This window comes from Cebus imitator, unplaced genomic scaffold (genome assembly GCF_001604975.1).
Source record: "Cebus imitator isolate Cc_AM_T3 unplaced genomic scaffold, Cebus_imitator-1.0 Scaffold747, whole genome shotgun sequence".
NCBI classification, from domain to species: domain Eukaryota; kingdom Metazoa; phylum Chordata; class Mammalia; order Primates; family Cebidae; genus Cebus; species Cebus imitator.
The window spans coordinates 296,269-368,357 of record NW_016108062.1 but is presented as its reverse complement, the minus strand read 5'-3'; the positions used below and the strand labels follow the sequence as shown (position 1 = coordinate 368,357).

Sequence of the window (72,089 nt, the reverse complement as noted above, 5' to 3'; positions counted from 1 at the left end):
GAGGAACATATCCCATAGTCATGAAAGCCAAGGGGATGTTCACATGGATTAGTTAAAAGAGAGATGAAACTGATTTCAGTATGTGGCTTGCTCAGAAGCTGTCCCAAGAGTTAGCTTTTAAAGAGAAATTTTGAGTAAAAAAAAATTTTTTTTTTACTGGGTTTGAGTAAAAAAAAGTCAATCCTGAAATAAGTGAACATTCAGACCCCCAAAGTGGCTGGTTACCACGTTCTAACATTCATTAGGTTTCATTGGATGTAACACAATTGGTTACAAAAATCAACTATTTCATATCGTACCTCTTAGAGTCTTCAGCTTTTGCTAATTGCTTTATGTGAGTTTGTCTTGTTTCTACAGGATTTGAGATGTGTTCTATAAATCCAGTGTATTGTACAGTTTTGAACATATATGGTGAATTCAGCCACTCTTTAATTTCATAAGGTTTCTAAAAGTACTTACAGTGCTCCAGGCACTGCCTTCTGAGAACAGATGCCCACTCACTACTGCAACCCTATGTCTCCCCTTGTCATGAAAAAGCATCAAAGAACACATGATCTTGACCTGTAGGGAGTTCCTGGTCTGGCTTCAGAGACAGAGAAAGAAGGAAGAACTTGCTAAATGGTGTGGTAAATGCTGTGACTGGAAAGGGTAGGGAATAGGGAAATTTCAGCCAAACTCGGCTTCAACATGGCGGAGAACGCTGGGGGCTGAAGTGGGGCCAGTAATAAATCCAGAGGCGGTGTCTTCTAAATTCCTGTATGCACACATTGAGACTTAGCCAGTTGGAAGGAGGGCATTGGAGATGGAAGGAAAGGCACAAGCAAAGGCGTAGACAGGGAGAAGAGCAGGTAGTGCAGGGAAGCAGCTGGAGGTTTCACACAGCTGGAACGTAGAGTTGGCTAAGGGCTGGCAAGGAAAGGGGGTGACCTGAAACAACAAAGGCTTGAATGTTGTGCTATGTAGCATAGGCTTTCCTGGAAGGACAATAGGGAGAGACAGAAAGATTTGAACGGGTTGGTAACAAAATCAGATTTTCACTTTTGTTCATTCTGGATGCTCTGTGGGAACTAAATTGTGAGAAAAAAGAGTGGACGGAAGGTGGCCATCTGGGATAGTAGTACTATCCCAAGGTGGCCTTGGAGGGATGCGGTGACATACTGATTGAGTCAGCATGAGTGCAAATAGAGAGATATAGAAATGGGTATTCAAAGGGGAAGAAAGGTTATATGTAAGCAGGTCAGTGGGGTGGGGACAGGCAGGCATGGGAAGGAAGTGTGTCACCTGCAAGTAAGTGAGCTGGGCTGAGGAAGGATGTGTGCCTCTGCCTCTTAGCCTTATTTGGGGTGGGGGTGGGGGTGGGCAGGACCAGCAGACTCCTTCCTGTCCCTGGTCTTTCTGTTTGATGTTGTCTCTGTGTGAAACTCTTCTAGAAGATCTTTGATCACATGTGGCAAGGCCTACCACAAACCCTTTCATTTGCTGACAAAACCTGCTGACAAAGCAAAAACTTCCACATCCTGTGCTTTGTCTCATAGCTGATTAGCTGAGATAATAACTCTGCCCTCTGAAGCTTACCAAGAAAAACCACCAGCACTACCGAGAACTGTTTTGGAAAGTTAACAAAATGTGACGTCTGCAGTTTGCAAACTGACCACAGTGTTAAGCCACACCCTTTGGATTTGATTACCCCTCCCTATAAAAGCTATACTGTCTTAGCAGCTGAGCCATTCTCATTATCTTCAGATAAGGGTAGTTTCCCTATTGCAATAGCCTATATAAAAGCAATTTTAACTTGTCTGTTTCTTTGACAGGATTGATGCTATGACTCAAAATGGGACCATGCCTCCTTCAGATCTCCATCTACTCCACCCAGGTAATAAGGACACTTGGAGACTTTGTGCCCGATTTGTGACTGGTAATTCAGGGACCTAAAGGTGAGCCCTACTCCTAATTCGATGTTCCAGACTCTTATCTGTTGGCATCACGGTAGGAATTTAATTTTCATTGAGTATGCGGTTGATCTCTAGTGCTGGATTTGTGTGTGTGTGTGTGTGTGTGTGTGTGTGTGTGTGTGTATGTGTGTAGGGAGTGACTTGGTAATCTCTGTAAATGAATTAAATGATTTGCAGATATTGTGTCTCAGTTTAGAAAGATGTCAGAAAATTTGGTCTGTTATTTTTATTTATCCAGTTTTTCTCTATTTTGAACTCAAATCAATAAAGAATTTTGACCCAGTGGAAAGAAAAGACCACCCATCCACTTTTTTTTTTTTTTTTTAAGAAACAAGTAAGTTATGTATTTCTGTATTATGCCTGATCTATGGCCGAGGTTTTAGAATTAAAATGATAAGTTCTCTAGATCTGTATGTATATTTATGTGTTTGTGGGTATGTAATATTTTCTTGCCTCCAGATGGTATTACTAAATTAGATTATAAAATTTTTAAAGGCTCTATTTTCTGATTGACTTAGAGCTAAATAAGGTCTGATGTAAATAAAATACTCAAAAATTTCTGGAAATTAAGATAATTGCATTTCTGCTTTCAATACTCTTATAGATAGTTGCTCAAATATTCTAAGAATTTACATTCACATAATTTTGGTACATTTTGTCAAATGAGATTAGCTTTATATTGTTGGTTTAATTAAAACAGCTGTGTCTTCTGAGTTCTTGGTATTATATACTGCACAAGCATACATTTTAATTTACTTGGGCATGTTCTTCCTCCACTTATACAGGTTTCTTGGTTTAACCATCTCTCATTTTAGTTACTATATGTTTATAATTATAAAAATATAAATTTGCACTTAGTTAAATTGAATCACTGTTTTGACAAATGTTAATTCAAAAGAAACTAATTACATTTTATAGTGTGACAGCTTGGCTCAAGACCAAGATCTTTTGATAACATGAAACTTTAGACTGATGCTAAATATGGTGAATTAATGGGTATTTATTAGATACCTAGATTATCTTACTAGAATAAAATACTACACATCCATTACTAAGTATAATTTTCTTCTTACAGACTTTTTGCCTCTTATTTTTTATATAATACAGAGAGTCTATATATTTGGGTGTGTTAATGAACATGTTTAATTTTGCTTCAGTGAGTTGTATTATAGGGATATTTATTACTGCAAGAATTATAAGATGTATATTCATAAACCCTTCTAGCCTGCTATAAAATAGTGTGTATAAAAGATAGTTTACAATTATCCACTGAAAAAGACTTTTCCCTTGACCAAACTTGAGTCAGGCTCCTTGGAACATTCTTCCTAAGCAGACTTTGACCTTGGCCTGCCCAGCCCAGTTTTAGCAAAGATTCCTGCTTAGCCAATTTATCAAGAATGTACTAATGCTTGATATTGGACTACTCAGTATTTGGTCAAGTTTCTCACCTCCACTCTTGATATCTTAGTTCTTGGCCTGCCTGTCAAAAGTAGTTTTATTATTAATAATGTTATTAATTCATAGTTTTAATATTAAAAATAATTAAGCCAGTTTAGAAAGAATCCCTCTACCTTTGGTATCTAGTTAAGTTCTTAGTAATTTTCCATCCACTTACCACCTTGCTCTATTCCTTGGCTACAAATCCATAGCTGTCCTTGCTGTATTAGAAGTTGAGCTCAATTCCATATGGAAACCTCTCTCCCTTATTGCAGCAGTTTGAATAAGATCTATCTGGCTGTTTTAATACATATCTAGTGAGTAACTTTTCTTTTATACCATCTCCAAGGTTTCTCTATGCAATAGGAGTCACTGTAGTTAAAAGTTATAATCAATATATGTGAATGAGATGAATGAGACTCAGAAGTGATTAGAGGAACACTTTAAGTGCAAGGTATGAAGGATTTTTTTTGTTAAGGAAAACGAGTAATTTTTTTTCTGAAGTAAAATAAGTAGTTATTCCAGGATGAGAAACAGGAAAATATAGGGCAAAACCTTACAAAACCCTAACTAGATAGAGAAAATCTAGAAGCCTCATGGATAGGAAGTTTTATTTCTTGTAGTCATATCTGGCTGAAGTTCAATGGGTTTATTTACAAAATTTTTAATATAAGCTTTAGTATCAAATATGCAGATGCAAAACTAGAATTTGTTTTATTCTCGATTAAAATATTTTTTCTTGGATTAGTATATTCTCTTAATAAGAGCTTGTAAAATATTTTTCTTCACCTTCTGAGTAATCTGCTTAGAAGATAAGCATTCAGAATCTCATCAGAATCATTTCCTGTGCTTTGTTATGACTTTTTCAAGTCCTTGATCATTTAAGAGAAAAGTCTTCATATAAAAGAGATGACGTTCTTTGCAATTATGTTATCTCCTATATCTACTCTAAAAATTATTTCACGTCATTTTTGATTAAATAGATAACCAAGTACTGTTTCTCAGTAATCCATTATCCTACTTAAGTATTCAAATTTCCTGACGATGTTTTAAATTTTACCTTCTGAAAATCAAATCCTAAATGATATTTTTTTGCACTGTCAAGGAAAAATTGTACAAGTCTCAAGTGAGGAAAACATTACTAAGGGAGAATCTTGCAATAGAAAGATGCTCAAGATCTAAGCCAGGAAAGTCTCAGGCATGGAGTGAGCAAACACAGCCTTTATGTGCAAAGACCTTGGGAGATATGCTTATGGAAAATGGAAGGGGTTTGAAGCTATGTGTATGTGTATGTGTATGGCGGGAGTAGGGGGGATTGCGGGAGGTGGGGGATGATGCTGAAACATACCGGGCTACATCAAATATTGGTGGCAGAGAAGTTAAGGCAGGAAGATTGGTTTGTGCTTAGGCACATGGAGTGGGATTCTGGGTCTAAGACAGAGCAAACAAATTAGAATGCCGGAGGAGGTTCATATAGAGTTAAGAACCTAGTAGTTTAGGCAAACCAACCTAAAGTTGTGTTAAAGACAGAGTTAAATCGCCTTATCAGTTCTCCACTCTTGTTCAAGAAAGGCTAAGAAAAAGCGTCCTTGAACAGAGAGACAAGAAGAATCTCAAGTACGAAATGGCTGAGTAAAATAGTCCCCAGGTCAGACTTACTCAGTGTTGTTTCTGGAGGACTAGCTGAACCATCTGTGGGGCATGCTGGCAAAGGTCAGTTGTTTTAGTGCCCTTCAGATCAGGCATCTTAAAAGTGGGATGCCTAAAAGGAAAAAAGAGAAATGTTAATATAAAAGGATATACTAAAGTGAGAAAGACAGAAGTTAAATCCAAGGGTAACTATTCCAGAGAGTTCCAAGAGGTTAGTGGATGAACCCTTTTGATCACGCAGCATTGCTCTTTGAGCATTTTGATGGTCTTGGTAATGTGACCCAGAGTCTGGGTTACCTCTTGTATCAGAACATGCATGACCTGGGCATTTCCCCATACTTCTTTTGTGTTCCAGTCAGGCCTTGTCCAGAGGAAAAGAGAACCCATGCATAGTCTGCTAGCAATGATGGGTCTTTGCAGGTTTAAAACAAGTAATCAGACTTGAGCTTGCAGTGATTCTTCAGAGCTTGGGGGCCAGCCACAAGGCAACTTAGGGTCTGAATTGGGATCTGGATAGTAAGGTTTTCTCAGTGACTATGAGTAAAGAGAAAAGGAGAAAAATTGGAAGGTTAGTTTAGGGATTTATAGCTAGATATTGAGAGAAATTGGAAGATTTGAAAATTTAGTAAAAATTGACAATTTGTGCAAGATAGCACATTCAAGTACAATTTATTAGTAGTTACAAAAACTGGTTTTCCCATAGTGTGAGGGAAAGCCAATTAAATCTCTACCAGACAAGAGACAGTTTGCATATCTATCAGTTACATGCAGTTTACAAAGAGGTACTAGATAGCTCAAACAAAAATAAACAGGATCAGAATCTGATAATCCAGAAGGACGTGCTATGATTTCCCATGGAAACACAAATTTTCTTTCTACAGTTACTCCTCCCCTTTTGATCAAAGATAATCTCAAAGAAAGATTGTTTTGATGACTGATTAAGATTGGGCTCATGAGATTTGGCCTGGTTATTTGCATAGGTGCAGCAAAAGTGGCAATCTACATATCGATTTTCTTATATTTGCTTTGCTGGAAGTTTTCATAAAGAATGTCAAGTTGAACTTTTCAAAGCCTCCTGAGGATGAGAAGCCAAGCCAAAAACTCACATCGGATTTCACATGCAGTACCTATCGATTTGGCAGGCATCCCTTTTTCCTTGAGATCCCACAAATATCCTAAGTTTCCAGAACCTGCTGGGAAATGACATTCCTTGCTCACCTGCAAAGCTGTGAACCCTGCAAAGCCAGGTTTCAAGCCAGTTTTCACAAGAGGCGCTTTGGAAGCATTGGTCACATAAGGTCAACCTGAGTTCCTTAAAACCGTCTGGTCGTATCTGATCAAATAAGCATCATTCTCAAATATAAGATCCAGGCAAAGCTTTGGTTTTATTACCAATGGTTTTGTTTGTGTCCTGTTAACAAGGAGGACAGACTCTTATGGAATCTATGCAAATAACTATATTGTCATGAAGATAAGAAGACTCAATTGGAGTTTCCAAATTTTGAAAGGGGGAGTTTAGGAGAAAAATATACAAGTTTCATTTCTGTTTACAAGGAGTGAGCATAGTCCTTAAAATTGTTATGAGTGATAGCTTAAAAAAGAGGAGGAGGTTATTTATGTCCAGAAAATAAAACATTAAAGCCATAGCCCTATTCCAAAAAAGTCCCATAATTATCCGTCATCAGTTTATTCACTCCTCTGTAATTAGCTTTTGTCCCACCTGATCCCGGATTAGTAGGCTTATGAACCCATCTCTTTCTCAACTAGAGTTCTGGAATTCCTGACTCAGTTCATTGTTTTGGTCCCAAATTATTTAAGCAATGTAATTAGAAACTTTTACACAAGAGTACGTAGCATAATTCTTTTCCATGTATCTCCGAGTCAGTCCTTTTTCATTGAAACAAAGTCCTCTGGCCTGTAACAGATTTGCAAGTGTTTGATGGGAAGCATCGGTGAAAAACACAAAACCATCCATAGATGACAAAAGATTTACAATTGCTGTGGTTAACATATTCTTGATAATTTTTGAAAGTAAAAGATGTGAGGAAAATTGACTGAAAAATTTAATTTTTGTTATGGCACTTAAAATTGCTTCAAAAGGTTTCCCAGAAAATATGTGTAAACATAATAATTAATTTTATTTTTTTAAAAAAGGTGGATATTACATCAAATTTATGAAAGTGAATGGACATCATTTTTATAGAGAAAAAATTTTCAGATATAACATGATTGGACGGGCACGGTGGCTCACACCTGTAATCCCAGCACTTTGGGAGGCTGAGGCAGGCAGTTGGAGACCAGCCTGACCAACATGGTGAAACCCTGTCTGTACTAAAAATACAAAATTTAGCTGGGTATGGTGGCAGACATCTGTAGTCCCAGCTACTTGGGAGGCTGAGGCAGGAGAATCCCTTGAACCCGGGAGGCAGAGTTTGCAGGGAGCCGAGATTGCACCAATGCAGTCCAGCCTGGGCAACAGAGTGAGAATCCATCTCAAAATAAATAAATAAATAAGAGATATAACATGATTATCATGAGACATTATATGTCATGAATATATCAGATATATAGTTAGAATATACCAAGAATATATTTCAATTATCAAGCAAAGAGATTCAGTATATTTGTATAAGTTTAGGAAAAATATACTGAAGTAGAACAAAAATGTATTCTTACAATGTGGACAACTCAGAAGACATAGCTATGTTTATCAAATCAATTATATCAAGCACTCTCAATGGCCAAAGGTTTATCTAAATTAGATGAACTTGAATTTTTTTAACATTTTGTTAAGCTTTCATAAAAATTCTTTTTTCACATTGATAATACTAGAAATTTGATTTTCCTAATTTCAGGGAAGTTCAAGAATATTTAACTTATGTAGGGTCTCATTCATCTCTAAGCAAATCCAAAAGGAGCTTATTTAAAGGATTTTATAATTTAATGTGGTAATACCATCTAGAGGGAAGAAAATATTACACAAAAGGCATGTGCACATGCACAAACACACATACATTAACATATAGACAGACATAACGAACTTACAGCTTTAATTTTTAAATTTTAGTCATGACTTAGGCATAATCACAGAAATACAAAACTCATTGGTTCATATAAAAAAACATAACCATCATTGCTTCACCTTTACATTTTTACAAGGGCAATATTTTTGGTAGATGGGGCAAGTTGAGGTAATCTGTTCAATATGAGAACTGAGGCATCTTCACCAATATTTGTGTAGGAGACCCATAAGCTGCCCTTGGCTCTGGTGTATAATTCTAGGGAAGCCGTAGACTCAATTTCGGAGAGGTGGGGCATGGAGGAGAGACCATCTGGTGTCTCCAAAGCCCACCTCAGTGGATAAAACGTTCAGCCTGTTTCCAGGGAGCATTTTCAGCCTCAGGCTGTTGCTATCAGTGCCCCTGAGCTCCTCTAGAGCCTCCCACGAAGGGACAGGACTTAAAGCTCAAGGGATTATAAGGAATTGAGGGGCCAGAGTGGGAGAGGAAAGACCTGGCATGCGTGGACAGAAAGGTGGAGGATACAGAGGATTTGAAAGAGGGAGATCCAAGGATTAAAGGGAGCTGAAGGGAACATGGAAGATGGTAGAAAAGAGAGATGGGGGATAGGTGCTGAGAGGACACAGGTCTCAGAAAGTGTTGGGGAAGGAAGATTGTCTTTGAAAGAAGTAACGGTCACTGAAAAGTTTTTGAGACAAAGCATTTCTTTTCTGTGTCTTTGTATGAAATTCCCACCACCACCACCAACAAAGCGTCTATTGCGTGAATGAGATCTTGGTGGCATAGGATTCAATAGCCCTTTACAGAAGGAAACAATTTGGAAAAATTCTTCATTCCTCAAAGGGGCCACTGAAATTGAAGTATAAAAATATTGCCCTCGCCGCCAACTTTTTTTTTTTTTTTAAGAAAGTGGCTGGAATTATTACTATAATGACACAGAGCATATCCCACTGTTGAGGGGTCTGGAGGACAACAGCCAAATTGATGGTTATCTCATGATAATGGAAAGAACACCTGCCAGTGCTAGAGACCTTGGACCTTTAACTCAGGTATGATTATCAGGAGAGAATTAGGGGCTTTCACCACTCTCAAAAAAGGCAGTAGGAAAAGATAGAAAAACAGAAGGAAATGACAAAAATGAGAGAACTACAGGTCAACTTCTTACTGTGCTACAACAGACAGATATCTGGAACACTGGATTAGAAGTCATGGCTTACCACTGTGGATTCTGATTTCCCCAGCCAAGGAAAGGCATGAGGAGTCCACTAAGGCGGCACTGGGTGAGGAAAGCAGGAGCCACGGGCAGTTGGCATTTTGTTCAAGTCATGGCATCGTTACTGTCGAAGAAAAGAAGTTTAATCTGGACATTCATCCAGAAAAACTTTCTTAAGAAGAGGAGTATCACAATAGGAGTGGGGCAGCATCGTCACAGAAAGATGCTCAAATCCTAATTCAGAGAAGGGATGAGTGAGCAATGATTTTAAAGCACCTGTGGAAAGTTGAGGTGTGAAAATCTGGGGGTGGGAGGGAGTTCTTAAAACTTAACAAACGTCCCCAAACGCTGTATGAATTGAGACAGGATATGTTGGTTTGTGGTCAGACACAAGGGGCAGGCTCTGCACCCAAAATGGGGCAGACAAGCTAAAGTGAGAAATTCAGATAAAGCAGAGGCCGGTTAGTCCTCTGTAAAACAGTAACAAGTTGTTTTGGCTACTAGTCAAGCACAGTCCTCTCAGCCTCCCCAGTGCCCAAAATGGCCTTTGAGATTTCCCAGGGGACCTCTGGAAAGTCTCAAAGATGTGTTCTTTCACCATGGGAAAAGACAAGAGTTGGAACTAGTTAAGGTTATTTGTTTAATATGTTATCATTGACAAGATGTCTGGGAAGCATTGTCAAATCAGAAGAGATGCTCAGATTTGCATAGGTTTAATTTGTCTGGGGAAAATGTTATTAACATAAACATTTTAAATGTGTATTCTACGTAAGAAGTTTCTGGAGAATTGTGAATGTGTTTTTTTCTTTACACTTTTAAGATTACAGTGTTAAATGTTTATCAAGTTACATTTCTATAGCTAGCAGGATAACAGATGTGTCACTGGCACTTGGACCTCATCCTAGGGAATGTTTACTGGGAATTCCCAATTACATCACAAGCCAAATGACTTCCAGCATTTCCCATCTTTGTACTTTCTTCATGTTCATCTTTGCCCAAGTCATTTGGTTTTTCATGGACCACCATTGTGGAATGGCCTCCTGAGAGTGAGATCGTAGAATCTTTGATAGACACATCCGTTGCACCATCTTTGCCAGCAGTCACATTGTCCAGGTCTCCAACATCCCTCTCTTGATCCTTCAGCCCATGTGCTTTTAGGATAGAGGATTAAAGTGAGGACCTGCACGGGGACCTCCTCGTATATTATTTACAAATTGATGAAAATGGAATCTGCTGGTCTTCAGCCAATCCTGTAATGTGTACCACCACCACAGATAGTCCATTTTCCTTCTGCTTGATATGGAGAATTCTCTGTACCAGGCCTTCACCCCTCAACATGCACACAGCTTTCATCCCCCTGACTGATGGGGCCATGCTCCTGTCTGGATTCTGAGGATTTCCAGGGAAACAGGAGATACTATAGGAGATGACAACGTGAACCCCAGAATTGTTAATGTTTTCACTGTTCATTATATATTTCTATTTATCGGAGTCCTGGTATTGCTTTGCTTGATGTTAGATAAAGGCAGTATAGTGTTATCCATCATAATTTGTTATATTTTAAAACTTGAACTTGTTTGCATCTTTACTTCTTTTATTTGGAACCAGTATATTCTAGGTCTGGAGTTTTCTGTTGGGGATTCATATCACTTATCTATGCATTTTTATTAATACTCTCATGTTTATAATCTACAGATTTAATGATTCTATTTGATAACTTTGATAAATTCTAATGGCATGCTAGGTATATGTGGCATCTAATGGCTCAAGATTTTTGTGTTATACATGAAAATGTTTTCTTTTTAAGGTTATATACAAGCATTTTTATAAATTAAATGTTATATAGCCTCTTTGAAAATATTGCCAATACATTGCACTTATAGATATTTTGTCTAAAATGTTTTTTGGATTGAATTTATTTTGTTTTGTATAACAGAAACAACCAAATGTGTTTGTCAATTGCATTAGTCCTATCCTGAACTCTACTCAGATTATTCACTTTTGAAAATTATCAATAATATGTAAATGATAGCCATTTTTAGACTTTTGTCATCTACAGATCATTTTGTTTGTTCTGTTTTACACTGATGCTTCCATAAAATCATTGCAATCAATTATAGGCTAAGATTTTCTATCTTCAGCAAAAAAAGAACAATATTAGAATCTGGTAGAAAAGGATCATGCCATATACTCTGGGGAACAGATTTCTGATGACATTGTTTAAATGACTATGAAATCATACCATGGACTGAGTCAGGATTACAGATGTCTAGTTGAGAAGCAGATGCATTAATAAGACAAGTAACACAAGACCAAGTGGAAGAACAGTTAATTTTATAAAACTGAATGAGCAAATTATTATGATTTTTATTTGAAATAGTGTTCATGTTTTATTGCTCTATTTTCGGGAAATAAGAATTTCTTTTCTTTTTCTCTTAAGCTAACACTCAAACAATTTTATAGACTATGCTCATTCCTTGTAGACAGAAATGAAACCTGTATTTTTTTTCTCCCTGACTCCCCCTTTCAAAATTTAGAAACTCCAATTGAGTCTTCTTATCTTCATGGCAATATAGTTATTTGCATAGGTTCCATAAGAGTCTGTCCTCCTTGTTAACAGGACACGAACAAACCATTGGTAATAAAACCAAAGCTTTGCCTGGATCTTATATTTGAGAATGATGCTTATTTGATCAGATACGACCAGACGCTTTTAAGGAACTCAAGTTGGCCTTATGGGACCAATGCTTCCAAAGCACCTCTTGTGAAAACTGGCTTGAAACCTGGCTTTGCAGGGTTCACAGCTTTGCAGGTGAGCAAGGAATGTCATTTCCCAGCAGGTTCTGGAAACTTAGGATATTTTTGGGATCTCAAGGAAAAAGGAATGCCTGCCAAATCGATAGGTACTGCATGTGAAATCTGATGTGAGTTTTTGGCTTGGCTTCTCATCCTTAGGAGGCTTTGAAAAGTTCAACTTGACATTCTTTACGAAAACTTCCAGCAAAGCAAATATAAGAAAATCGATATGTAGATTACCACTTTTGCTGTACCTATGCAAATAACAAGCCAAATCTCATGAGATTAACCTTAATTAGTGATCAAGAATAATCTTTCTTTGAGATTATCTTTGATCAAAAGGGGAGAAGTAACTGTAGAAAGAAAATTTGTGTTTCTGTGGGAAATTATGGCACATACTTCTAGATTATCAGATTCTGATTCTGTTTATTTTTGTTTGAGCTGTATAATGCCTCTTTGCAAATTGCAGGTAACTGATAGATATGCAAACTTTATAGATAAGCTTTCTCTCTCATTGTGGAAACTTCAGTTTGGCATTTACCTTGCATAGATTGTTAACCTTGCACTGACTGTCAACCTTTACCAGATTTTCAATTACTCCCATTTCCTTCAGCATCTGGCTACAAACTAACAGCCTTGAAAAGAATGATTCCATTTTTATTTCTACCTCTAGACTTGTAGTCACCGGGAACTAAAATCTGCCTAGATTCTTATTGACGTTCTAGGTTGCCCTGTTGCTGGTCTTTACCCCCTAGGATTTGAAGAATCACTGCAAGTTCAAGTCTGAGGATTTGTTATAAGCCTAGAAGAACTTATTATCATTCCAGCTAACCATTCATGTTCCAACTATCTCTATGGATAAGCCACTCTTTGGACTACTCAGAAAGTTTGGTAAAATGCTCAGGTCATGCACGCCTTTGTTGGATAAGTTGCCAATGCTGTGGATGACATTACCAATATGATCAACATCTTCAAAAACTCAGTGAATGGCGGGAGATTGAATATACAAACAGAAAATTGCCAAGCCATATATAAAAATGCAACTTTGACCTCAACTTCTGTAACAACCAGCCTGAAGCCCAACCACAACCTCTTCAACATCAGTAAGGACCTAGTAAATAATTGCCAGATTCCATAATTTTTGCTTGTATGTCTAACTTAGAACCAATTACGGGAAGCCAAATACGTACTCCTAACACATCACATAGTATGATCCACTTCTAATTAGCCTGTTTCTACTTTCCCCATGCCAACAACCTCCACTTAGGCATACCTAATGCCTTCCTTTTTTCTACTGTACATCTGTCACATCACTCTACTTGCATTTGAGTCTCTGCCAAACATAATTGGTGATTGGTGACTCTTTTGTTTAGCAAGCTCTGAATAAATAACATTTGTTTGTTCTCATTTGAGTGATTTTTATTTATTTCCACAGTTTTCTTGGAAATTCCATCAAGAAGGTCTGCTCTGCCTATCACCACAGACTCTAGCCTTCAGCTGGGGCAAAACCCCCTGTGCCTTACTATTTGCCACTTGTCAAGTCCACAATGATGTTGGCAAGTCAGCACCAGGTCTGAACTCTACTCTCTTTGTGGTGAGTTCTTTGGCTATTTATTATGTGTCTGATACCCTGGTTTTGTTATCCCTTACCATTTGTTTGGCCTTTTTGGCAAAACCAAGCCCTTCTTTTCATCCTTTTTTTGTTATGTGTTCATTTGTGTTACTCTTTTGTGTTGCACTCTCTAAAAGTGTAGTTTGTTATAAGGAGAATCACAGGGTAGAACACTGGCATGGGCCTTTTAAGACTATTGTTAGTGCCAGCCTCAGATGCCAGTGAATTTTAGTTCCTAACTCAACTACCATCTTTTAATCAATTCTGCCTAACACCATTAGCTTCACTGTCACAGATCTTTGCTTGGCCTTTCTTGAGTGTGTCTGTAGAGCAGAATACACCCTTTTGCCTTCCTCTGGGGAAAACAGCAATATACCTGGACATCCATGCCCCAGAGGTTCACTGAAACCTCCTTCTATTTTTCCCAGGTCTTTAATTAAAATTTACATGATTCATGAATTTCTTTTGTGGTTCTGTTCTGATACAATATGTAGATGATCTCTTACTTTGTTCAGTAAACAAGGAAGGTTTACTGAACAAAGGTTCCCACTTACTTGGTCTCAGCCCTAGAAGAAAAAGAACATAGTATATCAAAGACGTATTATAAATTTTCCAGAACACAGCCCATTATTTGGGGCATGACCCATTTAAGGAGGAAAAAACATTCTCTCCTTTTAGATTAAAGACTATTAAAACTATTTCTAGACCCTTTTCAAGGTGGCAACAGAGAGATCTTCTAGATATGACTAAATACTGCAGACAATGGGGACCAACTTTTTTCTGTGATTGCAATCTCTCTTTATAAACTGGCTAAGTCCCAAGTAAAAGATCCTCTGATCTGGGAACTCAAACATGAGCAGGTCTTCTGTAATCTGAAGAAGACTCTTCAATAGCTTCCTTTCTTAGTCATCCCTAACTATTATACAAAAATCTACCCCATTAATTTTTACATGAGTGTTATGGACATGCCCTTAGGGCTTTAGCTCTGTTTCACGGGATTCATGAAAACCCTATTGCTCACCACAGCCTCAATTTTGACTCAGTTGTGATGGCTTATCCTTCTTGACCTAGGACAACAGGTGCAGCTATGAAACTTTGCAGTGCTTGTGCTGAACTAGTTCTAGGCTCTCTGCTTGACATCACGGTTCCTCATGCAGCACATACATTACTATCGACTGAGTATACATAACACATTTTGCCAACTTACTCGCATCTAATACTCTATCTTCCTCTCACATTACTATTTATCTCTGCAACATGCTGAGTCCTATCACTCTCCTGCCCCACCTGAAGTAAATGCAGCATCGTGACTGTCTAATTTTAGTTAGGGAACTTTATTTGCCTCACTCAGATATATTAGAGAACCCACTGGGAAACCTGGTCTAATATTTGTTGATGAATCATATCTCAAAACTGAAACCAACTAGAAGTCAGCCGGTAAACAGGATGTGCCATCAATAAATTAAGAAGATAGGCTTTTAGAATGTAGTCCTCTACTAGAATTAAAATCACCCAGATTGCAGAACTTCTTGCACTTACTAGTGTTTGTCAACTAGCTAAATTCCAGACAGAAAGTAAATAGATGGATAGGTGGATAGACAGCAGATATGCTTTTGGAGTAGTACATGACTTTGGTATGCTTTCAAGACAAGGGGGCTTCTTATGTCTGTTGGGACCCTTCTAAAAATGGACAATAAGTAAAATAACTTTTAGATGCACTCCTACTACCTACAGAGATGACTATAAATTTTGGAGCTCATGGGAAGAGACACGACTTAAAGGAAATACTCAAGCAGATCATTATGCTCACCAAGATAAGCTCTCAAAGGATAAATCTCTGGTAAACTGTGAAAAGGAAGAGTGGAAAAATTCTGGTTCTACTCTTCATTGATATAATCTCTGGAAGGCTCAAGGTGGTTGCTTATGGCACCAGATCATTTCAAGTGGATATTAACTAAATTTCTTCATGAAACTACTCATCATGGAATAGAAAAATGGGTTAGTATTTTTAATCACCATTAGTAAGAAAACTTTAAAAACAAGCTGAGATTATTTTTAGGTTATGTGCCACCTGTCAGCCACATAATCCTGGAAAAAATTGTAAAGAGTAATCATGGTCAGGACCCAGTGTCTCACTTTGAATATCTTCAGGTGAATTTTATCCAGCTTACAATCTCTGTGGGATTTAAATTTGTTTTAGTTATTGTATATCTATTTTCAGGAGGGGCTATAGCATGTCCTTGCTGAAAAGCTATAACTCTCACAGACATCAAAAAAGCTGCTTGATTTTGTATTTTCAACCTGGGATGTCCCAAATTTTATATCGAGCAATTGGGCACTCCCTTAACAAAAACCATTAAAACACCAAATCAAAATCACAATGAGATAACATTTCATGACAACCAGAATGGTGATTATTAAAACATCAAGAAACAGCAGATGCTGGTGAAGCTGTGGAGAACAGGAACACTATTACGTTGTTGGTGGGAATGTAAATTAGTTCTTTCATTGTGGAAGACAGTGTGGTGATTCCTCAAGGATCTAGAACCAGAAATGCTATTTGACCTGGCAATCCCATTACTGGGTACATATCCAAAGGAACACAAATCATTCTACCATAAAGGCACATGCACACATATGTTTATTGCAGCACTATTTTACAATAACAAACACATGAAACCAACCCAAATGCCCATTAATGATAGGATGGATAAAGAAAACATGGTACATATATACTATGGAATACTGTGTAGCCATAAAAAGGAATGAGATCATGTCCTTTGCAGGGACATAGATGAAGCTGGAAGCCATCATCCTCAGCAAACTAACCCGGTAACAGAAAACCAAACAACACATGTTCTCACTCAAAAGTGGGAGTTGAACAATGAGAATACATGGACACAGCGGGGGAAACAACACACACTAGGGCCAGTTGGAGGTCAGGGAGTTAGGGGAGGGAAAGCATTAGGACAAGTAGCTAATGCATGTGGGGCTTAAACCCTAGATGATGCATTGATAGGTGAAGCAAACCACCATGGCACACGTTTACCTACGTAACACACCTGCACGTTCTACACTTGTATCCCAGAATTTAAGACAAAATTTTTTTAATAATGTTGCATTGTCATTTTTGCCACATAATATTAATCAAAGCAAGCTACAAAGCTAGCCCAGATTAAAGAGAATGGAGCGAGAACTCCAAGACTGATAAGATGAATGGCAAAGTCACATTGAAGTATAGCAGTGTCTACTGGAATAGGAAGACTAAGGAAATTTTAAAATGTCTAATATAATCTTATAAGAAATTTGAATTTTATCTTTTAGTGATTGAGGCATCTCTAAAAGATATTAAACAGGGGAGTTATATGGTTAAGTTTATATTTTAGAAAGGTAACTAAGAAGGTAGTATGGAAGATAAACTGAAGAGAGAAAAGATTTAAGTTAGGCAAAATTTATTTAAAAGAGTAATAAAATAGTCTAGGGATAGAGTTAGGGATGACAGAGGCTTGAACAAAGCTTGAAGAGATAGCTTATAGATTTTTCAATCTGAGTCAGTGTCTAGTAGGTTTCAAAATTATATGTAACATGATAACTCACCACAGTATGACTCTGTAATAAACTATGTATCATATTTTGATAAAACATATGTGATATAAATATTTATCAAGTGAAAGTAAGGGAATCATAATCATAAGCATAGGATTGGGCTGGAATAATGATTGCCTTAGGCAAAAATTGTAAGCTACTTTAAAGTTCTGCATTTTCTATATTGTTGTGGGCTCATACTTACTAATTATATTGCCAAAAGAAACAGAGAGAGAAAGAAGAAAGATAATTGTAGACCAAAGATAAGCACATAGCATGCAGCAAGGCTTGCTCTGAATCTCTGATCCGTGAATGGAAATGATAATGGCAGTCTGTTGCGTGAATATCTGGTGAGATGGGTTTGTACTCAGCATTTCACAAACTTGCTTGCTTTTGAACCATTTGTCCACAGATACACTTTGGGTAGTACTGAAGAACTTAGCATTTCATTGACAGATAAGGACAGTTAACTTAGGAGACATAAAACAAACATCCTTCTTTCTGATTCCATACTTAATTTTTTCTTCTTTTGTTTGCTTTAGTGGCTTTAAAAATAATTTTATCAATTAGTAAGAATTCAATAACATTTAATAAGGACTGAATATTTTACAAGGTCCTTAATACTATTAATAAAAAATCATAAAAGCCGTATTTTAGCATCTGAAGATGAGCTGCCCAATATGGTGGCTACAAGATACCCAGGGATATTAAACACGTGAAATGTGGATAACGTAACCAAGAAACTAAATTTTAATTTTAATTTTAATTATTTTCCATTAAATATAACTTTATTGCCTTGGTAGAAGCATATTTCACTTAAACTATTGTAAACTTAGCATCCAATTTGTGATGTGTGATAAGCATAGAAAACTCACTGGATTTGAAGACAATATGAAAAAATAGTAAAATATCTCATTAACAATTTTTATATTTATTACACGCAGAAGTGATAATTTTTGATATATTAGAACAAATAAAATATTAAAGCTAATCTCATCTGTTCTTACTATTTTTAATGTGGCTGCCAGAAAATTTAAAGTTCTATATTTGGCTCACATTTATTTCTATTTGACAATACTACTCTAAAATAATTTTATTTCTTTGTTAAAGTGCAAAGCCCAAACTTTGAAACACTGTACCTGTTGTGTGAGCATCAGAAAGAAGAGAATCATCTATGGCTTTCTCACTTTTAAATTGTTATTGGCCATGGACTCTTCCCAACACGTGTGGTCACAGCCCTGGAATGTAAGGACTGTTCACACCAATGCAAGTTAGGCTAAGGTATGGGAAGCCAAAAAGGTGCCCTTTCTTTGTGACAGTATAATCCAGGTAGATCAGACTCTTGACCGATCAGAGGCCTCTGCTTGACTTATTTCAATCTTGAAACTACTTATCACTTGCTTTATTAAAAAGTGATGGAGATTATGCAGTAAGGAAACTTTATCAGCTCCTAGAGCAGAGCATTCTCCTCTAGGGCTACAAAAATGCGTGTGTATATAGGCCAATTATGAGAAAAACATGAAGGATGGAAGGGAAGAATATAACTGAAAAAATGAGAGAGCTCAAAAAGCAGCCCAACCCTTCATATGGGTATAATTTGTCTGCAGCTCAGCCTGTTCAGAGAGGAGCTCAGAGCCCTCAAAGACTTGAAGGAGTGACAGGAGAAATAGTCATTTCTAGCTAGAATATGGCTGAACAAAAAAGCAGATTTTTGGAGGGAAAGAAGATCCATTCCACCTGGACCAGTGAAAAGAGGAAGTGAGAATGTGTAAACAGATTCAGGAATCCTACATGCTAGTCTCAGCTCTGTAACCTTGGAGAAGTGCCTTTCCCATTGGAGCCTTAGTTTCCTTACCCCTAAGATGACATTGGACGATATAAGCAATCTATTCATTTAGGAAGCAATCTGCTTCCTAAATGACTAGGGGTCCTCAGTCTTTGCAAATATATTCTGAATGGCCACTGGTTAAAATATAGGAGTTAGGCCCCAACACCTCCATTTCCCAACACTGACTCTGGACAAGTCATGTGACCTTTCTTAAGCTTGATTTTCTCAGTTAGAAGAAGAGCCTCACAATACCTACCAACTCGAGTCATTATAAAGACTAAACAAATTCACATCTGTAAAGTACTTAATACAATGACTTTCACCAGCAAGTTGCTCACTAAAAGTAAACATTATGTTCTTTTACATTTCCTTTTTTATTTATTTTTATTTTTCCATAAGTTTTTGGGGTACAGGTGGTATTTGGTTAAATGAGTAAGTTCTTTAGTGGTGATGTGTGAGATTTTGTTGCACCCATCACCCAACCAGTATGCCCTGTACCCTATTTGTAGTCTTTCATCCCTCACTCCTCTCCTATCCTTCCCCCCAAGTCCCCAAAGTCCATCATATCATCCTTAAGCTTTTGCATCCTCATAGCTTAGCTCCCACATATTAGTGAGAACAGATGTTTGGTTTTCAATTCTTGAGTTACTTCATTTAGAATAATAGTCATCAATCTCAGCCAGCTCGCTGCAAATGCCATTAATTCATTCCTTTTTTATGCTGAGTAGTATTCCATGACATTTATATACCACAGTTTCTTCATCTAATCATTGATTGATGGATATTTGGGCTGGTTCCACAATTTTGCAATTGCGAATTGTGCTGCTATAAACATGCATGTGCAAGTATCTTTTTCGAATAACGACTTCTTTTTCTCCGGGTAGATACCCAGTAGTGGTATTGCTGGATCAAATAGTAGTTCTACTTTTAGCTCTTTAAGGAATCCCCATGCTGGTTTTCATAGTGGCTGTACTAGCTTACATTCCCACCAGCAGTGTAGAAGTGTTCCCTCATCATCATGTGATCATGCCAACATCTACTGTTTTTTAATTTTTTGATTATGGTCATTCTTTCAGGAGTAAGGTAGTATCGCATTGTGGTTTTGATTTGCATTTCCCTGATTATTAGTAATGTTGAGCACGTTGTCATGTTTGTTGGCCATTTGTATATCTTCTCTTGAGAATTGTCTATTCACGTCCTTGGCCCACTTTTTGATGGGATTGTTAGGTTTTTTCTTACTGATTTGAGTTGGTTGTAGATTTTTTCTCTTGTCTGATTGTTCCGGCTAGGACTTCCAGTACTGTGTTGAAGAGGAGTGGTGAGAGTGGGCATCCTTGTCTTGTTCCAGTACTTATAGGGAATGCTTTCAACTTTACCCCATTCAGTATTATGCTGGCTGTATGTTTGTCATAGATAGCTTTTATGACACTGAGGTATGTCCCTTGTATGCCAGTTTTGCTGAGAAAAGATAAAATTGATAGACCATTAGCAAGACTAACCAAGAAAAGAAGAGAGGAAATCCAAATAGCCTTTTACATTTTCTGTTTTATCTTATCAAGCCAGAGTTCCAGGGAAATCAATAAAGAGCACGTGGAAATTATATTTAGTTGATTTTACATGTTTGCTTAATTTCTCTCTAGACTTTCGTGGCCCTATTTTTCCCTCATGCTTAGAAAAACCTTCACAATCATCAGCGTTAAATAGCATTCATTTTTTCACCCTTAGAATCTGTAATATTTCATATGAATAGTGGAATTATCCCTGAGAGCTTTCCAAAGCATTTTTAGCACAAATCTTTATTTATTAAAGGGTAAAATACACCTCCTGTAAGAATACATTATTTCATTTGGAGAATAAAACAGCAATAATTGTTTTATTCACTTGTAACAATTTCACCATCCAAAAACCTACTCACAAAGGCATCTTTCAGTCTGGAAGTCCTACTGTCAGACAGCTTGTTTGCACATTTTGAGAGGAGGGGCACAAGAAGGGAGTGGGCATTTATTGTAATAAGCTCTGTGCTATGCTTTTAAAATTAATTTTAATAGTCACATAGCATTTTAAATACATAAATGTCTTTTCATCCTTTGAAAATCGATTGTAGGAATATCTGGGTGCATGAAGGTCCTTCAGCTGCTTGTTAAATGCACAGATATTTATTTTGTACCTTTTTGTATGTCTAGAATATTTCAGAATGTCTTTTGATTTGGCAACAGTATCTGCTGCATGACCTCAGTCTTGGAAAGAACTATTTCCCTGCTTGGTGCTACATGCAACCCATCTTGTGCCTTATTTCAGTTTTTCACACATATTTATGTTGAGTGATAAACACTAAATTGGTTGCAGTTTTAAACAATTTTTTTCATTGCTCTTGCCCCAAAGATAGGATTCCCAAGTCAATCAAAGTGAAGAAGGAAAGCAAGTTTTGTGAGTGCAGAAATAAAAACAACTTATCAGTAAATCTTTAGATCAATAGTCTATGCCATGCTTCTTGCTTTTATGAGAAAAGGAAGAACTAAGAAAGAAACACCCTTGGCTTTTTTCGCCTCTAAGCGCTCTTTTTCCTCTTGCCTCCTTTTTTTCCCTCCTGCAAACAGAAACGTTGTTTCCCTTTTCACTTTCAATTTCTTGACTGAATTCCTTACTTTCCTTTCCAATCATTTAAAATTGCCTTGAAATGGGATAGTCTAGTTTTCAATGATTGAACAGAAGGATTGTAATCAATCCACAAGTGGTGAGAACTGAAAGACACCATCGAGATCACCTGTAGGGTTGTTCTCAGACTTCATCATGAGTCAATATTATCCTGAGAGGTTGTTACATTGTTGAGTCCCATGCTCAGAGTTTCTGATTAAGTAGGCTGGACAGGAGACCTGATAATTTGCATTTCTAGTACTTTCCTAGATGAGACTGACGCTGCTAGATGTGCTTGGAGAACTTCTGATCAGTGAGTCAGGAGATCGGTGCTCTTTTCTTTTATTGAAGAAATGCTTACAAAGCACTTTCAATGGGTCAGATAATAAAGTCATTTAATTATCATAGCCGTGCTGTAATTTGACACCATCCTTATTCCCATTTTATTGTTGAGGAAACTGAGAAACAGAGAATTTGCTCAAGGTCACAAGGCAAGTGAGCAGCAGAGCTTTGGTTTAAATGCAGCAGGCAACCTCCAAATTTGAGCTGTCACCCCTGTGCTTTGCTGCCTTTGTGTTGAGTTTCAATAGCACAAACAGGATGAGTGTGGGAGGGTGGGGAGAGGACAGAAAAGGGAGTAATTCATTGAAATTTGGGGATCCTAAGAAAGTGTTAGAAAAGAATTTGAGGATGTTGAAAGCATTTTCACTAGGTCGTAAAGAAAACATAAATTTTGACATGCTGAGACATCAGGAAGAATATTCCAGACTTTGGAAGAAAATCATACAATAAAACAAAATGAAGAAAAGTGCCTGATATATTATGAGAATGAGGAGTCTGGCTTGATTGAGCCATACTTTGCCTAGATACGTTGAGTGAGAAATGTAGCTAGAACATATTGGGATGTGAAAGGAAAATATCTTGAGCCCCCAAAATCACTAAGCTAATAGGAAAATTCAAGCTGGGAACTGCTTAGGGCAAACCTGCCTCCCTCTCTGTTCAAAGTCATCCCTCTGCTAACTGAGATAAATGTATATCTGATTGCCTCCTTTGGAAAGGCTAATCAGAAACTCACAATAATGTAACAATTTGTCTGTCATCTGTGACCTGGAAGCCCCTTCCCTGCTTCCAGTTGCCCTGCTTTTGCTTCAGGTTGTCTTGACTTTCTGGACTGAACCAATGTTCATTTTACATATGTTAATTGATGTCTCATGTCTCCCTAAAATGTGTAAAACCACCGTGGACACACGTTGCCAGGACCTCCTGCCAGGCTGTGTCATGAGTGTGCATACTCAAGCCTGGCAAAATAAACCTTCTAAATTCACTGAAATCTGTCTCAAATTTTCTGGGTTCACAGGGAGAATAAATCAAAAGGGCCTTGACTGCATGCCAAGATTAATTTGAATTTTTCTTGTGATAAGAGATGGACGAAGAGTCACTGATGTGTTTTAAGTATGAATGGAGCAAAGCTCACTATCATTTTGGTATCAATGTGGAGAATGGATGGACAAGGGTGATATTAGTTAGAAGACTGTACAAGATTCCAGTAGAGGGATGATGGTGGCCTTGGACTCAGGTAACAAGAGAAAGAATGGAGCTGAGAGGGGTTGGGTTTCTGAATTATTAAGGAGATTGAATCTAAAATTTTTAAAGATTAATCAACTAGAAGCAGATGATACAGAAAGAAGGAAAAAGAGGTGAAACTAAGGCAGACAAACCTTTATTGTTTTGGACATTTGTTCTAGGCCCTATAACAAGCATTACTAACAAAAATGATAAATAAAATTGCAGATTTAGGGTCTGGCCAGAAGGCAAGGAAGACTCCAAGGCAGCATCAGCAATAATTCCTTCAGCTAAACCCACACTGGCAAGGTGCTGATCCAGAGTATAATTCCCCATGCTGAAGCTTGGTTGGACAAAACAGCTTTGGATTCAGGACCATTTCCCATCAAGAAAAATGGAGTGAACTAACCACAATCAGCATGTCCCACAGAAAACAAATGCCTCTACAGCAATAGCATTTTCAACTGGTAAATAGACCTGACATTTAGGCATCTATTGCTCCTTGTGCACTAATAAGTCTAACTTGAGGCTCAGAAATCATTAGCAGAGTGAGTGCTTTTAATGAGCTCTTGGAGAAAAATATGGCTTAAAAAATATATTACCTGCAGTTAAGCATTACCACGGATGCTCATGTTAAAATTTATGGGAAAAGTGCTTAAGGAAAGCCTGAGCCATTATAAAAGCTGGACATAATTTCTATTTTAGAAGAAAAGTTAGATCATTTTTTAAAGTGTCCACTCTAGAGTTTATTAAGACCACATAATAGATTTTATCTCATACTCAGGTTTTTTGCTTTGCCCCACCCTTACTTCCCCATGGTGGTAAAGAGTAGCCTGAGAAGAGGCGCCGAGGCTATGGTGTGATCTGGTACATGCAACCACTAGCTCTTTTTCTGCAAACGGTGCTGCTGGCCAAAGTGAAGAAGGGTCTCCCCAATCATTTAACAAACTAACTAGGGGCAGTCAACTCGAATGCATCCATTAAATCCATCCATCTATTTCATTATTCACTTAACAAACATTTAAATTCAACATTTATACTTACTCAACACTTACTTAGCTAGGTTAGCTATGCGATCTATTGTCCATAGCAGAACACTTGTGCGAGACAAAGGACATTATTAATAATTGCTTCTGTTTTCTATTGCTGTGGAAAAAAAAAACTCCAAAACTTAGTGGCTTAAAGCAGGCATTGTTAAGTGGCTTAAACCTATGATTCTCTGTGTTGGCCAGGCTCGGTTTGACTGGGTGGTTCTCACTTGTGGTCTTTTGTGCGGTTGTTGGCTGGGAGTGGTATCATGATCTGAAGACTCACATGGACTAGACGTCCGTAATGACCCTCTCATATGGCAGGAAGTTAGTGTTGGCTGTCCGCTGGGAGCTTAGTTGAGTTGTTGACCTAAACACCTATGTATGACCTCTTTGTGTGGCTTGGATTAACCACAGCATGGCACTGGGTTCTGAGGAAGGGCATCCACACCAGCAAGCATTCTCTAAGAGGCACAGGTGAAAATCTCAAGTCCTCCCAAAAGGGATGCTTGGAACCGGCACAGTGTCACATCCACAACATTCCATTGACCAAAGGACAGCCTGGAGTCCAGGGAATGAATAGATAGATGACACGTCTTGATCACCCCAAGGACTGCCATCCAACCTCAGTCTCAGTCTCCTTTTCTGTAAAATATGGGTAATAATAATGTAGCTCTCACTGACCTGCAGTAAGAATTGAACGAAGTAATCCTGGTGAAACCTGAGGCCCTGTGCCTGGCAGACTGGTGGGTGCTGGATGAGCTCTGACTGTTTTGTGGTCTCATGTTGATTGTACTGTTCTTCTTCTTCATTGTCATTGGCCAGTTTAGGCCCTCATTATCTCTCACCTGATAGTTATAAAAGGTGTTAGACCAGACTTCCCATTTCTATTTTCTCTTCTCGTCTATCTGTCCTTCAGATGATCAGCAGTATCTCTTACTCGGCCGTGTTCCTACCATGCCTCTCCCCTCCTCTCAGGACTCCAGCATGTCCTAACATGGGTGCAAAGGACAAACTAGCTTTCCTGGCATTGGAAGCCTGTGCTCCAAACAAACTGGCCAAGCTATTCTTCCTATAAATGGGCCCTCCTCTGCTGCCTGCTTAGTTCCAGGCTGCTTTTTCTTCCAAGAATGCCCTTTCCAAGTCCTGTGTGTTAGCTCCCCATCCTTCAAGGCTTATCTAAAAGGTGACTGTATTCTCTTATTTACCTCTTCATCTCATCCATACACATTATAAGGCCCTGGAGAAATTCTATCTTGCATTATAATGATTGAAATACACAGATGCTTCAGGACTGAAGGAAAGGAAGGAGAAAAAGAGAGAGAAAATGAAGTAGAATATTTAAAAAATATTAACGACTGTTTTTTTCCAATTCTGCAATCATTTGGCCCTCTTTAATCTAAGCTGTTCATTAAGTGCTTCCAATAAAGGATATGGCCACATTAAGATAGTTTTGAGATTCAAGATCTTAAAACTTAGTGACCAATAAATAAAAATCCAAGCCATAGGGAATAAAACTGCAATATGTGAAGACAAGAGAAAGGCTTCTATAATGAGACCAGGTAATAATTTCCTGAGGCCTTGTTGAGGGGAAGGAGGGCATAGACAATGTGCAAGGGGTAAGGGGAATGTGTGTCCCAGGTGAGGGGCCAGAACTGAGCAGATTTTCTTGGATGAGTAGAATCAGCAGCCCAAGATAGTTTAGCTTCTCTTGAGTGAGTGCTGTTCTTGTTGCGTTTTGAGGGGCTACGCTGATGATGCCATCATTAGTGTCCATAGCACAGCCAGAGATTGCCCATGAACTGCCAAGAGTGGTTCCCATGTTTGCCTTAAGCTGTTGCTTGGTCCTTACCTTATTTACCCTGTGGAACAACTACCCTCACTGCCCTCATCCTTCACCCACAAGAGAAAAGGTGAGTTCTGGTCATCAACAGGTGGAGGATGTATGGAAGGAAGAGTCCCTTAAACTGTGGTTTAGTCAGAGCAGAGCAGATTCAATCTGAGAAATCTCAAGCTCAAACAGGTGGTAATCTCAGGTCTGGACCATTGTGATTGTCATAAATAATAATCCATAGATTCTTAAGTAATATAAGGCCATCTCTGAAGGCACATGCAGTGTTAACCAAAATGCTGCACAAGAGATGTGTTTCTTCTCTTTCTTTTATTTATATGGGCAATCCCTTATTAATATATAGGCTGGGCACGGTGGCTCATGCCTATAATCCCAGCACTTTGGGAGGCTGAGGCAGGAGGATTGCTTGAGATCAGGAGTTTGAGACCAACCTGGGCAATATAGTAACACCTGTCTCTACAAAAAAAATTTTAAAAAATAGTCACATGTTTGGTACATGCTTATAGTGTTGGCTACTCAGGAGACTGAGGCAGGAGGATCACTTGAGCCTAGGAGTTTGAGGCTGCAGTGAGCTAAGATCGTGCCACTTCACTCTAGTCTGGGCAACAGAGAAAGATCCTGTCTCTAATATAAATATATTTGTCTAGTGTGTGTGTGTGTGTGTGTGTGTGTGTGTGTGTGTGTATACTCGTGAAAATTTATGCTTTGGGTTATAATCCAATATTACTTTATTTATTTTGTTGTTGATATGGTTTCAGTTTTGGCTGTTGGGAGCTTTTTCAGTTGACTCCTGGGTCTCTTCGATACACACCCATCGTTTTTGTTTTGAGCACTTCCTTTCTTTCTGGCAATGTGCTCCCTACTCATCTTGTATTTTCTCTACCTCAATCCTAGAGTGGGCCATTTCTTTAAGGTGTTCTAGTCCCCTTTATTAGAGAACAACATTAAAAAAAATATTGGTACCAACTGGACTTTATCTTTTGATTTAGGCAGGGGAACTCTTTCTAGAAGACTTTGCTTTATTCTCATAAGCTGACCCCGAAAATCAAGTATCTGGCTCCTGTTACCCCTGTGTTGGAGGAGAGCATTCTTGGGAATAGATGTCAAGTGAACCAACCTATGAGATTTGCCTCTACTAGGAAGACAACTACTTCATGTGTAAGTTTTCAAACCAAATCACCATAAGCACTGTCCCTGCTTCCTTGGGAATTTGGGAAACTGTATTATTGTAAAATTTTATGTTGCTCTTTCATCTCTATAAGTACAGACTACTAATGAACCCATATATACACACACATGCACACACATACACATACATGTGTTTATATATGTAGATTTTAGCCATTTATAATGATGATGATTTCTAATGTCTGTGAAGTGCTTATGATATGCAAAGGACTACGTTAAATATTTTGTAAGCATTATCAGATTCGATTTTCAAAAATCCCTATGAGATAGGCACTGTTATTACCCCCAGAGGAGGTCACTGAGGCCCAATCACATTAGTGATTTGTCTACCTAGCAAGTAGTGAAGGTGAAATTTGAATCCAAGCAAACTTTCACAAGACTCTCAGCCTCAATTTCTCTGTTATTGCCTTGATCATTTATAAGGGAAAATGCTGCATATGAGGGGATTGCATCTGCAGAATCTGCTGAAAGATACATTGTCAGATGTTCATGTAAACACGTAAGAGCTGCTTTGTGCCCTACAACTATGTGATGTTCATGTTTTTAGTCTGAGTGCTGTGGGATGAGTTGTGTCCTGGTCTCCAAATTCATACGTTGAAGCCTTAACTCCCAGTATTTTAGAATGTGACTTTATTTGGAGATAGGACCTTTAAAGAGATAATTCAGTCAAAATGAGGCCTTTAGGGTGGACCCTAATGAAATTTGGCCGGTGTCTCTATAAAAAGAGAAAATGTGGACACATAAAGAGACACGAGGGGTACACAAGCACAGGGAAAACACAGGGTGAGGGCACAGCCATCTGCAAGCCAAGGAGAGAAGCCTTGGAAGACACTAAATTCACCAGAGTTTTGATCTTGGACTTCCAGTTTCCAGAAGAGCATGAAAATAAATTTATGTTGTTTAAGCTACCTGACTATGGCATTTCATTATAATAGCCTTAGTATGCTAATATACCAATCAAGCCACAAGTGATTTCCCCTACTCAGATTCAGCCAGATGCTGTTCACATGTGAGTCATATACTCACTGTGGTTTGTTTATGAGAGCTATGAAAACTCAGGCTTAACTCCAGGAAAAGATGAGATAGCAATTCATAAACAGCATAAACTGATTGAAAAAACCAAGTACCCATTGGTTGGTAGCAGGAAAATAAGGTTATGTTCATTACAAAAATGCCTGTAAGGAGCAAAGAATATGACAAGGGAATGATATTGGAATTAGGATACATTAAAAAAATGAAAAAAAAATAGATGTCAGGGGAATACAACTTATTTGATGTGAGGCTTTTGCTTAGGGCCTAGTAGAGCTGCTCCTGATTTTGTATTGCGAGTTTCAGGACTAACTGAGAGGAAAACCCACGGGGCACCCACATTAAGTATGTTTTGGTGGTCCATCATCACCCTGTAATGTGCTGATTAAAAGAACATGCTCCTGATTTAACAGCCTGAGTTTGAAGCTGGCTTGACTGGACCTGTCACTTGGGGCAAGATATCCTCTCCATCCCTCAGTTTCCCATCTGTAAAACAGGATGATAATTGTTCTCACCTTGGTGGGTTCTGTATTATGACAGAGGATATGTTGTTAAGTGCTTGGAACAGTAGTTAATACATATTAGTTTTATTATAAATTTTACTTATAAAATATCTGAATCATTATAATTTATTTATAATAAAAATTTTATGATAAATTAACTTCCTAGGTAAATGACTCCACACTCTTTACATGAATCTCTTCAATTAGAATATGCTGAACATGACTATGTAGCCTTTGCTTCAAGATGCCACTACCATCATGAGTATCACAATCTCTAGTTTTAAATATGGAATTCGGTCCCTTCTGACCCACCAGGGCATGACCTCCAATTGCCTTTCTACCTCTACCTTTCAGCACCCCATAATCCTGAGAGTCTAAATTTTTTTGTGTGTGTGGCTCCTGTTTCTACACAGTCCTCTGTCATCTCCTCAGAATTTTCTATAAGCCCTCTTCTCTGCTTCAAATATTCTACTTTCTGCCTACCTTCCCTGATTGTACTTCTCTGCACTCATCACTCAAGACTCATCTCAGTATCACCTTTCCTAATCTTCTAGCCCCTGATATTCAGTATTAGCTGTTATTCAATGACATTTATGATGAGTATCATGCTTCTTTGCTTATTTTTCTGTTCATATTCTCATTGGATTCTGAGCTCCATGAGCTGTTTCATTATTTCTGATCTTAAGTGCCTACCAGAAAAATTGCCATTAAATAGTCACTTTATATAGGCTTGAAATAAATGAATGGATTTAAAAGCAAATGTATGTTGAGGTTTCCCTTTGGCCTGAGCAAAAGCAAGTCAGAGTTGGACCTAATAAATTGATGGCAGTAAAGTATTTAATATGTATTATTTAAACTGAGTATCTTATTTCAATAGACATTTATTGACTGCTTAGGTGTATGCAAAGTACTGGGATCAATTTGGTCTAACAGGAAGAAAATACTGTTGTACTATTTTCCCTAACAGGAAGATTCTACCTCTCCTCACTTAATTCAAGCTCCCCTCCAAGATAAGAGAACTTGCTAATTCAATCAGTCTAGAGTTTGAATTGGATAATAGTTATTAGTGAGTCTAGTGACTGCAGTCTGGTAACATTAAAAGGGTGGAATGCACACGTGCAGATGGCACTCTTTTGACCTTTCTGTTTCTCCTTTTCATATAAGAACCAGACACCGGCAAGGTTAGTAGCTCTGAGCTGGAACCAGAGCCATACCTCACTTCTTTCCATCTCAGGACTTAAATTCAGAGGGATCCAGGGGATCCCATTTAAGCCTCAGGCTTGATCTATATTCTCCAATCTAATTTTTACCAGCTCTCTGATTTAAAGGTTAAATAAATGGTGCTATTCCATTAAATAAGGTAATACTTTGTTTTTCACGTAACCTCTGTTCATATATGTAGCCCTCTAAGAAACTGACTTTGGTTGGGGTGGGTTACAGGGTGGGGATTAGAGGTTGAAGAAACAATGAAAAAAGGAAAAATAAATCATGCAGGAGGATTCAGGCTTTTCTGGGTTTCTATCCATACCATGAAAAGAATAATGGAAAAGATATATAAATAGAGAAAATTTCACCCTTGCCTTATACAAATTACAATTTAATCTATCTTTATGAAATTTTTGTTAATGAGGAGGGCTGCTGTATTAGTTTCCTAGAGTATAATTATTCCATGGTAACAAAGTACCAAGTACCAAAAGCCGCATGGCTTAAAACAACAGACATGTATTATCTTACAGTTTATGAGGCAAGAAGTCTGAAATAAGGATATTGACAGGGTTGGTTCCTTCTGCAGGCTGTGAAGAAGTCTTTTTCATGCTTCTTTTCTAGCTTTGAAGTGAGAGATCCGCAGAACTTGTTTTCTGAGCACTGGTAATGACCTTGCAGATCAAAAACAGGATGCTGTAAAGAAACCTGCTGAAACCAGCAGATGGTGAGAAAAGTGACTTCTGGTGCCCACACTGTTCATAAATAAAGACACTCCCACCAGTGCCATGACAGTTTACAAATGCCATGGCAACATGCCTTGGCAACAACTGAGAAGTGACCTTATGTGGCTCTGGGAACACCCCACCTCTTTTCTAGAAAATTATGTATAACCCACCCTTAATTAGCATATAATCAAGAGTAGATATAAATATAGCTAGCCAGCAATCAATGCCGGGGCTGCCTCTGCAGCTGTGGCTTCAGTTGTGGCCGCTGTTCCTGCTCCAGTGGCTGCTCCAGACGGCTACTGTGGCTGTATACTGCTGCTGCTGCTGCTGCTCCAGGCTGCTCTGCCTATGGAGCAGGCGCTTTGCTGTACGATGCTACTGTAGGTACACTGCCGATGGGTTAGCACAGTTATGCAAGGGGCAGCCATTCTGTTATGCGCTGCTGCTTCAATAAACCTGGTTTCTTCCACCACTGGCTTGCTCTTGAATTCTTTCCTGAGTAAAGCCAAGGACCCTCCTGGGCTAAGCTAATGTTGAGGCTTGCCTACTGTACATGAGTTTCTGGTGGTTGTCAGCAATTCTTGTCATTCTTTGGCTAGCAGATGGGTTACGTCAATCTGCCTTCACTTCACATGGCAGTCTCCACATTGTGTATCTAAGTCTTTCTGTGTCCTCTCCTCTTATAAGGATGCCAGTTATTGGATTTAATGCCCACCCTAACCCTGGACTGATTTCATCTTGAGATCCTTAATTATATTTGTAAAGAACACTAATTCCAAATAAAGCAACATTGTGAGGTTCTGGGTGAATGTGAGCTTTTAGGGGACACTATTGCCTTGTCTGTTTGATGCTGCTATAGCAAAATACTACAGACCGGGTATTTATGAAGAATGGAAATCTATATCTTATAGTTCTGGAGGCTGGGAAGTTGAAAATCAAGGGGCCAGTATCTGGCAAGGGCCCTCTTGCTTCATTATGCCATGGCAAAGGGTGGAAGGCTAAGAGAGTAACAGAGAGCAAACTCCCTCCCTCAAGCCCTTTAAAATGACATTAATCCATTAATGGGGTCAGAGCCCTCATGATCAAAACACTTTCCATTAGGCCCCGCTTCCCAACACTGTTGCATTGGGGATTAAATTTCAACTTGGGGTTTGGAGGAGACAAAAACATTCAATTCATATTCGATCCACCACAGGGGTCCTGAGATACATAAAAATGGTGTTACAACCATGCTGTATATGAGAGGCCTCGATCTGGGAATCAGTAGATGTGCCAAAAACAAGCTGTGTGACTTGGAATAATTCAGTTAAACACTCTGGGTTTCAGTTACACAGTCAGTGAGATATGACAGTTAAGCCAAGATCTCAAGTGTAAAGGAACCTTGAGAATCATACAGGCTCTTACCTCCCATACTAATGCCTGCATCTCCTCCACTTGTGACTGTCTCTAAGGTCCCTTAGTTAATATTATTTTCTGTAATCTCTTAGATTCATAAGAAGGACCTTAAGTCTAATGCCTCCCAATTCAGTTTCTTGCATTCTAACTCTAGATGTATCTACAGATACAATATTTTAGCATACCTCTATTCTATCTCTAATAACATGTCACCCTCATAGAACATTTTTGGGACTGAATGGTACAAAGTATTAGTCTAAAAATTATACTGGGTAGCCAGGCGTGGTGGCTCACACCTGTAATCCCAGCACTTTGGGAGGCCGAGGAGGGCAGATCATGAGGTCAGGAGTTCAAGATCAGCCTTGCCAACATAGTGAAACCCCATCTCTACTAAAAATACAAAATTAGCTAGGCATGGTGGCACATGCCTGTAGTCCCAACATCCCAGCTACTTCGGAGGCTGATACAGGAGAATCACTTGACCCTGGCAGGTGGAGGTTGCAGTAAACCGAGATCACACCTCTGCCCTCCAGCCTGGGTGACAGAGAGAGACTTCTTCTCAGGGCGGGGGAGGGGAGATGGAATATATATATATACACATATACATATACATATATATATGTATATACACACATACACTGGGCATACAGGTTGTGTATATTCATATACATATACATATATATATATATGTATGTATGTATATATATATATATATATATACACACTGAGTAAACAGGTGAAAATTGGAACTGTTTCAGGCAACTGAGGCATAAGATCATGTTTTCATCTCTATCAAAACTAGACTTAGACCCTTCATTCTCACTAAATGGTAAATGTTTAATAATAACTAAGATTATGAGTGGTAAGTTTCATGCTCATTACCAAAATGACTAATTACTCATAGTACTTTTATTGTTTTTATATCTATAACTAGCTTCAGGATTCTTAACACAGTGTTTTAGGTAGCGATTGTAAAATAGTAAGAGTTAACAGACAAAATGGAAACTATTGGCTACATCTGACTTAAAGAATTACCAGTTTTTCTCTAAGTAAGTATGCTATTTACTAAACATTGAAGCCCAAATTTGTAAAAGTAAAATTCTAATAATTAGAATTTCACACATTTAATGGCATAGTATGTGGTAGGGGGGCAGGCAACAAGAAGCTTTGCATAACGTATTTCAGAAATAAAATTGAAAGGAAAATATGTTCTGCATAGGTAAATAACGATTCTCATAATTGCTCTATTTCCATGCTTTTTATTAGAATTTTCAGTATGCAGAGGATTTGAGGAAAAAATTAAAACAACACCAACAGTTCAGTTTCTTACTAGAGTCTGCCGAATTAGAATTGGATGCAACTGTGGCCCACAGGATATATGCAATTTCATGCTAACTATTTGCTGGAGAGGAAGGAGGTAAGCAACAGGTCTCTGATCCATCTTTTTGGGGGACGGTGGAGGGGTAAGTGGGAGGAGAGACACTCCTAAGAAGAAGTAAGGTGGGTGACACAGCCTAATCTCCTCTTAACATACTAATGCTAGACCCCTGTCAATCAAACTAAATGGTTTCTGTTAGCAGAATTCTTATCTAAGGAATGCTTTTAGCAGAATGTGCCTGGTAGACTAGCACCGTTTCTAGCAAAGAAATCTGGACTATATAGATATATGAGGTGTGTCTCCCTGGAAGAGGTTGGATAAACTAGGAAATGAGGAGTATAAAACAGAGAAGTTCACATGTTAATGAGGTGGTGACATATCTTACTGAGCAACTGCCTCTGTTAATCTGAGCTCATCTGGTGTAGGATGAAAGCACCTGGGAAGAAATGCTGTGGGTCTTGGGTCTCTGCCTGCATTACCTGTGTTTTGGGATTACCTGTGTCCTTGGAAACAACAGTACATTCTGATAGTGGATAAGATCTGTGATTCCGGGAACTCTCATTAGACAGTTATCTTTTAGGTTGTTTCAGCTCCTTACGAGTGTACACCCTTTTTAAAACTTACCTCTTGACTTAGTTGGCATATGTATTAGTCTGTTCTCGCCCTGCTAATGAAGACACACCTGAGACTGGGTAATTTATAAAGAAAAGAGGTTTAATTGGGTCATGTTTAATTTCACTGGCTGTACAGGAAGCATGATGCTGGCATCTGCTTGGCTTCTGGGGATGCCTTCGGAAAACTTATAATCATGGGAGTAGGCAAAGAGGGAGCAGCATCTTCTCATGGCTGGAGCAGGAGGAAGAAGGGGGGGCGGGGAAGTGCTGCATACTTTTAAACAACTGGATCTCATGATAACTCACTCACTATTGCCATGACAACATCAAGGGAGATGGTATTAAACCATGAGAAACTGACTGCTTGATCCAATCACCTCCCACCAGGCCCTGCCTCCAACATTGAGGATTCCAATTCGACATGAGATTTGGGTGGAAACCTCAGTGCAGGACTGTGCTCTGGGTGGCTTTGAATCCAGACAGTTCTTTTGCCTTTTCTCTATTGTAGTTCTCAAGGATAACTATAGAATATACTGAAAATGCACCTTAGTTCTAGGGGAAATGGTCAGAACAGCTTTAATTCTCTTCCAGGTCCCCCCAGAACAGGACGTCCTTCAACATTTTAGCACAGCAAATCATGTGACCTCAAAGTATACACCCCTAGAGTGAGCAGCCTTTTGGGGTTCCTCAGCTACATTGTTATTGGGACACACATGCCAATGAGATTCCATCCACACCGGGCAGCTTTCCTTATCCTTGGGGGAACTGGCTAACGTTAAATATTAGGCTTCTGTGGTCCCTTGATGCCTATCTATAAGTAGCAATCCCACATCATGTAACTTGTGTGCATGGGTGTTCTGTTTTGCCAGACTCAGACAGCTGGTGGCCAGTGCATAATGAACTTGCTTCACAGTTAGCATTTTCAAGGGAGACAATTCTTGTGGAAATGAGAGACTATGGCTTTATTTCTGTTTCTCTTACCCTGGTACGGGATGCAGGATCAGCCTGTAGTAGACCTAAAGACAGACATTTTTTCAACCGCCCAATTTGTTGAGGGCAAATGCAAAGAGTAGGAGTCGTGTCAAGGCTTGTTGGTGATGTCTGTGGATTCCTGAGCATACAGAGATCATATGTTCAATTCATTTGTTGAGGATGGTAGACTGAAATAGGCTACAGCATCCCATTCTTGCTCCAAATACAAAATGATAAAAATGGCATGTAAATAAATAAATCCATGTACATGATGCACACAGAGTCATTCTATGGACTAGGAACTGTGTGAAATCCATGAAAGACATGGAGTTGAAGACTGCAACCACAGCCCAAAACTACCCTAAGACGTGTGATAACAAAATTGAGGTTGGTGGAACAATGCTTGCACACTGGGAATGGCCTATACTCAGAGTAGGAAGCAAGTCCGTGACAACCAACAAAGTGATTCATTGGTTTTGCCGCTAGGAGTAGCTCAGCACTGGACTGTAGATTCATGTATCTTCACCTCAATGTGCATTTCTAGGTGGATGAAGAGGGTGTGGGAGCTTGAGTTAGATATAAAAGGCCATATCCTAAATGGCTGGGTCCTTTAGGAGAAAATGGTGGGCCTCCATCCTCAGATGCCTCATATTCCCAGTGAGGGCAGCCTCAGCAGCACCTTCTGTGGTTACCTTCAAGCTGACACTGCAGCGATGTTTCAGGTAGTCTGACAGGAAACACCAATCCAAAAACTGAACGCACAAAATGGAATAGCTAAACATCCAAGGAAAACCACCAGAGGAAGACATGAACTTGAGCTCAGGAGAGTCAGCAGCCTTGGGTATCAGTCAGACGTAGTCCCCTAGAGAGAGAATTATGAAAATCTGTCCTCAAATAGAAAGACTCCTAGAGAGGAAAGGCAGTCTCCTTAAAATTTCTTAGGTCACAGTTCTATCCTTGATGTGTTATTTGCTTCTTTGTTTGGCAGGAGAATGACATTCTTATTCTACCCTGAAACCCAGGGAGACAAAGAACACAAATCAAAACAAAATAAACTCTGTAACAATTAGGTCACTGTCCAGCCTGCCCAGCGTAATGAGTGATAACATTCTGACAAGAGATTCAAATCACTAAGAACTTCCTTGGTTTTGGTTGAAAATTAGGGCAATTGACCAAGGTGATTGAGGCGTGTTTTTTTCCAATGTATGTAGCGGTCCCCAAATGAGTAAAATTTGATTACATGCCTGAGAGTTTTTGAGATAAAAAATGTATGCAAAGAGAGTTTCTTTTCCTTTGCAATGGAAGGCAAGAAAATTTCTGAAGAGGATTACCAACCTCAAAATGTCATATATAAATAATGCTTCTGAACCCCTCAACGATGAAAAACTCTAGGCCAGAAAATAGTTATAAAGATGCAAGAATGACATTGCTCAATTCTATCATTCAGTGGTTTCTGGCTAAGGCAGGAAATTCCTTTATTGGTATATAGAAGGTAGGAAAATGCATTTTCAAATGATTGATTCATTGTCACTTAAATTATTTCTGAAAACCTAAAAGTCTGTTAAAACTCACTAGAGCAGGTACAGATAAAAAGCATTTTTAAAATAAGCTAAAGCTCAAAGGAAAACAAAAACAAAAACTGCAGACTTTAAAATTATATAATTCAAATTCTACTTGGCTTTTTCTACTCTGTTCATTTTGGAAAATTTGCTTAGTTTTTCAGAGTCTTTCTGCCTTCCTTAAATAACATAGAGATACTATAGACCTGATATGGCTTTAAAAAATAATTGTATCATTAATACATATTTATTTTAGAAAATAAGCTGGGCATGATGGAAATTTAAATCTATAAAACAAATTTCACCTATTTTTTTCTGTAAAAATCTTCAAATTTAATCACCTAAAACCTACTATAGTACCTTGTTATACTAGGTAGCCTATAAATATTGGTTGAATGAATGAAAAAAAAATAGTCTTGTATCTCTGAGCTGGGGAAGTAGACAGGGACCAGATTGTAGATGGATTTGAATTTCATGCTGAAGAGCTTTTATTTTGAGCTGAGAAATATTTTTACCAGCTTTGATATGGTAATGTGGAATATAAATTTAAGTGTGGGAAGTAGCAGTGGACTATCTTGATGGAAACTGAATGAACAGAGGCAGTGGAAAGAGCTTTGGAAAGGTTCCACAGTAGTCACGGTAGTCTGTGGGATATTATCATCTTAACTATGCTTCCGTTTACTCCATTACCTCTAATAATGTCCCATTATGAAGGGGGAAAAATCGAAGCAGAAAGAGAGCAAGAAATAGAATGATTATTTTTTAAAATTGAAATCCTAAGCTTTGCATATTTCATGTGGGGTGATTCCAAGTGCCTGTGTATTTTCTTATCAGCGAAACAAGCCGGATGTGGGATACTACTGCCTGCTGCCATTGTTAATGAGAGAATTGAGGCTATGGAAGGTTAAATGTCTTTTGAGACCCCCCAGCTCATGAGTGTTAGAGTGATTTTCAAACCAAGGTTTAAATGGCTACAAAGTCCTTTTTCCTTCATAAACTTTACTTTCTTCGCCGATGAGGGAGGAAATCAAACTTCCTAGGTTTACAAAACTCAAGGCTTTGCAACACTCTGTGGTGCTCATATTACAATGAAAAATGAGTTGCTACACTTAGAACTTTACTCCTTCACTAAATTATCTCACTGCCTCATCTCTTCCTCTTACTCATGTTGGAACTAATGTGTTCTTTTGTTTCTTCTAAACTTAAAGGTATCTTTTCAGAGCTTAGACAAGCACCTCATGATCTGCAGTAGAATTATGTTGAATTTTTTCCTGGTAGCCCACAGAGTCTTTTTCACTCCTTTGTATTCACAACTGTTTTTCTACCTGGATAATACCCAGAGCTCAGAAAGCCTGAAGTTTTCAGATATTTGTAGGTATCCAACCTCAGTCAACAGTTTGTTCTTGAGAGAGCAATCTCATTCATTCTTAATCTCGGGCTCCAAACTCAGTCACGGAGTCAGTCTAATTCCCTTTCTCTGCCAGCCTTACCTTTCTCCAAAGAGGCATCTTTGGAGAACACAGAGCTAATTGGTTCTCTTCATGGATCAAAATTACGCAGACAAGCTCATGAGGCAATACATGAATTAGAGTGAAAAGTAATTGCCAAGAGCACTGAGTTATAATAAAAGAAGAAAAACACTGAGAGAAAAGAGCACCTAACAAGTAGAGATGTGGAATAACCTTCTAAATGAGGTTGACAGTGCCCTTTTTTTTCTGCAGTCAAAATAGAAGGGAACAAATCACTGAAGAGGTCTGTAAAAGTCAGTCTTTGAGTGTCATGCAGATGAATGTCTGACCTCCCTGGTTCCCCTTGCTCTTTAATTTCCAAGAACTAACATTCCTTGCCACCTCACTGCAAAAGCGAGAGGTGTCTCTAATGACATTCCCAAAGTGAAGAACGCCGACTTTCCAGGAAAAAGAAGGCTAGACATTTATTCACATAAAAAAGCAAGTGTGTGTATGTGCAAGTGCAGTGTGTAATAGCTTAGATTTAAACCTAAAGATCAAACATTGCATTTCAGTGCTGTGAACAGGAAGTCCCTTTAGACGTGCAAATTCAATGTGTTTTTAATAAAAGAACAACTTCCTTTTTATATCAGGGATTATACTTTCAAGTTTTACTAGCAGGAATATTTATTACAATCTCAATCCCATAATTTGTGTTGCTGTCATCTTCACTGTCACCTAAAATACTAAAAACATTAATAAGACATTACATTTTCAAGTTGAAAGCTAAGTGTATGTCAAATATCTGCTTGTGTATTAAACTTTAAAAATGTTCTATATACTGTAAATGAGGTATTATCTTCTTCTATTGCAGGAAGGCTATAGTATCTAATGTGTATCGGGTCTTTTATGAGAATATCATTCTGGTTTAAGAGATAGGAGTATTTGATTTTAATCTATATTTAACCAAGATTAAGCTAACTGTGTGATTTTAGGCAGATCATTTTACTTTTATTGATCTCAGATTCCCGATTTGTAAAATTATGTCTCTGTCCCCCAAAAGCTTGCTGTAGGCAGAATAATGGTCACCCAGAGATGTCCACACCTCAATCCCTGAAGTTTGTGAGTGTTAGGTTACACAGAAAGGCAAATTAAGATTGCAGATAGAAATACAGTTGCTTCAGCTGACCTTGACATGTGGAGACTATCCTAGCTAATCCAGGTAGACAGAGTGTAACCACAGGTGTTCTTATAAGCAGAAGAGGAAGGCAGAAGAGAGAAGAAACTAGAGAGATGATCTTATGGTAATGACCTCCCCAACTGTGCTGGCTTTGAAGATGGAGGAAGGAACCCCAAGTCATGGAATCTGGGCAGGGAAAGAAAGGGATTCTCTCCCAGAGCCTCCAGAAGGAAAATGGCCTTGTCTACCCCTCGATTTCAGCCCAGGCTTCTCTTTACAGGTTTCTGTCCACCAGAATTGTAAGATGATAAATGTATGTTGTTTTAAGCCATTGAGTTTGTGGCAGTTTTTTACAGCAGCTATACAATTAGCTCTGAGAGCTGATTGTGATGTATTTGGTACTAAGTTTTCTGGGTGAAGATCCAGAAATCCTACCACTCACCATTCCTTCCTTTACATTGACTGGAAAATGTACATTTGTAAGGGTCAATTGCGAGGTTGTACAATCAGGGGAATGCCTGATGTCCTATAATTTAGGAGAACATTTAAGTTCTGTCGGACAGTTAGGGCTTCACAGCCAAGTTGGGGCTGGAGTGCAGTGGCACGATCACGGCTCACTGCAGCCTCAGGCAATCTTCCAACCTCGGACTCCTGAGTAGCAAGGGCTACAGGTGACCACCACTACAGCTGGATAATTTCTGTATTTCGTGTAGTTGGGGTTTTGCCATGCTACCCATGCTGGCCTTGAACACCTGGGCTCAAGTGATCTGCCTGCCTTGGCATCCCAAAGTGCTAGAATTACAGGTGTGAGTCACCACGCTCATCCTAGACACTGCTTTTAAAAGTTTTAAATTTATTTTTTAAAATTTCAGTTCTAAATATTTTTTCATATAAAAAGAACTTTTTATTTTAACTAAGTTTTGATTTTATTGCATAATGTCAGAACATAGTATTTATATTGTTTCTAGCCTGGAATTTATTGAGGATTTTTGGATATCAAGGAATGCCAATTTTCATGACGGATTCATATGCATTTAAAAGTACATATTCTTGATTATCAGGGTTGCTTTTATATATATATAGATATAGGCATACCTCATTTTTATTGTACTTGGCTTTATTGTGCTTCAGATGCAATTGTACAATTTTACATACTGTGCTACAGATTTTTTTCTTTTCTTTTTTTTTACAAATTGAATCATTGTGGCAAACCTGCATCAACCAAGAAGTTTGGCGCCATTTTTCCAACAGCATGTGCTCAGTTTGTGTCTTTTGTCACATTTTGAAATTCTCACAGTATTTCAAACATTTTCATTATTATTATAGTTGTTATGTTAATCTGTGATCAGTAATCTTTGATGTTACTATTATAATTGTTTTTCGTAGCCATGAACCACATACCACATCCAAATAAAACAGGGAATTTAAATGATACATGTGTGTGTTCTGACTGTTCCACTGACCTGTCATTCCCTCAACTCCCTCCCCTTCCTCCAGCCTCTGTATTCCCTGAGAAAGAAGTATTGATATTAGGCTAATTAATAACTTTAAAATGGCCACTAAGCGTTTAAGCAAATGGAAAAGTCACATGTCTCAGTTTAAATCCAAAGATAGAAATGATTAAGCTTAGTGAGAAGGGCATGACAACAACCAAGATAAGCTTGACAGCTAGGCCTCCTGCACCAAAAAATTAACCAAATTGTGAGTGCAAAGGGAAAAGTCTTGAAGAAAATCAAAATTGCTACTCTAATAAGCAAGTAGAATACATGAAGATAAGAAGAAAAACAGCCTTATTGCTGATATGGGGAAAGTTTTAATGGCCAGGACAGAAGATCAAATCAACCACAACATTTGTTTGAGACAAAGTCTAATCCAGAGCAAGACCCTAACTCTTTTAAATTCTATGAAGGCTAAGACAGGTGAGGAAGCTGCAAAAGTTTTAAGCTCACAGAAGTACGCTCATAGGTTTAAGGAAAGAAGCCATCTCCATAATATGAAAGTGCAAGATGAAGCAGTAAGTGCATAGGTAGAAGCTTCAGCAAGTTATCCAGAACCATCTAGTTAAGATAATTGATGAAGGTGGCTACTGTAAACAACACATTTTCAATGTAGGTAAAACCACTTGATATTGGAAGAATATGGCTCCTAGGAGTTTCATATCTAGAGAAAAGTCTGTGCCTGGCTTCAAAGCTTCAAAGGACATGCTGCCTTTCTCAAAGAACAGGCTGACCCTCTCTGAAGCCCAGCTTCAAAGGCTAGGGCCAATGTAGCTGGTGACTTTAAGTTGAAGCCAATGGTCATTTGCCACTTCAAAATTTCTAGGGCCTTAAGAATTATGCTGAATTTACTCTGCATGTGCCCTAAATGGAACAACAAAGCCTGTGTGAGAATACATCTGTTTACAGCATGGTTTACTGAATATTTTAAGCCCACTGTTGAGAACTGCTACTCAAAAGATTCCTTTCAAAATATTTCTGCTCATTGACAATGAACTTGATTATCCAAGAGTTCTAATGGGAGTGTACAAGGAAACCAACGTTTTCAATTCTGCTAATGCAACATCCATTCTGTAGTCCATGGATACAAGAGTAATTTCAACTTTCAAAATCTTATTATTTTTAGATATACATTTCATAAGGCTACAGCTGCCATAGACATTGATTTCTCTGATGGATCTGGACCAAGTATATTGAAAGCCTTCTGGAAAGAATTCACCATTCTAGATGCCAGTAAAAACATTTGTAATTCATGAGAGGAGGTCAAAATAGCAATGTTATCAGGAGTCTGGAAGAAGTTGATTCCAACCCTCATATATGCCTTTGAGGGGTTCAGGATATCAGTGGAGGAAGTCACTGCAGATGTAGTGAAAATAGCAAGAAAACTTGAACTAGAAGTGGAGGTTGAAGATGTGATTCAATTGCTGCAATCTCATGATAAAGCTTGGGTAGATGAGTTGTTTCTTATGAATGAGCAAAGAAAGTAATTTTTTGAGAGTCAGCCTACTTTTGGTGAAGATTCTGGAAACATTGTTGAAATGGCAAATGATTTATAATATTGCATCTACTTAGTTGATCAAGCAACTGCAAAGTTAGAGAAGATTGACCACAATTTTGAAAGAAGTTCTACTGTAGATGAAATGGCTGTCAAACAGCATTGCATACTATAGAAAAATCTTTCATAAAAGAGTCCATCAATGCAGCAAATTTCATCACTGTCTTATGCAGAGAAATTGCCACAGCCACTACAACCCCCAGTAGCCACTACAACCCCCAGTAGCCACTACCCTAATCAGTCAGCAACCATGAACATTGAGGCAAGACACTCCACCAGCAAAATGATGATGACTCACTAAAGGCTGAGAATAAAAGGATTAGATGGTCATTAGCAGATTTCTCATTTTTTAAGCTATAAAGTATTTTTAATTAAGGTAGGTGCTTTTTAAAGTCCCAATGTTATTACACACTTAATAAACTACAATATAGTATACACATAACTTTTATACACACTGGAAAACCAAAATAAAAAGGTTACATACTTTATTGTGATATTTGCTTTATTTGGTGGTCTGAAACCAAACCTGCAATTTCTCCAAGGTGTAATGTATCTCTTTATGTATAATTATACAATTCTACTTTACTGATTTTGTTCTTTAGTCCTTATACACCTTTAATAGTTTTTCGTTCTGCTTGGTTTTGTTGTGTTGCTGAACTATGCTCAGTATAGGTTTGATTTATCCAGTTAGGGATTGTGCATATGTTTTCTTCTTTTTCTAAAAGAGTTCAGCCTATTATTTTGTTTAATTTTACTTTAGTTGTTTATTTTTAATTATGGACATGATGTATGCATAAATAGATGTCAATAGATAGATAGATAGTGATATAGTTTGGATATTTGTCCCCACTCAAATCTCAGGTTGAATTTTAATCCCCAATGCTGGAAGTAGGGTCTGGTAGGAAGTATTTGGATCAGGAGGAGGATTCCTCATGACTTTGTGCTGTCTTCATGGTAGAGAGTTTACACAAGATCTGGTCATTTTAAAATGTGCGGCACCTCACCCTGCACTCTGTCTCTCTCTCTCGTTTGCTCCTGCTACCACCATGTGACATGCCTGTTCCTCCTTTGCCTTGTGCCATGATTGAAAATTCCCTAAGGCTTCACCAGAAACTGAGCAGATGCCAACACCATCCTTCTTGTAAAGCCTGCAGAACTTCAAACCAATTAAACCTTTTCTTTATAAATTACTCAGGCTCAGATATTTCTTTATAGCAATGCAGGAACAGCCTAACACAGGCAAGTAGGTAGGTAGGTAGATAGACAGACAGACAGACAGATAGATAGACAGACAGATAGTTTTTCCAGTCCTGTGAGTATCTCTTGGTGATTTGGGGGTTCTTATATTCTTGGGACAACACAATATCTTGCCTTCCCTCTGTTTCTTCTTACAATGTGGCTCTTGAATCTATTGGTAATTGATTCCTATCCTCTCTAAGTTGTTCTTAGGAAAGCTTGTTCTGTTTAATATTTTTCTATTTTTTTGTGTTAGCTGCTCTCGTTGGTCTGTTTCATGAAGTAACTAAAGGAAATTAAAAACTATGCTTGTCTCCTGCAGTTTATTAATTGGTAATTTTTTCTTTTCCAATTAGGAATTTATTTCATATTTATAATTCTCTCTCTCTCTTTCTCTCTCTCTCTCTCTCTCTCTTTCCTGAAGTTTTGCTCTTTTGCCAGGCTGGAGTGCAGTGGTGCAATCTCAGCTCACTGCAACCTCTGCCTCCTAGGTTCAAGCGATTCTCCTGTCTCAGCTTCCTGAGTAGCTGGGACGACAGGCACGCGCCACCATGCCCAGCTAATGTTTATATTTTTAGTACAGATGGGGTTTCACTATGTTGGCCAGATGGTCTCGATCTCTTGACCTCATGATCCGTCCACCTCGGCCTCCTGAAAGTGATGAGATTACAGGCGTGAGCCACCGCACCCAGCCTATATGTGTAATTTTCTAATTTTATATTTGTATTTTTTTTTACAAGCAGAGCTTCCCCCAAAACATAAATTTTGAGCCCCTAGAAAATTGTCTCTTCCCCTCACCAAGTCAAAAATAAAATTGTAATATAGACGAGAGTGGAAGAGGTGGAAACTCAGGTACTAGGGCAGGATTTATGGACCAAAAAAGTAGTAAGAGTGACTTGTAGCTAAGTCCTGACTACTGAGATTTAAGTTCTTCCAGCATTTATTTCTTTATTCTTATGTTTATTGGTTTGATATATATTTATTGTACATTCACTATATGCTTGACTGTCCTTAGCAATGAACAAATTAGGCATAACTCCCTTCCCTAATGGAAGTTATATTTTAGGCATGTGATGGAGAACAAATAAGCTAATGAAATGTATTTCAGATAGTGATTGATTCTCAAAGTGGAGGCAGAGTGTGGTCTGCAGGTGAGGAAGAAGAGGGATGAAAATACCTTTTCTGTAATAAATGGCAAATTTATTTCTTTATTCAACAAATACTTTGGACACCCACATTTTTAATATTGTTTATTAATTTCTATATTCAAAAACATTTTGGATGCACTGGAATGCCTACTCTGTGCTAGGGATGTAATCTATGAAGAAGAATAAGATACAGTGTTAGTTTTTAAGGGCTCACTGGGTAATGTGAGAGAACCTCTTTAGAGAAAGAACAATCTAGATTTCAAAATCAATAGAAGGGATCTACATACCACCTTTCCAGGGAGTAGTATTCTTGAAATATCCAACTTTACCACCCCTCGTCACTAAACTTGGAGATATGTTCAGGGTAGCTACAAGGGAGATTAACTGATGAGGTAAACTACGTGCCTTTAAAGACAGGACAGCTATGGTTGATTCTTTATGTAAAAGCATGTTAGCTCCATATTGCCATTGTGGTCTTCATGTCTCTCAGTATCTGCTGTGCAAACATTTGCTTTTATTCCATCACTCTCTAACTATATACATTTCTTAGGGGAGATGAAAAGATTGCTAAATCATAATTCACCTTCCAAACATATTAAGCATTTTTCCGCAAATTCAGCCTCGAAGGAAAATTAGTAGACATCTATTTTCAGTAATTTATGAGCTACTGAAATAGGGCTGCAGTAACTAAATGCTCTTTATGTTGAAGAAAATTGAAGGGAGAGAAAAGATAGGCTACTCTTTTGAGGTGTGACATGCAGATGTCAAAGTGTATGGGACATGACTACTGTCAACTCAGAACTAAAAGTTTAGTGAGAAGAGTATGCTGGAGATGACTAATTTTAATACATTCAATTCATTTAAAGTAAAAAAATGAAAAGAAGAAACAAGTAATACAGCCAGGAAGAAACCACATGCCCTTCTACTGCCTAAGGTGCAGGTGAGCTCCAATAGATGAATATCTGTTATCTTCACCAACTGTGCTAGAAGCTGACATGAGCAACTTGTTCAGTGGGTGTGGATGTGAGAAAAGTATCAGCCAGATCCCTGGAAATTTATATATCCTACCTCTTGGCAAACATTGACTCTCAATGACTCTCCAAAACCTCATCTCATTTGAGATGGATGCCCAGGCAGAGCCCACGGAAAGTAAGAGAGAATAAATTGAGGAAAATGTCCTGAACTGTAAGGAGAAGTATCTATCTGAAAACTATCTACTTTCAGGCTCAGAACTGAAATTTTGGAATCTGTTAGGAATCCTCAGTATAGAATGTGGAGAGAAAGTGCTATGAGACAGGTACAGATTGCCTTAGGAGAGAATAGACTGGTTGGGAACTATAAGAGAAGACACTGCAAAGTGGAGGTAGAAGAGGTAAAGAAGGGCACAGGAAATACATATGAGATGAGGTTAAAATCTATCATGGAGAAAGTGAAAGCCTATTTTAAAGTGCAATATATCATATCAGAAATGTAAACGATAAAAATATTTGCTTCCCAGAAATGCGGGTGAAAAAGGCAAATAGAGGAAAACAAAGTACACTACACTTCGGAGATTGAGCTTGTTAGATATTCTGAATCATTAATAATTGAAGGAAATAATGTATACAGTGGTCCATTTCCAAGACAAAGTGTCTTGAATTGGTTTAGGTCAGCAAGCTACAGAAAAAATCGTATATACTTACTAGACCCCTGCTTGGATAGCCGACGCTTGCTTGTCAGCTCCCTGCTCCCTCCTCCCCTACTCCACTGCTGGAACTGGAACCAAAGAAATTTAGTCTAAGATGAGAGTTTACTAGCCTGAAAAATAGCTCGCTTTGTCTGTTCTGATCAGCCTTCCCAGCTACTTAGGTCATAAATAAAATACTTAAACAGCCCCTGAGCTGACTAGGATTGCAATGCATTGTGGGCTGCAACAAAATGCAGCAAGACAACCCTAAACAAAATAAAAGCCCCTACCTAAAACAGATAGGCAAAACAGATAGGCAAAGACCAGGGAGACTGTGACCCCAGAGTACGCAGCCTATGAGGAACTGGTGGAGGGACCTCCATACTTGGGGTTAAATTGCTTGTAACTGTGTTGCCTGTGCCTGCCCATTAGATCACCCATCTTGCAAGACTGTCATTAAAAGTCTCACTTTTGCTGTTCTCTGGGCTCTGAGTTCATTCTTTGGATTGGATGGGTGAGTTTGTTTCTCGAAATACTAAAAAACTTAATTTAAGAAAATTCTTCTGCAATGAACTTTTCCCCCTGGTATTCAGATTAAAAGTGTCTGGTAAATTCCTGGCCAAAGAATACCTCTAATTTATTGAATTACAAAGTTATGTAATAACTTTTATAATAAGCCTTGTTATCAGATATATATTAAGATGATATAAGATGTTATCAGATATATATTAATACAAAAGATGTATTAAGACATATAATAATAAAGTGGAATATTACAGAAATTTATACCTATGCCTATAGCAATGAAATACAATAAAGAACCCAGAAAAAGCCATACAAAGGCATGAAAATGTGATGCATGGCAGAGGAAGCATTAAAGCCAATGGGAAAAGAGTAGACTATTCAATAATCTTGCTTGAATAATTCAAATTATCCACATATAAAGGTAATATAATAATTCTGCCTCATATGATACACAAAAATATGTTCTAAGTGGATTAAAGTCTTAATGTGTAAAGTAAAACTTCAAAAACATTTGAAGATAATATTATGACCTTAGGAAGGAACAAATATTTTACATAAGATGTCCCCAAGCCCAAATCATAAAAGAAAAATTGGATGCACTATTTTAACATTTTCTGCTTCTTTGCAGAAAAAGACATTATAAAAATGACAAGCAGTAGACTTGGAGAAGATTTTAGTAACACCTAAAACTGATAAGTTACTTTGTATCCAGAATAAAAAGGAGAATAACTTCTACTAATTCATAAGAAAAAGGCAACCAAAAATTAAAAAAAATGAATAGGTAAAGCGCAGGTAAAAGAGAACCTTAATGGCTAGTAAACAAATGAGAAGATGTTCCACTTCCCTAGTAACCAAAGAAGTAAAAATAAAACCCGTAATGAGATACACTTTACATGCAACAGACTGGTATAAATAAAAAAATTCTGACAAAATCACATTAACAAGGATGTGAATGGAGTTGGAAACTCTAATTGCTTGTGGGAGTGTAAATTGCTGCAGTCAGTTTGGGAAGGACTTGGCTTAGCTAGTAAAGCCAAAGTCTATGTAAATTCAGATCTGTGGCTTAGTAATTCCACTCTGAGGTTTTGATCCTGGAGAACCTTCCACAAAAATATATGCATAAGATTTTTCACAGCCGTGTTGCCTGCAGCAGGAAGTTGGAAAGAACTTAAAATGTCCACTTGTAGAAGAATAATCAGATTGGTTACAATCTATTTAATACCACATTTAAATTATTTAAATGAAGCTCTGCATATCAATATAGTAATCACAAAAACGTAACATTGAATTCAACAAGCCAGTTGTGGAATAGCCCATGGAATATGTAATATTCATAAAGCTTAAACATGCAAAACAATATATATTTATAAACTATATACACGCTTATAAACTACATATTATATAAATATACATATATGGTAAAGAATATATGTAGAAACATTTTTAAAAATGTAGAGACATTTAAATAGTAACTTTTTTTAAATGCAGGAAAAGCTAAGTACTGAATTCAAGATAGAAGTTAATGTTGGTGGTCATAGGAAAACCTTAATTTGTCTTCATTAAGCTTTATTTCATAAGGTCAGGGATGGGCACATTGGAGATCTTATTGTTTATATTATTTGCAAGCACAAAATACTTAATATAATAATACATAAGACTATGACATTAGTGATACCAGTTTACAATTTCAGATTACTTTTACAAACATTGTGAAGTATGAATAATAGGGGGTGGCATAATGGTGAAAGTGAAAAAAAATGTACTGACTCTTTAATAGCTTCTATTATAGAAACAAATTGTAGCATTTTGTTTGCCACTGATAATTAGAGAAATAGAACTTAAAAGGTGCTTTTGAAAAACTTGTCGATTTCTTTATGTATAATTACAAAAACAAGACATAAGAACTTTCTAAAACTCTGGAAAGATATAAGAAAACTAAACTTTGTACTTATAGAAAATGAAATAAAAGAACAAGTCAGAAAAACAAGGAAGCATGCAAGGCAGTAATAGAAGAAATGTCAATCACAGCAGTTGATATAGAAACTAATTTAACTGAACTATCCAGTACCTGACCTGTTTTGTATTAAAATATTTTTCCTAGAGTTTGGATATCTTAACCTCAATATGTGTTGTAGTGGATATGGCATAGAATAAATTTATACTTTAAAGAGAAAAACAAATTTAAGAAGGTTTCATTTTGCATAAATATAATCTTGCTAGTTAATTTGAAAATGTGTTAGGTATCTGTTATTGCTTTTCTTTTAGGTTGAATATAGGGCAAGAAAAATCCAAAGCAATTTTAGTTATAAAAGAACATAAATGCAGCTTCTTATCAATTTTGACAACAAAACAGAACTTCAAATGTACACTAATTCTCCTAGAAAAGGTAATTTAGCATCTGGCAATAATAATAAAATGATGTGTTAAATAAAAAGTGGTGGAAACATCATTTATCAGAGCAATAATTTGACAGGCAGTAAAACATAGTGTTTAGACTCATAAACTCCAGAGCTGGTCTGTTTTTGAATCTCAGCTCCGATATTTACTCGTTTATAACCTTCGACAAGCTACTTAACTATTCTGTGTCTAGTTTCTTCATCTGAAAAAGAGGGAATAAAAATAGGTCCCAGATGCAATATTCAAAATACTCAGCCACTGGTACGGTAATATAAATTATTACTTAAATAAATACATATATTAAAATATGTTTTATTTTCTAAATATATACAGAGAATATATAGCAAAGTGATTACTAACTAATGTGTTACAGAGAAAATTCCTTATTAAATCATTTTATTCACAAATCACCCATTAATTTTGTACAGTGGTTATTGCGATTTTACTTCTGATGAGTCATGATTTGACATAGGAACTGCATCATAATGTTCCAACATTCCCATTTAATTCATTATCTTTAGATCCTTGGCGTCTAGTGCTTTATTGCAGCCAGAAGGTGGCTGGACATCTTGCTTATAAGGCATAGCCAAGTATTCATTCAGGTGTGAATACATACTCGATTGTTTGAACCTTGGTTCATGCTGACAATGCTGCTGTGAATTCCACCTGTCCTGCCACCTGGACAGGTGCCTCTGCCAATGTTGGGCTTCCCAGGGGCAGCCAGTAGGCACTGCAGATACTCTTGCTATCACAGCCTCCCTGTGGCCTTAGTTTCCTCAACAGTCATGAAGGTCTTTCCTCCTGTGAGCCAGCACCACTCTTAGACTCCATCACCTGTCTCTGACCACTGCCAGGTGACATTATTTGGTGACTTGTAGTCTCAATAATTAAAGAGTTGCTCTTTACTATTAGTTGATATGCACCAGTATTGCCATTTTAATATGTAAAGTAAAATATATTTTCTTTTATTTTCTAAATATATACACATGGTACATAGCAAAGTGGCTACTAAGTTGTATGTTACAGAAAAACCCAAAAAGATTTTGGTATTTCTCTTATGGTCATGTCAATACTGCTGCATATTACCAAATAGTAAGGAGACTTAAAAGACCTTTTAGTATCTTTGTGAGGATTACATAGGTTAGTAAATGTAAAACTCTTAGAACAGTGCTTCCCACAAAACAGCCACTCAATATTAACCCTTATTCTTAGCTAAACCTGTTATAACATCATTTTCAGAAGCTCAAAAAGGCCACAGCAAATTCTCAATAGAAAAAAAAAAACCCAACTGTTAAACTCTTGTTCTTGCTATAATTTGTTGGTCAAATATTCCTGCAATTTGTGCTTCTTGAGTGATGTTTATTTTTTAAAAATTGATGTCGTTTTCAGTATGTGAAAGAACCAATTGTAGAGTGATTTTGTCTTTCAACTGAGCTCTGTAACAGTGAATCTTTGCTTTGTAATTTAGCCATTACTACATTGTTAAAAGTCATTTGTACTCTAAGTTATAATAACCACTATTCTATCACTTAAAGTGTGAATTAAAAGGTAGATTTCTGTGTAATAAATAATAAATAATAATAATTTAGTAAATGACATATGCTTGGATAAGGTTTAAAACACAAAATCAAATCCCAAGTATTTTGTAAGTTTACAAAATATTTAAAATTATAAAGAAAAAATAAGTTGAAAATGACAGGAAAATATCTGACAAACAGAAACACAAAAAGGGCAGCTGAAACTCTTTTATTAGACAAGAAAAAGCACAACAAAAGGCATTCCATTTGGTAAGAGATCATGATTCTCTATTTCCTCCACAGTCTCTCTTCTGCAAATACTTCTGCCTTCACACAGGAACTGCAAAAAGAGACTTCTGTCTTCTTGTTCACCATATACTTACTCTTCTCTTAAAAAGAATGAATGGTAATTTTGACTTATCCATGTGATAAGTGGGGTCTCAGAAACAGATTTCTGACTCAAGTTTTCTCTCTTTGTCGCTGTTTCTGTCTCCGTTCTCTATGCCTTTGTGTTTCTTTATCTCTTTTTTCTCTCCTCCTCTCTCTCAAGGACTATGTTCTTTGGGTCTTGACTCCATGTAGTTAACCTGCCTCTGTTTTGTGTACTTAAGCCTGTAACTAAAACAGGAAGGGCCTATTGTTTTAGCTCAGATTTTTTCAATTTGGAGGGAAAGAAGGAGTTATTCAGACATGTGCCTAGGGTGTCTACTATTTTCTATAATTCATCTTTATTGGCAAACACTGTAGTTGTATAACATTTGTTTCATTTGGCATAATTCATTCATTTACTTAATATTTATATTAGATGTCTACTGTATTTTAGGCACTATTCTAGCTTCTTAATATACATTATTGTTCTTGTCTTATGTTTTTGTGTTCATAGTATTGGCCAAAGCACTTGAAAAGCAAAAAAACAAAAGATAAGATGTAAAATTTAGTTAGAGAGAGAGAGAAAAAATACATATATATGCATTAATTTAATAATAAAGACTGAAAAGTATTTCAACAAACTGTAAATAAAAGGAAACTTCTTCAGACTGTGTTTACACAGTTTTGTAGATATTATCGTACTTAGTGATGGAAGATAAACGTCTTCCAAGATTTGAAGCAAAGTGCTATGGATTGAATTGTGTTTCTCTTTCCTCACCAACCCAAATTCGTATGCTGAAAGCCCTGATCCTCAATGTGATGAGATACTCAGATGAGATCTTACAAGGTGATTAAGTTCAGATAAGGTCAAGATGGTGGAGCACTCATGGTGGGATCTGTGCCCTTATGTCAGAAGAGGAGGAAACACCAGAGCTCTCTCTGTGACATGTGAAGACATAGTGAGAAGGTAGCCATGGGTAAGCCAAAAATAGAGCTCTCATTGAGGAGCTGAATTTGCTGGCGCCTGGAATTTGGACTTTCCAGTCTCTAGAACTATAAGAAATAAATTTCTGTTTAAATCCCCCAGCTTAGGGTATTTATTATGGCAGCCTGAGAAGACTAACATGCAAGGGAAGGCTGTCCACTCTCACAGCTTCAATTCAGTATTAACTTGGAGATTCTAACCAGTGCAATGAGACAAGGAAAAGAAACAAAATGCACAAATATTAGAAAAAAATATGTATATTTGTTTTTAATCAAAGATGATGTGATTGCATATATGCAATATGCAAAGGAATTTATGAACCACCGAAACTAGTCAGTAATTTTGTCAAAATAATTGGTTACAAAATATGTATACAAAAGCGGCCACACTTCTATATACTAGAAACAGACATTTGGAAATATAATAAAGCATGTAAAATAGCATCATATTAAAGATTTAATAATAAGTTAAATGAAAGATGTCTAAGTCTGTATTCAAAAGTAACCACTCATATGCCAAAATATTTAATTAATTCGAAATCCATTATGTTTATGGATTGAAAGACAGTATTTTTAGGATGGTGTATTAGTCCATTTTGCATTGCCGTAAAGAAGTACCTGAGGTTGGGTAATTTATAAAGAAAAGAGGTTTACTTGGCTCATGGTTCTGCAGGCTGAAGCATCGTGCCAGCTTCTGCTTTTAGTGAGGGCTTCAGGAAGCTTACAATCATGGCAGAGGGCATAAAAAGCTGACGTGTCACATAGCAAGAGAGGGAACTAGAGAGAGAGAGGGAGGAGGTGCCAGGCCCTTTTAAACACCAGATCTTGCCTGGACTCACAGAGTAAAATTCATTTGTTACCGTGAGAATAGCATCAAGCCATTCGTGAGGGATCTGCCTTCATGACAAAAGCACCTTTCACCAGATTCCATTTCTAACATCGAGAATCACATTTCAACGTAAGATTTGGAAGGGACAAACATCCAAACTGCATCAGATGACTATTCTTTATTGACCTGTAGATTGAATGCAATCCTTCAAGAATTGTGATATTAAAGTCAAATCACAAGAAACTTAAAAAGATATGGACAAGCTGCTTTTAAAATACATATAATCATGCCTATAACCTAAACAATCTTGAAAAAGAACAACATAGTTGGAAAACTTATGGTACCTGATAATATCAAAGTGTAAAAAAGAGATGGGATACTAAACTATCAGATTTTAGGACTCACTATTATGCTATCCTAATTAAGACTGTCTGGTATTGAAATAAAAATAAATACACATGGAAAAAAAGAGCCCCAAAGTAGATAATCACACATATGTTTAACTGATTTTCATCAAAGTGTCAAAGAAATTCAATGGGAGAAGGGTAGGTCTTTCTAGTATGTGGTGAAGCAATTGGTTAGTCCTATTGAAAAGTAAAGTTTAACCTCTTTTTTACATTACATGCAAAAATTAAGTTAGGATACATATCTAAATGTGTGTTAATATAAAAATTTTTTATTGCTTTGTTAAATTCGACTTAATAAATTTAAAATCTTCTCATCAAAATGCACTATTAAGAATGTAAAAATACAAGCCACAGCCTTGGAAAAGATATTTGAAATACATATATTTTATAAATAACTCATATATATAAAGAACCTGCATTAATCTAAAGGAATTAGACAAATATCTAGTTTTAAAAAATAAATGGTGAATTATTTAAACAGAAACCTCACAAAAGAAAATATCTGAATGGCTAATAAGCACATAGAAAGATACACAACATCATTAGTTTTTAGAGAAATGCAAATTAAAGCAACAATGAGATACATCCCCAAGGCTACAAGAATGACTTAATTTTTAAAGTCTGAAAGCATTGTGTTGGGTGTCCCAGTACCACTCAGGTTTAATTATTTCCAAGAAGGACACACAGAACTCAGAAAAACTGCTATATTCATGGCTATGGTTTGTTACAATGAAGAGATACAGATTAAAATCAGCAAAGGCAAAAGATACAGAGGTCTCTAAGGAGAGACCACATGCAAATTTCCAGTTGTCTGCTTCTAGTGAAGCTGTGCAAAGTGTCCAATTCTTCCAGAAAAAAATGTGGAATATTAACCAGGGAAGCTCACTCAAGCTGCTTGTTGTCTAGAGATTCTATTAGGCTTCAGTTACATAGACATGGATTGTGTATGTGGCCAACCTTATCATTCAGCCACTCTGGAGGATGTCTGAAAGCATGAACCGGCAGCATAGCTCAAGATCCCCACCATAAATCACATGGCTAGCATAAACTATTTGGCATGGTTAAAGTCCCCATATCTACAAACTCACTCTTGTCATGCAGGATATTCCACAGATTTAAAGGTTATCTCTCAGGAGCAGATCAAGAACCAGTTGGTTCTTTGAAATGTATAGAGTTTGAACTTCCTAAACCTGTAGACTTACACCTTCACTGGAGACATACCTGTGTTGAAGAGGAAATGAAACAGCTGGAATTCTTATACATTGTTTATGGGAATTTATAATGGCAAAACCACTTTGGAAAACTCTGTAGACATTTCTAACAAAATTAAAGATATACCTACCCTGTGACCAAGAAATTATACTCCTAGGTATACATCAAAGAGAAATGAATACACATATCCATAAAAATAAGTCTTTAAGAAGGTTTAGCAGCTTTATTACTAATATAAAAAATGGAGACAGATTAAATGTCTATGTAACAGAAGAATAAACAAATTTTTCTGGTATATTTATGCAATATAATAGAATATGATTCAGAAATTAAAAGGAATAAACTACTGGTATACATAACAGTATTGAATGAGTGCTTAAAACATGTGCTTGGTCAAAAGAAGACAGACACAAAAAATACAGACTATGTAATTTAATGAATATGAAGTTCAAGAACAAGTCAATGTAACTATCATAGAAGTCACAATAAGGTCAAGTAGTTGTGGGAAGATATGAGCATGCTTGTAACCCAGTCTTGAAAGTCTGCTATTTCCCATATCTCTCCAGAAATCTTTCTGAGTTGTTAAAATACTATATGTTGATGTGGAAGGTACACAGTGACAAACTTTAAATATTCATTGAGTCAAATGATTAATGTTCGTTAACTATATGTAATTTTTTCTTTTTTTTCTTTTTTTTTTATTGAGATGTCTTGGAGAATGGTGCCAAGTCTAAACATGGAATTGATTTATGTTTCGTATTTCCCTTATACACATAGCCTGAGATACATTTTCTGTCATTTTTAAAATAACATTTTTATGTAATGAAGCTTTGACTGTGACCCATCACATGAAGTCAGGTGTGGAATTTTCTTTTTTGTTTGTTTCTTTTTTTTTAATTGCATTTTAGGTTTTGGGGTACATGTGAAGAAAATGCAAGATTGTTGCATAGGTACACACATGGCAGTGTGATTTGCTGCCTTCCTCCCCATCACCTATATCTGGCATTTCTCCCCATGCTTTCTCTCCCCAACTCCCCAAACCCCGCTGTCCCTCCTCTATTTCCCCACAACAGACCCCAGTGTGTGATGCTCCCCTCCCTGTGTCCATGTGTTCTCATTATTGAACACTCACCTATGAGTGAGAACATGCAGTGTTTGATTTTCTGTTCTTGTGTCAGTTTGCTGAGAATGATGGTTTCCATATTCATCCATGTCTCTACAAAGGACACGAAATCATCTTTTTGGATGGTTGCATAATATTCCATGGTGTGTATGTGCCACATTTCCCCTGTCCAGTCTATCACCAATGGGCATTTGGGTTGGTTCCAGGTCTTTGCTACTGTAAACAGTGCTTCAATGAACATTCATGTGCATGTGTCCTTATAGTAGAATGATTTATAATCCTTTGGATATATACCCAGTAATGGGATTGCTGGGTCAAATGGAATTTCTATTTCTAGGTCCTTGAGGAATTGCCACACTGTCTTCCACAATGGTTGAACTAATTTACACTCCCACCAACAGTGTAAAAGTGTTCCTATTTCTCCACATCCTCTCCAGCATCTGTTGTCTCCAGATTTTTTAATGATGGCCATTCTAACTGGCATGAGATGGTATCTCAATGTTGTTTTGATTTACATTTCTCTGATGACCAGTGATGATGAGCATTTTTTCATATGTTTGTTGGCCTCATGTATATCTTCTTTTGTAAAGTGTCTGTTCATATCCTTCACCCACTTTTGAATGGGCTTGTTTGTTTTTTTCTTGTCAATCTGTTTTAGTTCTTTGTAGATTCTGGATATCAGCCCTTTGTCAGATGGGTAGATTGCAAAAATTTTTTCCCATTCTGTTGGTTGCTGATTCACCCTAATGATTGTTTCTTTTGCCGTACAGAAGCTGTGGAGTTTGATTAGGTCCCATTTTTCTATTTTGGCTTTTGTTGCCAATGCTTTTGGTGTTTTGGTCATGAAGTCCTTGCCTACACCTATGTCCTGAATGGTTTTCCCTAGGTTTTCTTCTAGGGTTTTTATGGTGTTAGGTCTTATGTTTAAGTCTTTAATCCATCTGGAGTTAATTTTAGTGTAAGGTGTCAGGAAGGGGTCCAGTTTCTGCTTTCTGCACATGGCTAGCCAGTTTTCCCAACACCATTTATTAAACAGGGACTCCTTTCCCCATTGCTTGTTTTTGTCAAGTTTGTCAAAGGTTGGATGGTTGTAGATGTGTGGTGTTGCCTCCGAGGCCTCTGTTCTGTTGCATTGGTCTATATCTCTGTTTTGGTACCAGTACCATGCTGTTTTGATTACTGTAGCCTTGTAGTATAGTTTCAAGTCCAGTAGTGTGATGCCTCCTGCTTTGTTCTTTTTGCTTAGAATTGTCTTGGCTATGTGGGCTCTCTTTTGGTTCCATATGAAGTTTAAGGTTGTTTTTCCAGGTTTGTGAAGAAGGTCATTGGTAGCTTGATGGGGATAGCATTGAATCTGTAAATTACTTTGGGCAGTATGGCCATTTTCACAATATTGATTCTTCCTAACCATGAACATGGAATATTTCTCCATCTGTTTGTGTCCTGTCTTATTTCATTGAGCAGTGGTTAGTAGTTCTCCTTGAAGAGGTCCTTTATGTTCCTTGTTAGTTGTATTCCTAGGTATTTTATTCTCTTTGTAGCAATTGTGAATGGCAGTTCATTCTTGATTTGGCTCTCTTTAAGTCTGTTATTGGTGTATAGGAATGCTTGTGATTTTTGCACATTTGTAATTTTTTTCTTAAAAAAGACGTGGTATTTAAATTTCTTGGAAGTTTTTATGACATGGTATGCTCTAAATTAGTATTTATGAATGAATGCACACATAAATGGATACATATCTTGATATTCTTGCTCTGTCACCATGCTCATCAAGCCACATTAAAAAAAATGACTATCTTTGTTAAATTATCTACAGGAAGAGAATGCAATGAGCAGAAGACTCAGGCAAGTATTTCACTTGATTATTTATTTTCTTTTTTACAGTTGAATACATTATTATTCTAGTATTTATATGTCAATCTCACATGAATGTAGTAACAGGAGCCAATATCTAAGAGCCAGATTACCCTTAAGTATATTAACAGTTTTATTTAAAATGAACATGAAAAATTAGATCTTGATATATAGATACCTTTGAAAGACTTTATCTATCATGTATACTAGCCTGGGTGACCTGTCAGCCTTTGTCAGGCAAAAAAAAAAAAAAAAGCGCTTCAGTTTTATTAAATGTCTCAATCAAGCTGAATGATATATTAATTTCTTAAAAACTCAGGGTCATTACTGTAAGTACCTCTAATTGTATTGTGTGATATTATCATTTGCAGAATAATAGAATGTTGTGGTTAGAAGAGATCTTAGTAGTCATCTAGTAACATCTCTTTATTTTAAAGATGGGAAAATTGAAACTTACCTTTAAAACTAGCAATTAGAGAACTTTGGGTTCCTGATGCTTTCGTTGAGCTAATTCCGAGTTGTCTGCCTCATGACTTCTTTTCACACAAGACAAATAAATTTCTTTGTACTTATTAACCAATTTAATAAAGCTTTTTTTTTTTTTTTTGCCCCTCACAGCCAGGTTCATTTCTAAGTAATGCAAAACCACACTCTACTAAAGACTTTTACTTTGACAAATACAGAATTTGAAAGCGCATATAAATTAATTTCTTGAATGATACCTGATTTTCAACATCAAAGCTTTAGAAATCATTAGTGGATTAGTATCTTCAAAGTGTTGAAAGAAAATAATTTTGGACTTAGAATTTTATATTCAACTAATCATTTAAAAATGAGGATACAATGACAATATTCCCATGCATGCAAAGTTTCTCAGACATTTTACTAAACTAAAGCCTCTTTTTAAAAGCTTTTGCTGGATATACCCTGGCAAGATAAACCTGAGAGTTAATGATAAATATATGAAATATAAGTAGACAAATTTTTTTCTAAGCTGTATTATATCCTAAATAAGGAAAAATATATAAACATATATTTTAATAATGTAAAAATTTGAGAGCAGTGGTGGGAAATGGGAATGCCAAGATTCTTGTCTTGCCTTGGGGGAAATGCACATATTACTAAACTTTAGGCATTAAGAGAGTAAAGTAAATTTAAGTGTGGGTACTACTAAATCAAGATTCAATCTCTGTAATGGAAGGTAGAAAGAGGAAGGAAAACCAAAAATTAAAAAGAGCTTAGTAATCATAAAATTAATCACCAAAAATAAGTGATAATATTTACTCACACACAGTATATATTATGTACTGTGCATTTAATATAAAATATAAAAACAATTTCATAGGAATTCTTTTACACTGTTCAAAGAACTAGAACCAGAAATACCATTTGACTCAGCAATCCCATTACTGGGTATATACCCAAAGGAATACAAATCCTTCTATTATAAAGATACATGCATGTGTATCTTCATTGGAGCACTATTGACAATAGCAAAGACATGGAATAAACCCAAATGCCTATTAATGATAGACTGCATAAAGAAAATGTGGTACATATACACTATGGAATACTATGCAGCCATAAAAAGGAATAAGATCATGTCATTTGCAGGGATATGTATGGAGTTGGAAAAGTAATTATCCTCAGCAAACAACACAGGAACAGAAAACCAAATATTGCATGTTATCACTTAGGAGTGAGAGCTGAGTAATGAGAAAACATGGACACAGGGAGGGGAACAACACACACTGGGGCCTGTCTTGGAGGCAGAGGGAGGGAGAGCATTAGGAAAAATAGCTAATGTATGCAGGGCTTAATACCTAGATGATGGGTTCATTGGTGCAGCAAACCTGTGTAACAAACCTGCATGTCCTGCACATGTATCCTGGAACTTAGAATAAAATAAAATTAAAAAAAAAAACTATTTCAACTCATCAGTCAAAATACTGCAACATTCACATTGTATTATATTACATAACAGTGACAAAACCAGCAGATCTAAGAATCATTCTTGAATGGATATATAAGAGTTAAAAACAAAGTTAATATAAAAATGGGAGGCAAATGTACACCAGAAGAAATACAGAGTAGCAATTTTAGTAGAGCACAAGATAGATTTTATAGCAAAAACATAATCAGTGACAGAGAGAAATGGTACTTACTATGAAAAACAGTAATACATCTAGATGATAGAACAACCACAAAATATATGCATGTAACTATATATAAGTTCAAAATATATTAAAGCAGAATGTGGCAGATTAATATAGCAATTAATCTTATAATTGGAGATTTTAACACATCACTCTCAGAAATTGATAGAATGAGCAGACAAAAATAAGCAATATTTAGATTTGTGTGTAGTGATAAATTACTATCATCCAGAGATACATAGAGAACTTTCTGTAACAAGTAAAATATTCACAAAAATGTATCCTGTACTAGGCTACAAATGTATCTTTAAACAAATGTCAACATAGTACCATAAAAAAAAGAATCAATGTTGTACCATACAGTTTCTCTTGGACACACAAAAATGTAAAGTTAGAAATGAAACTCCAAAAGAATAGATTGTTAAATTACTTCTGAATTTAAGCCAAAAAACATATGTATGGGAAATGCCTGTGTTAAAAAAGTTGTAAGTTAAATGACAAAATACTTTGAGCTAAATGACAATGAAAGTAATGTATAACAAAATATGTGGGAATAAAACAATTCTTAGACAAGTAAGTATAGCTTTTAATCCACTGATCAGAAAAAATAGAAAGACAAACATGAGCTAAGCATTCAACACAAATAGCTAGGAAAAAGGCAAAACATTTTATACTTCCAGGAGTATGGCAGGCCAGGTGTTCTAAAAATAGCTCAGCTGCCTTAAACACCCACATTTTGAATAATTTACAACACATTTATTTTAAATACATTGCTGAACCCATTAACAAATGTGTGGGAAATCCCCAGAGGAGAGAGAGAGATCTGAAACTACAGAGGTAATACCGCAGGACCTAAACCACTATCAGGAACTCAGAATTTTAGGTATTAGTCCAACTTGAAAGAATAGGAGCAAGGTTTTAAGACCACGCCAAGTCAATGGGTTCTTTACAAGCAGACCCAAAAACAAAAATTCTTTTGCAGGCATTGAAGAAGTACTACCACAGGAAACCCATAAACCAATAAAAAGAGAAAGAAATAGGAAAGAAAGGAAAGACGCTGTATTAGCCCATTTTCATGCTACTGATGATAAGGACATATTCAAGAATGGAACAAAAAATTGACTTTAATTGGACTTACAATTCCACATGGCTGGGGAGGCCTCAGAATCATGGCAGGAGGTGAAATGCACTTCTTACATGGTGGCAGCAAGAGAAAAATGAGGAAAAAGCAAAAGGGGTAACCCCGATAAACTCATCTGGTCTCCTGAATAAAGACATATTCAAGAATGGAAAGAAAAATTGACTTTAATTGGACTTAGAGTTCCACATGGTTGGGGAGGCCTCAGAATCATGACGGGAGGGGAAATGCTCTCCTTATATGGCGGCAGCAAGAGAAAAATGAGGAAGAAGCAAAAGGTGTAGCCCTGATTAACCCATCAGGTCTTCTGAGGCTTATTCACTATCACAAGAATAGCATGGGAAAGACCCCCATGATTCAATTACCTCCCCTTGGGTCTCCCCACAACACAGAGGAATTCTGGGAGATACAATTTGGGATTTGGGTAGGGACACAGCCAAACCACATCAGAAGCCAACTGAAGGTATACCTTCCAGGAATATCTTATTAAAGTAATTATGACCTGATCTCACAGGCAGAATCCTACGTTGTTAGTTATTATAGTTTATTATCATTATAAGCCATTATTACATATGTTAATATAAATTATATATTCTATTACTAAAATATTGGTGTGTAATTATTATGATGATAAATTAGTATAATGTTATTTATTCTGCCCTAGAAAATATCCTGGGTTCTCATACTCCTGTACCTAATAGTAATTGGCTAAGGGTATATATGGGGAGATTGAAAGGAGAAACTCCTAGGAACGTCTAGTTTCTGTGCAGATCCAATACGATGGCTCTAGTAGCCTAAAAGAGGTCATCTGAAGAAGATTTTTAGCTTGAAATGGTTTGGAGGGCATCTGTGTAATCACTAGCATTGTCTGCTATAGTTGGGGAGCAGAAGTGGAGTATCTTAAAAAAACTTCAGCATTCAAAGAAATACAACTTCTGTATAAGTGTGGGCAGGAGACCATCTAGTTGTCTATAAATGGAAGCAATAGAGAGATTATTTATTCTCTATACCATGGAAATAGTTTTAACAGTAATAACAAAATAGTATTTCTATAGAATTTGTGGCTATAGACATATTCTTGTGGATAACTCAGTTATACACTTCTCAAGATCAGTTACAGTGGGCCAATGTGAAATGAAACTGTGAGAACCTTTGTTTAAAAATTATTAGGAATGTGTAAATGGCCACAGCAGAGCATTACACCAAGTGTAGTGCCTTTCTGAGTTCAAGGTTCTGTGTGACCACACATGTCCAGTACCAAAAACATCTGCGCTCACTGTCCTCTCAGTGAGGTTATCACCAGGTTAAAACCAAAGGGAAAAAAGGAGAGTTGTTCCATATTTGTGACGTATCAAACATGCAGCAGAAGCAAATAAAAACTCTTATCTTCAGAAAAGCAGGCCCAGTTTGTGACTCTGCAGGTTCCCATAGACTACATTGAGCCAATTAGCTTACAACGAAGAAAACATTTACATTAAAACACACACACACACACACACACACGGAAACAAGGATAGAGAAAGCAGTAGAAATTACAAACAAGAGTTGTACCTTCGAAGACATCAGATATTAGAATTACCATATACAAAGTGAATGAAACAGATTATATTACAAAATACACAAAGAACAAGAGAATATTTTTAAAGTGACCAGAAAATATTGCAATAAACCAAATGAAGATTTATAAAAGCAAAATATGTAAATCATGCAGTATAAAACTTAGTGAATGAGGAGTTCTGCTTGCATGTAAGATGGAATAACTTCATGGTACATCAATCCATCTGCAGAAAACAACTATAAACTCTGAACAAAAGTTAAAAGGCAACTACCAAACTCAGACTTTGGGTAAGCTGAAACTTGGAAGAAGAGATGGGAATGGGTGCATTCCCCACCTTCGTAGATTTAGCTTGAGAGTAGGCCCTAGTCATGACATTGGGGTGGTGGCTGAAGTGCCGGTAGAAAACATGTCATCTTTCTTGCACAAGGAAGAAAAAAGCTGGAATCATGACCATAAACGCCCAATAGTGAGAGAGCAGTCTGAAGGAAGAGGGGCAGAGAAAGGGGACCCTACTCAGGTTGCATATGTAAACTTTGTCCAGTCTCTGTCTGATTACTGAACTGCACATATACAGGATGGATAGCAAATAGCTAAGTGAAAAATCTAAATGTCATCAATTGCACAGAGATCTTAGCTAATGCATTTTGTAGGACAGTTTATTTAACCAAGCAACAAACACACTCCTTTGGGAAAAAAGGGTCTTTGATCCCAAAGGCCCCAAACATCACACTCAAAGTGTAAAGGATGGAATCCAAAATTACTCAACACACAAGAAGCACAAAAATGTGATGTACTAGAAAAATATAATATTATAATGCTTAATCTCATTAGTAATCAGAGAAGTAAAAATTAAGAGTGTATTTTAAAATTGCTTATTTTGACAGAAAAAGGAAAATTTAATACTATTAATTGCTGAAGAAGACAGGGAAAGAAAATCTGTACTTGTGTTGAGAATATAAACTGAAGTAACTGTTAAGAGAACCATCTAAAAGTTTATTTTTAAATGAAGAACAAACATATATCCAAGTCAGTGATTTCACTCTTGTGTATATGTCTTAGAAATTTCAAGACAGGAACAGAAGCGTACATGTACAAGAATATAATTTCAGCATTGGTTTTTGCAAAGAACCAAACATCACAGGCATTGGCCTTAGGGGAAAGTGTAAGTGAACTGCAGTCCATGCCTAGATAGAATACTATGCATTAACTCACTGGATAGAATATAAAAATAATGATGCTAAAAATACATATATGCATACATAATACTTTATGAATATGTAGGTATACAAGTAAACAAATGAAAATACTTACATATTAAATATACAAGACCAGGAGCTTATCTTGGAAAATGTGAATTAAGTTCAGGGGATAAGGAGAAAGGCGTGATATTAAATTTGAATTTCAGATGAACAACAAATAATAGTTAATTGTAACCAAATAATATTGGATTAAAAAGGCCACTATTTGAGTGGGCCACCATTGCAACCTTGACCAGCCCAGGAGGATTTACAAGGAAAAGCAGCAGGAGTTGTTTTGAGTCCCAAATATTGCATGGTGTATGCCTACACTAAATACATGGTAATATTTTTACTAAAATAGTTATTAATTTAAAATTTGAATTTAAGTGGGCATCCCGTATTTTATCTTGAAACTCTAATGTGGGGATAAACAATAACATGTAAAAGAAAGAGTGAAAGAAAGAGAGTAGAAAAAAGGAAGAAGGAAAAAGGGAAAAGAAAGGAAAAAAGAAAGAAGGACGGAAAGAAAGAAAGAGAGAAAGACAAGGCATAGACCATCAATAATTCTGTGCCAGCCATGTCTGAGAACTATTGCCAACTCAATTCTGACATGGGGAAGAAAAAAAACAATCAGTGAATAATCAAAATACATAATTTAGGTTCATTATTTTAGAAATATAAATCATAGTTTGACATGATCACCTCTAAAAATGTGAAAGAAAATAACTCTCTTACATCCAGAACTTTAGAAAGTAGAGAAAACATCTTATTTGTCTCTATTTTCTAAGAAGGAAAAAACAGCTTCCTGAGATAGTCATATTCTACCTTAAGCTAATGCCCTAAACTAACAAAGTTCTTAAATACATTCACTCAATGTTAAATACAAAGGTAAGTTTAGTCTACCAGAAATATAACCTCCTTAAATAAGTACCATTTCTTATTCGATAGAATGGGTATGTTGGGATGGATAGTTATATTAGAATTTGCTCATTTTAGCTGTAAAAATGGTTGCTAATCATACTTATTGTTACAAATTATTTAAACCCTTCTCATATTCAAGTAACTGGAAACTTAGATCACCTGATCTAGCTTAGTTCCTTGCTCATTAGGAAATAAGATAAAAGGTTATTCTACCTAACTTGTCTAAACACAGTATAGGTTTTTTTTTTTTTTTTTTTTTTCCTTCAGTAAAGTGATTTAGAACAATTGAGATCTTTTCTTCCAGGGAGGTAAATTCTCTACCTAATTGTTAAATAATGTGCAAAATACGAAAATGAATAGTTATTTTATTCAGTCTGCATAAGGATGGACCCCAAAATTTGAACCCAAAATTTGGTTGAGATGTTGAGAATGAAGATACCACATACACACCTAGTGGGTATGTGATATGATTTGGTTGTGTTTCCACCCAAATCTCATCTTGAATTGTAGCTCCCATAATTCCCACATGTTGGGGGAGGGACCCAGTTTGAGGTAAGTGAATCATGGGGGTGGATCTTTCCCATGCTGTTCTCTTGATAGTGAATAAGTCTCATGAGATCTGATGGTTTTATAAAGGGAAGTTTCCTTACACACACACTCTGCCTGCCACCCTGTAAGCAGTGATTTTGCTCCTCCTTCACCTTCTGCCATGATTGTGAGGCCTTCCTGGCCATGTGGAACTGGGAGTCAGTTAAACATATTTCCTTTGTAAATTACCCAGTCTCAGGTGTGTCTTAATTAGCAGTGTGAGAACGGACTAATACAGTATGAAAGGTTTATTCCTTCCATGTTGAGGCTTTCTGAGGATAGTAAGGCAGGCTCCCAAACCTCATCAAAAATAGCTTGAGAAAGCTGGAAAAGAGACTGGCTTAGGGTTTTTATAATAGTTAAATATGGTAGGAGAGGGGGTTCCTGTGCACAGGCTGGGGCTTGTGTGATTTTCAGACTGGTGCTAAAGAAGGGAAAATTGGATTTCTTAACATCTTGCCCAGATGTGGGGTAGAAGGCACAGAGGAGTGGGGCTTGCAAGCTGTCAGCAGCCAGACATCAAAATGGAGTCAGACTCTCTGCTGCAAGTTCTAATAAAAGGAACAGAATTCTACTGACTAAAGAACATATGATTGACTAGTATCTCATAAATGATCACAGTTGCAATTATAAGGAATTGAAATATATGAAGTAACTCAATGAGAAATTAAAAATGTAAATAATAGCAGAGCAGGCCCATGCTATGCATAAAAGTCCTAATGGAATTAGTACAATAATAAGAATGTAAGAAATATGAGCATTAGTGCCAACAGAAGTGAAATTAAAAACTGTTAATGTTTAATAACATTGCTTTATATAGTAGTTAGTGGATACAATGGCTATCTATCAGAAGATTAGATCTGTGTTAAAATTTAAACTCAAAATGTTGCTTAAAAATTCTGTCATGACTGATGGCTTTTCTTTATTGATGCTAGTGCAGATTACACTGAATAAGAATTTCAGACAGAAAGAAAACCATAAATAAAATCAACCATTTTTAGACTACATCATTTATTCTATAGAGTTTAATAAAAATGTAAAATACCAGCAGTCTCAGCATTTAGATGGTATTTTAGAATATTTAAAAACATTGTTTTTCAGAATTATTCATAAAGCATAATTTAACCTGAACTGAAAAGTAGGCTTATATTGACATCTGCCTTTTCTCCTCCTTCCAGAACTGCAGTGGCCTTTGATTATTATTAAAAACACTGATTGTAATGGATACTCAGCTGCGTAGTTTAAAGAAATGTTGTGGAGCATCAAGAGACACCCTTCCCACTCTCCACACACTGTATCTCACTGACTGAATGCCACTGATTAAGATCCCTTCTTTCCTTTTCCACTCCTAAGGTTTTCCCCCCATAAAATGTGAAGATTCTTTCTCTCTTTCCATACAAACAAATTAACTAGTTTTTAAAAACTCCTGAAAGAGTAGATTTTAAGTGTTCTTGTCACTCAAAACAATGATAAATATGTGACATATGTTAATTAGCTCTATTTAGCCATTGCACAATATATAAATATTTCAAAACAACATGTTATATATGATAAATATACAAAATCTGAATTTTCAACTAAAAAATTTAAATTAAAAAACCAACAAATTAAATAGGGCTTCTTTCAGCTCTGAAATTCTCAGGTCTTCAACCTAATGTTAGTTTTTCTATTTCAATAAGATGGAATTTTGAGCCTATCTGTCTTATTCTTCTTGTTCACTTCCTAAGCTCCAGTTCTTTGTGAATGAGTCTCAGAGTGAATAGCCCAGATCTCAATTGTCCTGGCCTGGGCATTGGACCTGGACATCTAGAGTTTGGAAAGGGAAGACAAATCTGATCAAAGAATTTCAGGGTAGAAAACAATTATGAGTATAAAAGACAAAACCAATGTCAACTTTGAGGACAGAGATATTTTAGAAAGCATTTTTTTTCTAAGAAAGGACAGGTAACCTAGGACTCAGTAAAAAGCAAATTTCAAGGTACTGTGAGAATAAAAAGATTTCCAGCCCATTGAAAGTTTCTTGGCATCATTCATTCTGAGAACCTTTACTATCATAAATATAAACCACTTTTCATTGCCTGGTTACCAATTATCATACATATATTTTCATTTTCAAAGCCTCTTTGTCCATACCATCTTATTTTCATTAGCAACGTTAAGAGACATGATACAATTTCAATAGAAGTTTTATTGATGAGAAAGTTGAGGTTCATAAGATGGTCATATGTAAGAGTGTATTTTTACACTTTTACTTCTTACACAATAATGCTAATTCATAGTACTTCTTTGCTATTGGTTAGTATTACATTGAGAAATATTTTGAGATTTTAAGATTTCATCATGAGTTTTAACTTCTTCAGAGTAACAAGTTCCAGTTTATGGGAATTGCATTTTATTTTCTCATTTGAAACTACATATTATAAATTGATAAGATCTTAGAAGAGACCTTGAATATCATTAATCCAACACCTTCATCTGGGAAGCCAAAGCCCAGAGAAGTGAAAGTGGTTTGACCAGGCCGCAGAGCTAATCCATTGCAGAGCTAATCCATTGCAGAGCTAATCCATTGCACTGACATTGAAAGTTACATTGTTTGTTAGAGCAGTTTCTGAGAGCTCTGAGTTTTGGCCAAGGATACTTCCTGGTTGCCAAACGTTTCCAAGAAGTTTATCTTGGAAATTCCATGAGTTTCTCACCCAAGAATTAATTCACCAAGCCAGATGGCATCCTTGGCAAGAATGGGGTACTACAATCTAAATTTTGCAGTCAGAGAAGAAGTTTGCATTTCATTACAGAATTCAGATGATCAGTGTTCACTGTGTGAGTTTTATGCATTTATTCTCATGCTTGGGAGAATGAGGATACTACATGAGGATCCATGTATTTGAATCTCTAGATAGCATGCAGATACTTGCCCTTAATTTAGCTTGAACATGAAGCCCTCTGTTAATAGTATTAGATAAATTTTGTTAACTGCTTTTGAAAACCAAATAACAAAGTGAAGCTACCTGTAATAAATTTTGGGGTTTATTATGGTAATCTCAGTGTCTTAATTCTTATTTGTGCAAAGTCTGCTATAGGTTTGGGTCCCTCTCCAGGCGGGCTGTTTTTCATGCTGTGGCTCAGTGTTTAAACTCCATATCAAGCCACGCTTTCACAATCACTTCAGCTGAATGGGAGGAGCTAGAGGCACCAGATGTTTCCATATGGAAATGCCACTTATCACTTTTGCTTGCATTTCATTGGCCAAACTAAGTCATACTCAGACCCTGAGGGTTGCAATAGTAAAGTCTATCATAGTTATCCTTGCCTAACAGAACGTAGAGATCTTTTAAAAGAAATAAGGGATTAAAATTGTTGTTCACATTTTTTGTCCTGTTCAGAAAAATGTGGTGATTGAGACCGTAAGTGCAAAGTCAAAGCCACATAGTTAACCTACCTGGAGATCGCTGAGCATTTACCATATGCCAGGCATTGCGCAGAGTTTTTCTGATGTTATCATATTTAAATTAGATCACGCAATTGCTCTAAAAGGTTGTATTATTGTTGGCATTATATAGATAAATAAGCTGAGTTTCAATGGTTGTATAACTAGCTTAACAATGGGTCAAGACTTTTTGGTAGCAAACACTAAAATGCCTAACAAGGATTGAAGCCTATTAAATAATAAGTATAATAGTCACACAGAAAAAATAGAGACTTGCCTTTTGCTGCCTTAGAAAAAGTTCACCTTCTTTTCAAAGAGCCCTCCTTCATGACCAGAAATGCTATAGTCACTCAATTATAGGCTATTTAGAGCATTTATTGTTGTTACTTTCTTTTGATAATAACTCCTATGTTGCCTGACAAATGCCTTCCATTGTTACCTTAAATTGTTATTTATACCACTTGGAAAGTAGGAATCATATCTGCTTTTATCCTATGTTCCCATCAAAACTGAACAAAGTACCTGGCACATTAGAAGGTGCCTCATGAATTTATTTTTTAAGGGATTGTCACTTCAGCTTTGAAAAGAACAGCAGCACAGAAAAGAGCATTGAGGGAATGTAAAAATGACTGATATGACACATCTGATGAATCTCCCTTTGTTTTTGCATTATGCACACCATTACGTAGAATTTTAAATGTCTCTCTCAGCATGATGCTTATTATTTAATCATGGAAGACATGGAGAGGGAGAATGGGATCTGAGGAAAATTTTGCCTTGGAAATACTCAGTTTCAGTCACTAGTACTTAATTTTCAGCTTGGTGGATGTGAGAGCTTAGGTTGAAATAATATTTGCGTTGGGTGTCAGGCCTGTTAGACTGGCTGGTGTAAATCTCATTTCACATTGAAATTCTTCAAGTACGATTTAGCAGTCTAAAAATTTAGGTAGTTGCTGCCAAAAACTCCACAAAACCTGCAGGCTTGGAATGTCTTCAAGAAAGGATAAACAGGAGTGACAATTTTCTTGAAGGTCATAGTCTAAGAATGATGCAGTATCTTCAGAATTTTGACAATTTGACTGCCCCATAAAGGCCCCCCCAAAATTTCCAACAAATATTTAATCATGCTTCTCAGAACAGAGCTTGCTTTAGAAAATTTAATAATATGGATTTCTGGCTTAAAATAGTATGCTTTTTCCCCTTTTTGGTTGACCTAGGTAATGAAGAGTCACTTAAAGAGTTGAATATATTTAGAGAAAGCAAGTCCTGGGGTAAGAGGTAATAAATGAAAGCCATGATGAGAGGAATCTATCTTAATTTTTCTCATTTCCATTTTCTGTCCATTCACTCAGGTCCTAGGCATGCCTCAATATTTTCTTTCCACATTTTTTTTCTCCTTTGTTCCAAGTGTCTACCCCATTCTCTGTAAAATGCAGGTTGTTATTCCCATTTTTGCCTTATTAATTTCCATTAATCTGTGAGACTTCAACTAGTGCTTAGTGGGAAATTTCTCCTTATCCTTGACCCCAATATTACCCTTGATATTGCAGGAGTCTAATTGACATGAATGTTGCATTCACTTATTCTGAGGCATGAATGATTGACAAGGCACAGTACAGAGTCCTCGCAGGTAGGTTTTCTTGTGAGAGGTAAGATAGGTAGAGGAGAGAATCTATACTGAGTATGTAATATACATAAGTAGTTTTCTATATATTCATGTAAAATAGGTCTCACAATAATACTATGAAGTAAATTCTATCACCTTCCGCCTACCTGTATAGTTAAGAACATTGAAACTCAAATAAGTGACCCAGGTCAAAGGAAGTCCAAAGCCCAGGCAGGAGGGAAGTTGTTTTTGGCCAGAAGAAGATAGAATTGTTTCTAGCGTCAGGGATGGGGAGTTAAACTTTGTTCCTGCTGTAGAAGAGAGATTTTGAATGAAGAACCTGTTCAAGCAATGAGTGTAAATTTCTCCCTTGTCACTGGATCACCCTCGCTCATGATACTGAAACCCCTGGTTTCAAATAGAGCAGTAATCCGGTGAAACAAAGATGCTGTGGAATAAAACAGTATGGCCTAATTGGAGACAATGACTATACATTTGCTCAGTGTCAAGTTTGTGAGGGAATTTCAGTTTCAAGTTAAAATGAATGAAGGAAGCTTCGATCTGTGGGTATGGGCCTTGCTGAGAAAGGGCTATAGCGCCCACGTAAGAAGTGCTGGAGATCAGGGTAAAGTTATGGCAAAGGTATCATCTTTCTACTTTTCCCAAAATGTCTCATTTATTTAGCCATAGCTATCTTTCACTCAGAAACTCTTAAGTTTATGCTCAGATTTCATCTTCATCAAAAATTGCTGGGGCTTAGGCAAAGCAATAGTAGTAGCTCCCGTTTGACCGATGAGAAAAATGATGTCAAAAGAATTTTAAAAGAGTCCTAAAGGAATCAAAATTTGCAACTGTGACCCAAATCCAGAAGTCCTGGCCAGTAATATATTGTGGTTTTTACATTATGCAAAAGGGAATAATGATAAAAGAAGGCTTTAAATTAAATTAAATATAAAATTTTATAAATTTGGTATAAAAAGGCAGATGTGAATCTATCTTTAAAACTAATAACATTAAATATGAATGGATTAAACAATTTATTCAAAAGGCAAATATGTAAGATTAAAAATAAGAGATTTTTAAAAATTACACTTTAAGTTCTGGGATACATGTACAGAACATGCAGGTTTGTTACACAGGTATACATGTGCCATGGTAGTTTGCTGCACCCATCAACCAGTCATATACATTAGGTATTTCTCCTAATGCTATCCCTCCCTTAACCCTCCACCCTTGACAGGCCCCATTGTGCCATGATCCCCTCCCTGTGGCCATGTGTTCTCACTGTTCAACTCCCACTAATAAGTGAGAACATATGGTGTTTGGTTTTCTGTTTCTGTGTTAGTTTGCTGAGAATTATGGTTTCCAGCTTCATCCATGTCCCTGCAAAGGACATGAACTCATCCTTTTTTAAGTCTGCATAGTATTCCATCACGTCTATGTGCCACATTTTCTTTATCCAGTCTATCATTGATGGGCATTTGGGTTGGTTCCAAGTCTGTGCTTTTGTGAACGGTGCTACAATAAACATACTTGTGGATGTGTCCTTATAATAGAACGATTGATAATCCTTTTGGTATATACCTAGTAATGGTATTGCTGGGTCAAATGGTATTTCTGGTTCTAAATCCCTGAGGGATCACCACACTGTCTTCTGCAATGGCTGAACTAATTTATACCTCCACCAATAGTGTAAAAGCGTTCTTATTTCTCCACACCCTTGCCAGCATCTGTTGTTTCCTGACTTTTTGATGATTGCCATTCTAACTGTA

The 72,089-nt window shown here is 36.9% G+C and overlaps 2 long non-coding RNA genes across 4 annotated transcripts in view; one reads left to right on the top strand and one right to left on the bottom strand.

Moving 5' to 3' along the window:
• The window catches only part of LOC108296848, a 50,546-nt gene extending 40,944 nt beyond the window's left edge, over nt 1-9,602 (bottom strand). Inside the window, exons 1-2 of one of the 3 annotated variants that reach the window (XR_005198460.1) lie at nt 9,277-9,602; nt 5,049-5,151 (exon numbers count right to left, since the gene is read on the bottom strand). This is a non-coding gene — a long non-coding RNA (uncharacterized LOC108296848). The remainder of the gene's footprint in view (nt 1-5,048; nt 5,152-9,276) is intronic. The other 2 variants (XR_005198459.1, XR_005198458.1) reach the window with 2 other exon arrangements.
• A 2,918-nt stretch (nt 9,603-12,520) lies between these two features.
• LOC108296847 lies at nt 12,521-33,634 on the top strand. Its single transcript, XR_005198461.1, has 3 exons — nt 12,521-13,662; nt 27,160-27,328; nt 33,483-33,634. It is a non-coding gene; the product is annotated as an uncharacterized LOC108296847 (long non-coding RNA).
• The last annotated feature ends 38,455 nt before the right edge of the window (nt 33,635-72,089 follow it).